At 50.1% G+C, this 71,611-nt stretch overlaps 1 long non-coding RNA gene, 1 other non-coding gene and 2 pseudogenes across 3 annotated transcripts; 3 read left to right on the forward strand and 1 right to left on the reverse strand.

The window, feature by feature from the left end:
- Nucleotides 1-3,647: 3,647 nt before the first annotated feature.
- On the reverse strand, nucleotides 3,648-5,732 carry LOC120596108 (uncharacterized). 2 transcript variants are annotated; one of them, XR_005651085.1, is made up of 2 exons: nucleotides 5,426-5,732; nucleotides 3,648-5,066 (listed from the first exon to the last, which is right to left on the reverse strand). It is a non-coding gene; the product is annotated as an uncharacterized LOC120596108 (long non-coding RNA). The 2 variants fall into 2 exon arrangements; XR_005651086.1 differs by having other exon boundaries at nucleotides 3,648-5,069.
- A 17,017-nt stretch (nucleotides 5,733-22,749) lies between these two features.
- Nucleotides 22,750-22,868, forward strand: LOC120596493 (uncharacterized; annotated as a pseudogene).
- A 5,724-nt stretch (nucleotides 22,869-28,592) lies between these two features.
- LOC120596397 (uncharacterized) lies at nucleotides 28,593-28,711 on the forward strand (annotated as a pseudogene).
- Nucleotides 28,712-50,829: 22,118 nt separating this feature from the next.
- LOC120596384 (5S ribosomal RNA) lies at nucleotides 50,830-50,948 on the forward strand. Its single transcript, XR_005651144.1, has one exon. It is a non-coding gene; the product is annotated as a 5S ribosomal RNA (ribosomal RNA).
- Nucleotides 50,949-71,611: the final 20,663 nt, after the last annotated feature.

Raw genomic sequence — 71,611 nt, forward strand, 5'->3', positions numbered from 1 at the left:
CACGACGAGGTTGGACTGGGCTGTCCAAGCCTCCAAATTAACCTGATTCTGGGTCCCCAGGCTCAGTGTGGACAATGACTGGGGGCGGTGGTGGCCCAGCACCTGCCCAGTGTGGAACAAGACATCTGGCAGGAGTAACGTAGAAGCTCAGCAAGGCTGAGGGCACAGCCCCATTCTCCAGGGAACATGCAGACCCTGCCCCAGTAGCAGCTGCTGGAGCTCTCGACAGCTTCGATGCACTAGCAAATTGGCCTCTGCACCCCCGGCTCCTCTGCCCAGCACCCAAAGGTACGAAGGGAAAAAATCCTCATCAATTTCAAAGAACCCAAGGGCTTTGGGGGACATCTGAACGAGAGACTTCTTTGAAGAACTTCAGTGGTATTGCGATGACACGCAGTCCCAGGAATCTGCCAAGTGCAGGACCTAAGGGATGAGCTTTAAAGAAAAGATAAGCACCTTTGGTCATTAGCACATGCGTGGAAGCTAAAGTGTTTCCAAAAGTTGTCAGTCCCGCCATCTGGATCAATCTGGATTAATCTGGATTCTTTGTTAAACTAGCCCTTGCTTTCTAGGTCATGCCAAGGGACCTTATCCCCAGCCTGACTGAAGTATCAATGGCACTGTCCAACAAAGCCAGGCCTTTAGTAGAAAGAACAGTGATCCCAGGGCTGGGGAATATAAGTGTTGGTCTAAACTCCACACCGCCACTATGCTGTGTGACTTTTGGCAAGTTGCTTGCTTTCTCTGGGCCCATTTCATCTTTTGTAGAATGATGAGGCTACACTAGATCAGCATTTCCAACCCTGTTCTTTGGTTGGTATGTGCATTAGCAATTCATGAGAAACTGTCCTGTGGGCAAACATGTTGGGGAAACGCTAGAAAAAAAGATTTCTTTCCATCAGGATGACCTGGTCCCAAGAATGTGTAAACGTGTACTATTAGTCTCCGATGAAGTGACTGGAGGTTATTCAGTCTGGAAAATGCTGGTCTGGATCTCCCTTAGGGTTCTGTAGGCGCTGACCTTCCAAAAGCTTTTATTGAGAGCCAACTGTATGCCAGGCTTAGCAGCAAAGTAAACATGTCAGATGGTGTCCCGGTCCTTTCTGAGGCTTGGTGAGAAGCATTTGAGAAAGTCTGCTCCATGAACCACTTTCCCCACCCTCCAGAGTTGCAGGTCTGGGTGTCTCGACTGACCATATCCCCCCAGCCTGTAATCCTGCTCGTAAGGTGTGGCTTCAGGCCAGCCTCCCTTCCCCCCCAACCCCCCCGCAGCTCTCTGACACTCCGTGTCGGTGTGAGTGAAGCTAATCACAGCGACACATGGTCCCGTGCAAGCCGGAGTGAAGGCAGCATGGGACCCTGGCAGGAGCTCCCGCTGGAGGCCTCCTTGTTCAGGTGGAGTTGGGGAGCCCTTGCAACAAAGCGCCCCAAGGGTCCAGCCTCCCACCACGCACAGAGGCAAGGTACTCCCTCTGAGGTCCCTCAGCGGAGGCAACCGACTCCAGATCCCAGGCGAAATGGGACCCACACTTAGGCAGACTCGCACTGGACTTGTAAACAAGCAGCGTCGGTCTCTATCCAGTACCTACGTTTTCCCAGCCTGTTCCTGCCTGTGGACAAAACAAATGACGTTAACTGGCCTCCACTGCTGTGACTAATGAATGGAGTGGCCGTTCCAAGACCAGCTGCTGATTGATGGGTTTTCACCTGCTCCTCAGGTGTTTGAGAAAGCAAAGTTTCCTCTTCCTCCCTTCCAGCTGGTTGACCTGGAACAGCTGTCAGAAAAGGCTTCTGGATAATTCCACTCTATCCTGACTTGCCCCTGTGGGTCCCACCCTTATCTGAAGGCTTTTTCTTCCTCTCTTGGCTACTGTTCCCCTTCTCTCTTCCGTGGCAGGGATTTCCAAAGAGAGGAAGTAGGGAGAGGGGCCTCCCCACATCTGTGTGCAGCCTACCCCTGGCGACTGGCCGCCCCCTTCACCGGCCTGGCTGGAAACTGTGGGACATTCCAGCACCTGTCATTTTGGGGCTCACATTATGCCTCTCATTACTTGCATATTGGAACATTTCCAACCAGTCCTCAGACACGAATGCATCCCATATCCTTAGCGCCCTGGGAAGGGACAGAGAAGGGCATTGCTACCCCGAGAATGGGTTGTGTGTTCATTGCCATAGCATTTGGAAGCTCTAATTTTCTTCCACCAAACTAGCAGAGACTAGTGGAATCAACACAGAATGGGCGTGTTCCTGAGCTGCAGCACACTCCGCAGCGCCAGCGTAAAAATAACCAGGGCAGGGGCGTGTGCGGCATTTTGCAGCTGGATAATCTGATCGGCAGAGGTCTGTCCTATAGTCAGGAGCTTGGCAGCATCTTCTGGGCAGGCCCCAGCCCCTCCCTGAACCCCACGCTCACCTGGCCCCCAGCCCGGTGACATTAGCCTCTCAACGGCACTGTCTCCAGGTTATCTGACAAAGTGGGATTTCTCCTGTTCATGCTGCAAACCCCCTTGGCTCGGAGCCAGCGGTCTTGAGCTTACGGAGGCTTCGCAAGGCAAAGCACCTCATCTCAGTGTGATCTACTGTGGTGACACACGTGGTGTAGTTTCACGATTTGACCGGGCGGCTTTGGCTCAAGCGGCATGGCCGGTGCTTGTCCCCCTCAGAGCCTCAAGTGCCTATAATGTGCTGCCCCATCCCTTTGCCTGCTCACCCATAATGTCCTCACGGTGCCTGTGACACTTCTTGTTCTTGGAATACACCTTGCCTTTTTGCCCGATAGCCAGTTATGTAGACATTGGTGACATCCTGGACATCCGCTGCCTAATGTCTACCAATAATGAGCAAAGCATACGCTGGGGTGTGTGTGTTCTCAAAGGAATGGCTTATTTGTAAGTGGTGGCTACTGTTCTCATAGGCTTTTAGCTCATAAAAACTGTTGAACTTAATGATAAAATTATATTTGTGTCTGCTCCTTTGTTCTCAAAGCCAATACTTGACTTTTAAACTAGCGGTTCGGTGATCTCTTTGCCTCGCTGTGGTCACATCTCTCTTGGCTTGAGTTCCCCCAGGATGACCAACTATCCCAGTTTGCCTGGAACTGAGGAGAGATCTCAGCATGTGGGACTTTCGGTTTTAGAACTGGGGCAATCCTGGGAAAATTGGGAAGAGTGGGTCACAGCAATTCCCCCAGAAGCGGAGCCTCAGTTAAGGATCTCAGGAAACACCCTTAGGCAAGTGAGGAAGTGAAATAGTGACATGAATGACACCAATAAAGGGAATGTGACAAGCAAGTTGCTACCATGGGTGTGGACCTTCGTTGCCCTGGGGAACTCTGGGAAGCAGAGTAGACTCACAGGGAAGGAATGGAGACGGCGGTGCACCAGCTCCACCTAGTCACTGGGTGAGGGTCACCCTGGGGAAATTAATTCTGTGGCACTTCTGGCCCGCCATGGGTGCGCCAGCCGAGCCGACTTCTGCTGATAGAGAAAGCCGCCAGGCAGAGAGAGGTACAGGTGCTGGCAGGTGTGCAGCCCGTGTGCACTGGACTGAAGCGAGCTGAGGGGACGTGGCAAGGCCCTGACAGCACCTGCTACAACGTCTCTGCGGAGCTGCTTTCCATATTTCAGATTTGTCTCAGAAGCAATTAGTGATCGTAAACTATATTTATTTGAAAGTCATCACTAGCCACCAGTTTGTCTTGGAACCCGTGCAGATTGACCCCAAAATCAAACACCAGGCTCATTTGAAAATCCTTGAGCACCTTACATTGTTTCCTCAAAATCAATCATCCTTTTGCAGCCTTCAGAAAGAACAGCTGACTCAAATCAGAATGTCCAATAGGCCAAAAACGTTGCCGTGATGTGCTCCCAGCCCCGAATAGGAATAATTTGAGGAGCCAATCGGCTGAGACTGAAAAGGTCACAGTGAAATAATGTTCACAGGCATGGCCCTCATGGATGATTTTCGGCTGGGCAACAGGCTTTCGCTGAGACGAGCCCCTTTCCCTGACCCCCAACACAGCTCTAGGCTGCTGGGGCCTGAAGTCTCTTTAGCACCTCACTGACTTATATGAACCGGGCATTACCTCCACCTCGGTAAGCAGCTGGCTTCTTTGTCCTCTTCTCTCACAGTGTATCCTGTAAAAGCCGGGTGTGTGTGTGTGTGTGTGTGTGTGTGTGTGTGTGTGTGTGTGTGTGTCTCTGCTGGGATGATGATAAGGATCTCCTAGCCTCTCGCACTATGAAAAACACGCTCAGAAAAGCAGGGACTCACGGCCCCTTGGTTCTCCCTGGGAACTCTCTAGAAAGAGGGAATAAAGTGAGCCCGGTGGTTTGGGTCCCTGGGTCTCCTGAGCCCTCCGTCCTATGGTTGCCAGGCCCCTCCAAAGCACTGCGAGCCCCCTGGAAAACCTGAGCTCCCTTAGGCTCAATTAATCTTTATCCTGGTCTGAAATGGGAGAAAATATTGAGTCCCAGTTTAGCTCTGCCAAGCTCTCTTGTTCTGCCATCCAGCATCAGCTGCCCGCATTCCTGTGTGAGAATCACCTAGAGTCTCCAACCGTGAACCCTTCCTGGAACCATCCAGACCACCCACCTAAAGTCCAGCCACCCCAGATCCAGGGCTGGAGGAAGAAAAGGACACACCCCTCCGTGATATAATGAGACATATGTAACCTGATGGGAGGCACCCTCGCCTAGCCTTGGGTGGGGAGGGGCCCTGTACACTCAGGATGGTGGTCATCCCAGCTCCTGAGCCCCCATAATATCTGGGGCATAGGAGAGTTGTCTATGACGGCTCACTTAGCCACCCCGAAGCAGAAGTAACCATCGCCTACATGACCCTTAAGCTCCAAGGTCCTCCAGGTGGCAGACATGGACCCTCTCAGGCACTGACCCAGTTCCTTCCTATCTATCCTTCATTCTTGGCTTCAGAGTCTGGGGCTTCCCCAGAGCAGGAAACCAGGAGCCTGTTTGCACAAACGCCTTGGCACTCAGAGCCCGCAGTGCTGTTCTGATAGCGTCCAGCAGGGAGCGCTGTGGGCATGCATTGCCTTCCGAGACCAGGGCCTGCTGAGACAACATTTGGGAAAAGAGGAGCGGCAGGGATGAAGGGAGGCTTTAGAAGCTATTCCTGTCCCCTGTCAACAGTCTTTTTTCTCTGCTAAAAGTGGGTGATTCGTGATGGCTAGTTAGCCCACTGAAAGGCTGTGCTGGTTACGTATTCACCTGTCTGTCCAGGCACAGGGCTAGCTCACCTGGGACTGGAAAGGAGCAGGTGGCCACTTGGTCCTTTCCCGCTCTGCCCACTCGTCCTCCTCACCACTGTATTAGCACCCACCTCCTTCTCCACACTCTGCGCAAACCCACTTTTTTCAGGAAGCCGTCCCAGGCCTCCTCTCATCAGCTGCTCTTATGGAAGATCTTACCAGCGTGTGCATGCATGCTCTGTGCGTGGCGGTCTCTCCCAGGGCACAGATCTCATCTCTTCCAACACACCAGGGGTTTTCCCACATACGGCTCTGTCTCCTTCCTCAGACCGTGAGCTCTCGGAGACAATTCTTGTGTGGCTCCAGTAGCACCTGTTTTAGGACTCTGTTCACAGACAGTGATCAGTTTGGGAACATTCTTCTTCCCCACTTCTTCCAGGATGGGGATTTGAGATGCCTCAAAGGCCTATGAGCTTTGCACGGTGGGCCAGAGAAAGATGAGATTTGATCAGGTAACAGATCACCATCTTGGGAAAGATGAACATAAAGGCAGCGGGTGAGACTCGTAAGGGGTCGAAGACACCAGACCCCCTCGTCGGTAGCATACCAATTCCCCTGCCTCTGCACGTTCTCCAGTCCACCTGCACTGTCGCCCAAGAGCTGGCCCTCATTACTGCTCCTCCGTGCTGTTTATTGCCAGCCCACCCTATTTTCCTTGCCTCCAACTTGGCTCCGTTGAGTCCAGCCTGTGCAATGAAGCCAAAGGAAGCCTTCCGAAACACGTTCAGTGGCTCCCCACCGCCTGTGCGGGGAAAGACCAAACCCTCGCCCTGATATTCAAGACCCTTCACCATCTTGCTCAGCCTAGACTTGTGGTCTCATTTCTTTCACTTCCTGCATGTCATAACCAAGGTTCATCCGTGCAAGAACTATGAATTGCGTTACCTCCTAAATGCTGGACGATGCTCTAGACTGGGGATACAGCGGAAAAAAAACAAAAACAAAAAAAGAAACAATGTCTGTACCTGCCTTAGCTTGCTAGGGCTGCCATAGCAAGGTACAACAGACCGGGAGCTTAAAAAACGGAAATGGATCGTCTCACGGTTCTGGGGACTAGAAGTCCAAGATCAGGGTGTCGGCAGGGCTGGTTCGTCTGAGGGCCGTGAGGAAAGAGCTGTTTCAGGCCTCTCCCTAGCTGCTGGTGGTTCCTCGGCTTGTGGCAGCGTAACTCCAATCTTCACATGGCTTTCTCCCAGTGTACGTGTCTGTCCTCACATTTCTCTTTTATAAGAACATCGGTCATACTGGATCAGGTTTAAAGGACCTCGTTTTAATTTGATTACCTCTGTCAAGATCCTAGCTCCCAAATATAGTTATATTCTGAGGTATTAGGGTATTAGGGGTTAAGACTTCGACATATGAATTTGGCAAGAGACACAAACCTATAACACTGCTCATGTTCTAGTAGAGAGAGACAAGAAAAAAACTAAGTAAATATATATTAGGGCAAGAGGTCACTGGGCAGCAAAATGAAGCGATGTTAGAAGGAAGGGCGTAACAAGGTGGAGAGGATGTTATTTATCCTAGGGCAGTCAGAGAAGACCCCATGACGAAGTGACATAGGAGCAGAGACTAGGTTCCTAGTGTTCCCCAAACAAGCCATTTCATGTCTTTGCTGTGTTTTCTCTGCCCATGATGGATGTTTGCCAAGGGCGAATGCCTTCGAAGCTCAATGTGGAGTCCACCTGCTCCAGAAAGCCTTCCCTGACCTGCACCCTTGGGGCAGACTGGACCTCTCCCATGGTCCTTTGTACTCCAGGTAAAAGCTGTTACAAGCACTTAGTGCTTGTATTTCAAGGCTGTATGGCTGTGTGTCTCCCCCACCAGACCATAAGCAACCTGAGCCCCAATCACCTCTAGGCGCTCAGCAGTACTTGGAACATCCTAGATGCTCAGTAAGTGTATGCTGAAGCACAAGGTTAGAGAGTGACCCAATCATTCTATCTTTAGTGAAAACAATCAGAAGTTACAATTTGAGGAGTCCTAAATGTCACACGATTCTAAGGTCTTTCCATTGATTCACCTCATTTTCTTTTCACAACTCTATGAAGCTTCATTTTGGTGTTACAGATGAAGAAAGTGAAATTCAGAGACATTAAGTAATCTGCTCGAGGTCATCCAGTTGGGGCAGGATCCAAACCCAAGTCTGCCCAATTCTCCGACCAGGTCTCTTAACTTCAGGATGTTCGTTCATTCATTCATTCATTCATTCATTCATTCAATCGGTGAATTCACCGGACATCTATGGTGTGCCAGGTACACAAGGCCAGGCTAGCTGGGCCAAGTACTGGGAAGGGAGGGATGGGGAGCATTTGTTCTTGAGCTTTCTATTTTCTCCCGTGTTAGAGAAAGAACTGCTTTTTCATGCTCAGCTGTAGGGACTGCAGATTCACTGTCCGCTTGCCTACTAAATCCCCTCCTCCCCACACCATCCCCAGAAGGCAAATATAGCCGAGTCTTCCTTTGCCCCTCCCCAGGAAGGCAGCCAGGGACAGAAGACATAGGAGGAAAGTCAGTGACAGATCCTCCTGCCACGTCTTGCTCGTCACATGCCACTCACTGGGGCTTTTTCTCCACTGTGTTCTCCCCATTACCTGCTCCTATTCCTGCCCCAAGGAGAGGAAGCAGCAGATGGCCCTGGCCCGGGGGACCCGAGTCCCAGCTGCTCCTACTGTGGGCAGTCTCAAGATGTCAGGGCTGGAAAGTCTGCTTAGAAACCTCCAATTGTCTACCTCACCCTTATCTTACAGATGGGGACACTAAGGCCCAGGGAGGGATAGGCTCTGGACCAAGGTCACTCCAGTCCCCTCAAAACCTGCCCTCATTGCTTCTAAAGATGCCACATTACACCTACTCTAAGGTGACATCTTCAGAAAGGTCCCTGTGAAAATATGTTTGTGGCCGTGAGGGCTAGAGACAGTGGACTTCAGAGGGGCAGTGCCCACAAGCTAGATACTTAGGCTGGGTGGGGGAAGTCAGGTCCTGGGGCAGCACTGAGCACTAGGGCGGAAGGGCACGAGAGCAGGAAGGAAGGCTGGGGCAACAGAAAACAAATGTAGCCGCCCTCCCCACTCCGCCGTAAAACCCAGATTCCTTGATGCTGAAATAAGAAGACTGTCCACACCTCCCAACAATTATTCAGTGAAGACATAGGTCATTTCAGGTGCACAGACTCTGTGTCCCTTCCGCTCCCTGGGCCTACGTTTTTCCATTTGTTAAATGGGAGAGGTAGACTGGATAACTGCCAAGGTTCCCGTCAGCTCTGAGACTGGTGAGCTTAACATCCTCAGTCCAGAACATTCCAGGATGAATGGGGATTGCCCTCACCCCACCCTCAGCCCCCAGGAGGCTGTGTTAGCCCTGCAGGAGACTCAGACTCCCAGCATCGGGTGACAGAGTCCAGTCCAGGGTGAAGAAATGAGCTCTGGGATTCTGGAATGTGCAGAGCAGACAGCAACCACCAACCAGGCAGATCTGCTGGAGTCGGTTCCAGAAAGCTCAGAGGCCACCACAACAATGTCCCCCGGGGCCAGAGGCCTGATGAAATTACAACCACCATCAATCAGAGGTTTGGCCCTGAGTAGTGGAAAAACCGTGAGTTTCTGGGCTAGCCTCTCCATCCAGCTGTCACTAGCTGGGAGAGTCACTTCACCTCTCTGCAACCCCCCATCCCCACCCCCGTTTGCCCATCTGGAAAAGCACCATACCTACCTCTGTGTCCTTCACCATTAGAACTGCACTTGGCCCAGGGCACTCAGAAGAGAAATCGGAGAGGGCTTGCCACAGCCCAGCTTTCAATCAGTCTTTATTAAGCGCAGGTGGGAGGGGCAGGGCACCGTTCCCTGGGTTTTATTAAGCTGTAACAGCCCAGAGAGAACTTCCAGGGTGACACCAACAAGGCCTTGGGTGTTGGCACTGTATCCAGAGTACCAGTAATAACATTAAATGAATAAATGTCCCCAACTTGGCCCCTTCTGGAAACCGGGACTGCTGTCTGGGGTGGGGCTGGGCTAATGCAGGGAGAAGGGTGGTCCCAGGCAAGAGCGGGCAGGGCCTCCACCTGGCCGCGGGCAGAAGCCTGCCTGGCTGGACCCCGCTCCTGGCTGTCTCACCAGCCTCCATCTTGCTCTGTTTTTTAACCAGCTGTATTTTCTGGCCCTCTTCATCTGCTTCTCTCTCTCAGTCCTCACTCACCCCCGCCTTTGTCTCCTCTCTCCAGGGGCGCCTAGCCGGGGTCTCTCTCAGTCTGTTTTTCCCGCTCTCTATCCCACTCCGCCCAGCACCCTCCCTTTCCTCCCGCGCGCCCAGCCTTTAAACCCGGCGAAACCACATCTGTCCTTAACCCAAAATCCTGCCAATTAAACTGCTCCCTCCGGCTCCGGCGGCTGCTACTGACGTCGAGAGCAGCAAGCGAGCGAGGCCGCCGCCTACGCGGGTGGGGCGGGGAGAGGCGACGGCCCCCTCCCGGGCCCGGAAGGTCGTCCGTCTGTCCATCTGTTCGCCTACGGCCACGAGCGTCGCGCGAGGCCCGAGCGCGGCCCGTGGGGGCCTCACTCCCACTTGGCCTCGCGCTCTGGGTCCCCCGCCCGCTCCAAGACCCCCACCTGGGACCCCCTACACTGTTCCTCGCGCTCGGGTACCCCCGCCTCACTCCAAGATTCCACACTGCGCTCGGAGACCCCTATCCAGCTCGAAGACCCCCACGAGGCTTCCCTGCACCTCCGCTCGCACTGGGGGACCCCCCCCACCCCGGCTCCCGGCTCCGAGACTCCAAATTGCGCTCCCGGCACGCCTCTCCAGCCCTAGCTCCGCGGCCCCCATCCGGCGCTCCCCGCCTCCCCAACCCGCCGACCGCGCGCTCCCTGCGCCGCCACCCGCACCGCCACCCGCACTCCCGGCACCCTCTGCGCGCCGGGGCCTCTGTTTCCACTGGCGGTGGCGGGGCTCAGCCGCCGGGGGGGGCGGGGCGTCGCGGTGGGGACCGGGAGGGGGCACTTAAGAGCAATTAGCTCGCGCACAGTTGGCAGCGATACCTTAATAAATAATAGTCTGAAAAGCATGTAAATAAATATTAGAGCGCATTACGCGGGCAAGAGGCGCGGCATGGGGCCCGCGAGCTAGTTCGAGACGCCGAGAGATTGGCAAGGGCCGGCGGCTGCCGGGAGATTCCCCACTCCCCAGGGGCTGAGCTGGGAGGAGTGGAGGGAGAGGCCCAGAGAAGGCGCCCAGAGGAGAGAGAGACAGAGAGAGAAAAGTACTGGAAGCGATAAGGAAAGGATCAAAAACAGAAGTGGGGAAGCGGGGGGAGAGGGAATAAACTGTCGGAAGGGAAGGGGACCGAAGGAGGGGAGCAGAAGAGGCAGGATCTGGTGTCCCCGGAGTTACAGAACTGAGAGCTCCTTCCCTCCCCCTCGACATTGTCTTCCTGCCTCTCTGATGGCTCCTTCTCGATCTTCCTTGCTGGCTTCCCCTCACGCCACCCTCACCCCCACCCATCTCTGACCTTGGGTCTTTTCTCAGATGTTCTCACTCACTGGATGAGCATGTCCAATCTGGATGCTTTAAATGTCATCCATGTGTGGGGGCTGGCACAGGCACACTCCAACCAGACCTGTCTCCTCTGGACCACAGACCAACACCTCTCTCAGAGGTTTAAGACCTTGACATGCCCGCAACCAAACACCTGTCCTCACCCTTGAAGCCTGCTTCACCTAAGTTCTTCCCAGTTCAGCAAGTGGCAGCTCCCTCCTTCCAGTTATTGAAGCAAAAAAACCCTAGAGTCATTATTGACACCTCTCTCTCATACCTCATAGGTACCCATCAGGGAGTCCTGTCCTCTACCTTGAAAATGTTTCTGGAATCTCCATTCCTCCCAGCTCCATGGCCTCCATACTAGACTAGCCACGTATCCCCCCCACCACCACCACCAGTCTAACCCCCCACCCCCCATTATTTCTCACCTGGATTATTGCAACAGATGAGAAATAATTGGGCTGCCCCACCCCCACTCCACCACCAGAGTCTATGTGGACAGAGATGTAAAAATACAAGTCGGATTAGGCCACTCCTCTGCTCAAATGTTTCATTCAGAGGAAAAGCCAACATCCTTAATATGGCCCACCAGGCTCTAGCAAATTATCTCCTCCCCCACTGCTCTCCCCTCCTTCCCCCTACTCCATCCTGGCCTCCTCACTGTGCCTCAGACACGCCAAGCCTGTTCCTACCTTAGGGCTTTTGCCCTAGCTAATCCCTCGTCCTAGTACATTCTTTCCCCACTTACCATCATAGTTTAGCCCATCACCTCCTATTCAAGTGTCCCATTCTCCATGAGGCCAATCATGGCCATCCTATTAAAACTGAATTTCTCTCACCCCATGCAAAGAAAACCTCTTCGTCCTCATCACCCTGCTTTCTCTTTCTCTATGGCAATCGGTCCTTTCGAAGATGCTACATAAATTACCTATTTTGTTCTTTGTCTCTCTCTCTCTCCCAAAGAGAAAAGTAAGCTCCATGAAAGCATGGATTTTGTCCCCCACCCACCCAGCCTGCAATGCTGTAGCTCCAGCATCTGCAATCGTACCGGAAACATAAAAGAGATTCAAAAATACTTGAAAGAAGGGAAGAAGGGACGGTAGTTGGTTGGAAGGAAGGAAGGGGAATAAGAAGAGAGAAAGAGAGTCCCAAGAGGAGGGACCAGCACGGGCAGAGGCCAGTGGCATGGGCAAGCATCACAGGATGGGGAGTACTTGGAAGGGTGCTGACTGGTTGGAGCTTGGAGTGGCCCTGGGGCTGACATGTGTGAGTAACTTTTTCACCAGCCTGGTGCCCAAGCTGAAAGAGCCTCCGGTGGGGGATGCAGCAGCCCCAACTCAGCCAAGCCCCCCAACCCTGTGGCAGGGAGCACCAGCTCCACTTCAGGCTCCAGCTGGGCCTTGGACCCCAGGGCTGCAGGTGGTACTGCATGGGTAGGCCTCTGGTAACAACCACAGTAATTACTGGTTGTATGCGATTAGGGGATAATTATGCTTAATAAGTCCAAAAGTAATTACCATGCAGGCTGCTTGCTGCTTTGGAAAACAGAGGCCCCTGGTGAGCCGGAGCCAGGGAATTGAGAAGAGGGAGAGTAGGCATCAAAGAACATCAGAGGCACTGGTCCTTTTCTCCAGCTAACGCCTGAATCCTCTCAGCGGCACCCCCGCCAGGCCTTGCTCACCTCCAGTGATGAGAAGCTCATTATCACACAGGCAGCTCCTTCCATCATTGGAAGTCTGCACATATAATTCTGCATCCAATTTCAGCTATTCCTGGCCATATATCACCTCTTCACTTTATCACTTAACATCTTTGCATGTGCATAGACACAGAACTAAAGTATCATTCGTAAAAGGAGCAAAGTGTGTCATCACATGTATTGCCACTTCTTCTTATTGACTCACACCACTGAGGCAGTGTTTCCCGTTAGTCCCACTACACGGGTGAACAGACTGAACCCCTAGGTGGCCAAGCTCAAAGGGCAGATGAATGGCAGAGTCAGAACTCATATTTCAGTCAGTCTGATGCCAAAGCTCATGTTCCCAAGCTTTATTGCTTCCCCCTGGGGCTACACGGAGCCAATCCAATCTAACTTCCTAGAAACTAACCCACATTCCCTTGAGTCTTTTTCACTCTAGACAGAAGCTGTGGCTAGACTCATTGCATTGTGGCTGGGAGGCCATGTGGTACAATGAAAGGACACCTGGTTCTTTCCATGGGTTTGGGTGCCAACTAACCCTGTGGCCTTGAGAAGTTGCTTGACCCCTTTGGGCCTCCATTTTCCCATCTGTACAAAAAGGGTAAAGGGGCTCCCAGTTCGTGATCTTTGGTTCTGCTCCCTCAGGCCAACCCAAGACATGAGTGGCTTCGGGCCCACACTGGCCCAAAGCTCCCACTCCAGGGGCCTAGGAAAACTCAGTGACATTCTCCAACCCCTGTGATAGTTTCCTTTCTTCCTCTGGATTGGACTGTCTTTTAGAGGCACCTCGAGATGATGTCTTAGAATGGGCAGTGACCAACACTCTGCTCTGGACACACAATCCTGTCCTTCCATGAACTTGATTTCCAGGGAAAGGCACGAGAAGTGGAAGTTTGCAGGACATCAAGAATATCATATTCAAATGCAAATGCCTTTCTTAAGTTTCCTGCCATCATCTGAAGTAGAATCTCATTTGTATGCTCATAATAACTTATGAGTTTTATAGGATGACACTTCAATGTCCATTTTCTCACTTGATCTGTACATCAACCCTGTTGAAGCATGGGTAGTGCTGTCCATATTTTACACATGAGGCAACCAAGGCCCAGGAAGTAGAAGCAATTTGTCCAAGATCACATGGGTAGAAAAAGGCAGAACCAGACTTTGAACCCGGGTCTGACTTCAAAGCTTGTGATATTCTCTCTACATCTCCTCACTGCCTCAAAGCCAGATGCTCTGCATCTGGAAAATCAGATAAGATAGTGATGTGGGCTGTGAAGATTTGAATCCACCCTCCCCCACAGCACTGGAGCCCAAGGGCATCGTCAGAGACTGGTGAAGCTCTCTGGCCCCATCCCACTGGCATCTTTCTTGGTAGGATGTCCCATACAACTATATCTCCAGTGAGAATTTTCATTGGGGTTTCAGAGGGAAAGAGAAGAATCTGGAAGAATTAATGCCACAGTAGAGGCATCTCATCTATGCTGGAGCAGTGCGACATGGCGACAGAGAGCAGATGAACATAATTAAAACCACTCCAGCGCCCTAAATCGCCAGGCCTGTAGGCCCAGGGAAAGAATGCAATGGACCTCAGAGGACCACGAATATGGAATCAGGAGAGAGTATGCATCCTCAGCTTCCCAGAGTGGAAAAGAATTGCTACTGCTATAAAAATAATAGACTGCCACTGCCCATAAAATCTGCTCCATTAATATGAAAGATATAAAATGATTTATTTTTTTCTGAGAGTACCAAAATTACAGGTTTTTTCAGAAAAAAAATATCACTAAAAAACAAGAATCCACGAGAGAGGTGGGCTAGGGTTGGAATACACAAATGCTCCCCAAAGGCGGTGGGGTCTCGAACCACCCCTTGGAAGATTTTCAAAAGTACAGAAGCTGGGCACTGACCTCAGGAGATTCTGATTTAACAGATGAGAAGCGATGTCTGGGAATCATAGTTTGCGGACTCTCCCCAGGAGATTCTGCAACAGCCATTCTAGCCAAGTCTGGGGCCGGGGACCACTGCCCAGGCGCTAGTCATGTTTCAGCACCAGGGACAGGGCACATGCGTTGGCTTTCTCAAAAGTGCCCTGGGTCACTCAGCCTGTCCCGGAAGATAGCTCTTTTAAAACATTTTTTGGTGGGGAGAAAAGAGTGGGAACTTCTCACCTCCTCCTCTTCCTGGCTAGGAGGAAAGCATACATTCTTTGTGGCCACGGTGGCTCAAGCCTTGCAGGTCATGACAAGCCAATGATGGGGGGAGGTTATCCGCATCAGTCTAAAGATGAAGGATCGCCCCCCCACACACACAAAAAAGACCTCCTGATTTTATTTGACAGTGAGGGAGAAGTGAGGGGGGTAAGTGGAATAGTCCTTGGCTGGGAGTCCTGTGTACTAGTCTTTTGTTGTTGTTGTTGTTGTTGTTGACATTGGTTAACAAAATCCAGTAAGTATTAGGTGTACTGTGTACTAGCCTTGAGTCTCCTCCCAGCTAACTGTATGGCCTTAACCAAGCCACTTCCCACCTCTGGGCCTGTTGCAACACTTCTTGGGCCTTGTGACTGGTAGGATAAGGGTGGGGTTTGATCCCAGCTCTTTCTGATGACTCGGATAATGCTTTCTCCCTCTATCTCACTCACCATGGTCTGGAAACAGTGAATTATCTGACACCAACATTTCTCCAACTGTGACTCTCGAAAGTGGGCGTGTCCTAAGAGACAGGTGTTTTGTGCCTACAAAGAAGGGAGGGGGTGAACTATAGTAAAAATAAGTTTGAGAATTATGAAGGTAACCAAAGTCAAACAGATCTTTTTGCTGTAGGACTTCCGTGCCCTCTAATGTGCTCTTGTGTGCTGATTATTTGCTAGATGGTGGGTGAGTACTCGGTGTTTCTCAAACTTCCTTTCATGGAACACCTATAGGAATAGCTAACAGTTACACAGCACACATTACATGCCAGGTGGTGTTCTAAGATCTTTCCATTTTATGGCATTTAATCTTCATGACAATCTATGAAGCAGGTACTATTATTACCATTTTGCAAAAAGGGAAACTGAGGCATGGTGGGATGGTCGCTTGGCTAGTGTGCTGTAGAATGGGGATTTGAACCAGGCAGAAGTGCTCCAGAGTCTACGCTTTAAGCACCTTGAGGACCTGGAGTTCATAGGTCACAGTTTGGGAAATGTCGTGCTAGATGCCTATTGAGCTTCAGAAAATCTTAGCAATAGATTTTCCTTTTCAATCATGTTTGCTTTGAGTTGATGTTTATATTCCCCAAGCAAATGGTGGCTGGCCCAGATGATGGCTGGGAGGCAGGAAGAGCCCAGTGTGGTTTTATTTGTTTGTTCGTTTATAAAATAAGATTGGCTTTGCTATACAGGAGGCTGAGAACTGATGCATTTCTAGTCACCTGATGGGGGACAGGAGGAAGGTGAGAAGCGGAGAGGGAGTGGAGGAAGGAGGGATGGAGAAGAGAAGAGGTTCAGAGAGAAGAAGGGAGGGACAGATGAGAAAGCAGGAGAACAAGAGAGAGGGAAGGAAGGAAAGGACTTAGAGGAGAGGGGCGCGGCTGGGAGTACGGGAGAGGGAGATAGATACGGAGCGGGTAAAAGAGAGGGAACAGAAAAAGAACCGAGGAAAGCAGGGAGCTGGAGACTCTCTTCTCTCAGGTCCTGTACCCTGGCCTCTTCTGCCCCACCCCGCTTCCTCCCAGGCCCCTACTCTCCTCCTCCACAGCCCCTTATCTGGACACCTGGGGAGCAGGATTTAGAGCTGATCCTGCCTGGGAGCCCCAGGACTGTGCCTTGGGGGCCCCCTCTATCCTTGTAATTCATTCTGGGCTTAGCCCTCTCTCCAGGCACTTTTCTGTGTCGTTTCGTCAGAACACACCAATGCCTGTCACCCACCAGGGCTGGAAACGACAGGAGGCCCTGCTGTCATATTCCCTCCCTGGAACTTCGAAGGGGTCTGACAAGGCTTCTTTCCAGCAGCTCCTCCCTGCTTAGGCATCTCAGTCTGCTCCGAGACTCATCTTCTAGTCTTAAAAAAAATCTGAAACGTGGATCCTGCTTCTGTTTTCACTGGGAGCATCAGCACCAAATTGGGGCATCATTGGTGACAGTGCCTGCTTGGAGGCCTAGCCCTGGGGCTATCTTGAGGGTATCAGGGTGATGTCATCTTCCTGGCTCGAGACATCAGTGGACTTCAGCTCCATCCAGGTCAGCCCCCGCCCCCGCCTTAGGCATCTAACAACCCAAAACTGCCCTCCCAGTACCTCTGGGAGGAAATTTGGGGCCAACGTTGCCATGGTAACCATGGCACCAGCAATTGTTATTTATTATTCTGAGGGTAGAGAACTACATGACCTTGAATCAAATCAGAAGCAGCTAATGTCGTGGAAAGAGCAATGGACTGGGAGTCCGGGGGCCTGCATCTGGCCACAGCAAAGTTATTATCAAGCAGAGTGACTCCAGCAAGTTACCTGGAGTTACAGCTGCCCCATATGTCAAATGCACATCTGTGTTAATGTGGGAGGGTTGAATGAGATGATCACCAAGATCTTAATTGGTAGACACCTTCGGTAGCTAGGTGACTCCGTTAAGGTCCCCTCGACACCTACCCACTAGCCCCGGGGAGAGGGTGAAGACACAGTCAAAGGGGTATCATCAAAATCTGTTTGAGATCTAACTCCCAGGGCCAGAAATCAAAAATGTGTTAGTCCAGAGGGAGCCAGCACCCCTCTTGCGTCGGTCTCCCTTAGAAAGAAACCGCCCTCCTTGGAGTGGCCTCCCAGGAACCCTCAGACCTCTTCCCATCTACCCATCCCCAAGCAGCCCTTCCTTTGGTCCGATAATTCCCCTTCCAGAAATCTCTGCTCAGGAAGCCACCTGAAGTACAGAAAATGATTAAATACAGAGAAATGCATCGAAGGGTCGCTTATAATAGGGGAACATGGAAAGTCCATCCAAACGTCCAAATGTAGGGGAATGGCTAAGGAAATGAAGGTGCACATCCACAACCAGAATACTGTGACAGCCATTAACAATTATACCTACTGAGAGTTTTTATTCACATAGGAAACTGTTTATGTTCCAAAGCTAAGTAGGAAAAACAAGATGCCAAGTGGCATGTGCTGTGTGATTTTATTTTTAAAGGCATAGGAAAGAAATACTTGACTTAGGGTAAATTCCATTTTTTCTTGAACTCTACTTTCCCAAATTCCTACAGCTAGCATGCATTGTTATTATCTGGAACGATTAACAAATCCTTTTTGCAAGCAGGCCTTGACAGGGATGCAACAGGGTTTGACAGTCCTTGACTGACATTCTCTAGCTATGGACTTGATGATTTCCTTGACCTGTCCGTGCTGTAGTTTCCAGCATGACACCTATGCCACAGCTACTGTGACATGAATGAGACAAGGCCTGTAGAGCACCTAACAGACCTGCCTGGCACATAGTAGGTACACAGTAAGCAGCAGCTATTAGCTGGATTCTGGATTCATCATCTCAGACCCCGGCCGGCCATTCTGAAACTTGGCCTCTGCCCCTCAGCCTGCAGTCTTAACTCTCTTATGCACGCTCTCAGCCCCATTTGGAAAGTCTGTCTCTTGCCCCCAACACAGGTCCATACCAACATACCAACCTTCCTCAATCCTTCTCAAGACGTTGCCCATAGGTTTCCTCCAGGATGCTCGGCTGAGTTTGCACTCCCCTGCCCCAGTGCAGGCTAGACCACTTCTCAGGCCCCTCCAACACTCTGAGCCAGGCTCTGCCCCTTGACCAAAGATTCTCTGACCCCAGTTGTTCTAAAAGAAATTCTCCAGCCCCAGGGACTGACATAGCCTTTTCATAGCCTTTGCCACTTTCTCTGAATCCTCAAGGGAAGAGACGTCAGGCCTGGGTGGGCCTCTGTACCCAGGATGACTCAGCCAGTAGCAGCACCCCTACCCACCATGCCTAGTGACAGACATGTTTTACCTCTGATAATTCCACCATTTTGGGCACTTAAGAGGCAGGGAGAGACAGAGCAGAGCAGGCAAGAGAACAATGAATATTTTGTGGGAGCCGGAGGCAACTGAAGCTCTCTGCTGAGTGACAGGCAGAGAGAAGCCGGCGGAGAGAGGGAACAGGGTCTGCGGTGTCAGCGCTGTGGGGGGAGGGGAAGAAAAGGGCCTTTATAGGACATGAGCCTGAAACCCATCCTCCCTCTCTGCTTCTTTCTCTCACATTTCTTTTTTTTTCTTCCTTTCTGTACTTTCTCCTCCTTCTCCTTCTTCATCTTTTTCTTTTTTTCCCTTCCTCCCTTCTTTCTCCCCATCATTCCTTCCTTTGCTTATTAATTCATTCCAATTCTAAACTCCTCTTCCATCTGTTTGTTCCAGTGATATTCCCTTTGCTCCTGCTCTGTGCTGAGCCCTGTGCTGAGCACTGGGGACAAAACACAGCCCTGGTCCTCAGGCATGCACACTGACCCCTACGACCTCTTCACTGCAGAGCACTGCGGGGGCCCAAGGAACCTGGACTGACAAGCTCCCTGGGGGCACCTGGGAAAGTTTCCCTGAGGAGGTGCCCATCATGCAGAAGGCTGAGACCTTTGTCCCGCAGGCAAGGCAGGACAACAACATCAGGGCAGATCACAGCGTGTGCAAAGACATGGGGGCGGAACTGGCCGGGAGTGGCCGAGGTGAGAGTGTGGCCAGAGGGTGAGGAGATGACTTACTGTGATAAGTGCTCTTCCTCGTACAGATAGGGAAACTGAGGCTCAGAGAGTTACACGCCTAGCATCACACAGCCATAAGTGGCAGAGCTGAGACTTGAATCCAGAGCTGGGTGGCTCTAAAAGCCATGATCTTGCCCCTTGATCATGATAAACCTCAGCTCGATGGTTCTCAGAGGCGTAGGCCACCCCCTGCAGGTGACCACTGACACCCACTGCTGCAGCCTCAGGGTGCTCCTCTGCTGCTCCAGGAGGCAGCCAGCCTCTGTTCTGTGAGCAGGGCACCTTGCTCTGCCCTGTGCCACCGGGGAGAAGCAGGTCTTCAGGCTGCTTCAGACTAATTATATGTGTCTAGCCTCCCTCAGAGAACTGCCAAGATCCCCGTAGTCAGGAAGCACACTCATTTCTGTGTCCCCAGTGTCCTGTGTGCCAACGGACACTCATTAAGTGTCTGCTGACTTGACTTTTTTAAAAAACTGACTTCACAACCTGCTGGCTATGTGATATGGGGCAAGCTTCCTAAGCTCTCTAGCTTTCTCAAGTTTTCTCATCTGTGAGGCAAGAACTAAAAATGTACCTACCTCTAGGTTCATTTTGAGGATTAAATAAAATTATGTAGATGCTTAGCTCTATATCTATCACAGATAAAGTTCTCATAATGTTAATAATTAATAGTATTATTAATTATGATAGTAACAAAGGTGATGATTGCAATAATGGTGGTGGTGATGGTGGCTGTGGGGATGGCAGTGGTCATCATGGTGACAATGTTGGTAGTGATGGTGATGGTGGCGGTGGCAGCAGTGTTGGTGATTATGAAGGCAATGTTGGTAGTGATGATGGTGAGTAGTGGTGATAGTCAAGGAAATTGAAACGCCGGCAGCGATGATGATAGTGGTGATAAGTGATAATTGGTGATGAGTACGACGATGGTGGTGATAGTGATGATGACGGCGACGGTGATAGTGATGGTGGTAGTAGTAATTATTGTGATGACGACGTCATTGTTAATTACAATATATGACGGTGTATGGCAGCGGCGACTTAACCATATGTAGCCTTAACTGGGCGGCAGCAACCCTTGTATAGCCTTATGACGGCGCAATGTGTAATATTATTATTATTATTGTGTGTATTATTAAGACGGTATTATTATTAGTAATGATGTTATTATTATTGACGGCGATTATTAATGTGTATTATTAAGCATGACGGTTATTATTGTAATGGGCGACTCATTGTGTATTATTAATGTGTGGGCGGCGGTATTATTATTATTATTATTATGGCAATGACGGCGTATTGAGCTTATTGTCAATGACGACGGTGATGGTGACGGCATGACGGCGACGGGTGTTCCAGATATGTGAAATGGCAGTGAAATGCGCATCATTGAAGTAGATCATGAAATGAAATGATGTCATAGTGATATTAGTGATATAAAAATGGCAGGACGATAGTGAAGGCAAGTGACGATGATAAGTGATAGTAGTGATATTTAGTGATAAAATTAGTAATCAAATGCATGATGATAATTGAATAATGATAATTAATAACGGCGTAGTAAGGTAGTGATAATTGATAATCAGCGCGGCGGTAATGATGAAATGAGTAGTGGATAATGTATTATTAAATAATGGTGGTAATTATAAACGATATTTAATATTAGTATTAAAATGACTAATCAAGTAGCAAATGATAATTGAAAGTGAGATAATGATAAATATGACGAAATTACTTAATATCAAGTAGTAATAAAATTAGTAAATGAGATAAGTAATGAATATGTAAACGAACCGTAGTAATTAATATCAATAAAAAATAACAATGTGATGGCAATGAAGCCCTGCCTGGGTCAGTTCGGGTTAACCCAGAATCAGCTCCCCGCACTGGCTCCTTGAGTCCAGCTAATAGTTGGCAAAGTAGGTACTTGGAACCCTGACAAGGCCTTTTGGCTTCAAGTAGTGCCATTGAGGTGGAAGCAAAAATCATACGCCCACATTCAATAGGAAGCTGAAATGCTTCACATGGCATGTTCTGCCAACAAAAGGTGAACGCAATAATTTTGAAAGGAATATTTGTGCACTTGAGCTGTCGAACAGCCATTTAATGCATTGCTCGGCAGGGAAGGCAAGACATGTGGGCAATAAGAAATATGTATCCATTACACCCAAGAGGGTGGCTGATGAATGTGTAGATCAGAGGCTGGATTCCATTTGTCTGGGAAAAGGATGTCTGAGGAAATGAGCCACAAACTTTTGCAGAGTGCCTACTGTGTGCAGGCCAGGCTCTGGGAAGGGCACAACTGAGAATGAAACCCAGTTGTTACCTTGAAAAGCTAGGTGCAGAGAAGGGAAGCAAAATGTATGGAATAAAGACATTAGTACCTGTCCATTCATTCGGCAAACATCCGTGAAGCACCTAATATGTGTCAGGCCTGTGGTAGGAACTGGGAATACTAAAATAAAAGAAAGTGTTGGTCTTCAAGAAGCTCCCAGCCTGGTGGAGAAGACAGACAAGTAAACAAATACTCAGAAAAGAGTGGACCCCAACCCATACAATGACCATCGCTCATTAAGGGCTCACTGCATGCCAGGCACTGGGCTAAGGGTTTTCTTTCCATCATCTCATTAAGTTAATCCTACCACAAGCCTGTGAAGTCAGGACCATCATGATCCCCATTTTATAGAGGAGCAGACTGAGACCCACAGAAGTTAAGAAACGTGCACTAAGTCAGGGAGCTCCTAAGTGGAGGAGTCAGGATTTGAACCTGGCCTTGGGGCTCTTAGGTACTCTCCCCGCCCAGGAGAGGGAGGGCTCAACTCTGCCTAGAGAACCAGGGAGGGTTTAGAGTCCCCTGAGCTGGGTCCCAAGGGACAAAAGGGAGTGTGCCCAGAGCTGGGAGGTGGAGGGCAGAACAAGGCATTCTGAAAGGAGCAGCATTGTGGAGATTCCCAAGGCACAGTGAGAAGAATGAGGGTGGAAGTTCCCGCAGGCGAGGCTGCGATGGCTGAGTGAGGGGCGAGAGCCGGGTGCAGACCACTACCCTGTGGGTACAACTGTCCAGAGCCCTGAAGAGCCCACCATCCAGCGCCGGGCTCCTGCTGGGCTGTGCGCCAGCAAAGTGTATGACTCACTGCCCTCTGGGCACCTGGTCCTTAAGAGAAGCAAATCCTTCCTGGGCTTCGCATTAAAACGCCACTTTCAGATATGACTGATATGGTGGAAAGCATGGGTGAGAATTTCAGTCCCAACCCAAGGTACCTGTGCAACTTGGGGCAAGTTATCTAACCTCTCTGAGCCTCAATTTTCTCATCGGTAAAATGGGCTGATTAATCCTCCCTCCCTTTTATGAGAAGTAAATAGCATGATACTATTAAAATGAAAAAAAAAAAAATAGCCTCAGGTCTGGCATCTGGGAGATGTTCCTAAATAATAGGTCCTCTTTTCCTTTCCTATCCTTTCCCCCATCCCCCTTCCTTTCTGGTTTTCCTCATTCCTCCATATCAGGGAAACCTGAGTGGGCCAATTTTGTCTATGGCCATGCTACCCTGAACAAGCCCGATCCTGTCTGACCTCGGAAGCTAAGCAGGGTCAGGCCTGGTTAGTACTTGGATGGGAGACCACCTAGGAAGACCGGGTGCTGTAGGAGTAAAAAATTTTAAAAATAAGGGATTGTAAGCTGTCAAGGTCCTTGCAATCTGTGAGGTCAACCAAGGGTTGCCTCGCCTAATAAATAAGTAAATAAGTAAGTAAGTAAGTAAATAAATAAGAAAGATTGTGCCAATTTCAAATATTCTATCCCACCATCACCACAAACCATCAAAAGAGCATAGGAATTCTTAAATTTTTGCATACAAACCATGTGCTCCAGAATATGCCTCGCTCCTGGAATTAGCCTAGAATTCCTTTTCAGGTGCTGACTTGAGGCACAGAAAACACCATCCACATACGGGGGAGTGGGGAGGGGTGCAAGTTTAATATACATGATATGTAAAGATGCTTATCACATTCCCAGTGTTCCTCCTGCCCTTGGATTAGAAATAAGCCAAAAATACTAATCTAAAGACAGATGAGCTTGGTTGCTCTGGAAGGTGCTAATGCAGAGGGACCCCTGATGCATCCTTCTTCCTGGGGCCAGGGGCTGGGGGTTGGGAGGACATGACACCCCTATCCACCTCTTCCCTGAGTTCCAGATCCTTCTACCCAACTCTCACTAGGAAGCCTCAAAGGCAATGCAAACTCAACATGACCATAACTCAATTCTTGCTCTTTGCCCACAAACCTGGGCTTCTCCCAGCCCCATGTTTACAATTTTAGACAAGGGCTCAAAGGCTGTTCAGAAATCTAGAGGTCGTTGTATCCACCCTCTTCCTGCACTAATCCTCTAATACTCACGCTGTCACCAAGCCTTACCTCTGTGACCACCTTGCGATTTCACAGCATCTTCCCCTTCTCTCCATGGTCACCTTTGTGACCTAACCCAACCACTTGCTTTCTTCCACCGGGACAATCCCACAGCCTCCTGACTGGGGCTTCCGCTTTCACCCGCCCATTCTTCTTACCATAGTCCAGGCCATCTTTGCAGAATGCAAACCTGATTATGTCACTTCTTTGCTTAACGGTTCCCGCTGCTCTTAGAATAACGGCATCATTGCTTTGAAGACAACTTTCCCTCAGAAAGGCCCTGCGAGCTTGGCCCCAGCTTCCTGTCTTTACAGCCGCTCACTCAGACACAGTACCTTCCTCTCCCTTCTGCACACTCTCTGCTCCTTCCCACCCCAGGGCCTTTGCACATGCTTTTTCTTCTCCCTAATAGGCTCTTCAAGACATCTTATACTTAACATCTCTGCTGAAGGACACTTCCTCCAGAAAGTCTCCTGTGATTTTCCAGACTAATTCTGGGCTCCCATGAAGCACCACACGTCTCTATGTAGCATTTATTACAGTTTGCAATTGTACGTTAATTTTGTGGTCATGGGATTAATGCCAGTCCCCCTGAAACTCCCTGAAGGCAGGGATCATGGTTGGTTTTATTCATTCCAGAACAGAGGGCTTCAGTACATCATAAGCACATAATAAATAGAATCAAATGAATGAATGAATGAATGAATGAATGACATGATACTTCTTCAGGTACACATCTTCCACTCCCCAATTTTCTGTAAATCCTGGACTCCTACAAAGGCAGGTGGAGACTTGAGAGGAAAAGTGATTTGTCATGTCACACGGTGAGGCTGTTGCTGACCCAGGACCAGGAGAATCCAGGCTCCCTGACTGGGACACCCTTTCTGCCTGCTGACTTGGGGTCCAAGCTCCACAGTAAGGGGAGGGATGTCGGAAGGGATGCCCTAGAGAAGAGTCAAGGGCCAAATAAGGGAAGAATTTTATAGGCCTGGTCTCTGTGCTCCTGGGCTGTGATCCAGGCTGCAGGCACCCTGGAGAGAAAAATGTTGTTTTCCACATGTTATGCTGGGCCCTGCAATGCCACATGCAAATGTATGCAAATTATGTGCAAACAGTCTCTGGCTTGGATGAGAGAAACCGAAGGCCTGGTTGGGGGGTGGGGTGGACAGAGCCATTTAAGACCACACCAGGCTGGCCGGCCCTTCTGGCCACAAAGCTCTTACACAACCCCATCGCCTACACAACTAAAGTGGTGTGGGGATTGTGAGCAGGTGGGAACATCTTCCCCAAATAATCCCCTCACACTCCTGCCCTCCTAAAACACAGACTACCAACCCCAGGGGGTTTGGGTGCTGTGGACCTGGTGGACCCCCCACCCCACTCTCGCATCCCTGGCACAGCTGTAGGAAAGATCTGCTCTGAAGGTCCCACAGACACTGCGAAAATGTCAGTCAGTAGTGGCATGGCCTCACTCGTGTACCCAGAAGCAGATTTCATGGCCCCACTTCAGAGGAAGAACCTGCGGGGCCTGAAGGCCCCACTTTTTACTTCGCTGACACATTCCTGTCTCTCCTTGAAACTCAGTTCAAGAATCCAGTGTGTAGCACATCCCCCAGTCCCCTCGCTGTCTCCCATCGGATGGCCCGCCCACCTCCTTGGGTCTCCCACAGCCCCTGGATGCCCTCCAGCAGAGCCTGGCCCTGGGAGAGGTTCTTTCTTGGTTGAGGCTCTGTCTCTCCCACTGAGCTGGGAAGGCCTCGGGAGCACATGATCAAAAGGGAGAGGTGGTTTGGTGAGTGAATGAATGAGTGCAAGTGATGGGGGAGAAGGAGAGAATAAATGGACCATCGGTGTTCTCTTTCGGAAAATCCCAGAAGGTCTGTGAGTGCCAGTGCGGCAGAAGACAGTGTGGTCTGGGTGGATCTGGCCTCCTGCCTCCAGGTACCCTGAGGCTGGGCCCTGCCTTGGCTGACATCTTCCATGGCTTCTGGGCCCCTCACCGACCCACCAGCATCAGCCTAATTGGCTGTCAGCACTTCTTCCTCCCAAAAGTGAGCTGTTCCTTGAAACCTCACAGCCCATGATTAGATCTATGGCAGCTTCCTAAGCGGCTCAGTGGTTCCCATGGCAACCCCATTGGTCTCCAACTGGCAGCCGGCCACCTGGAGGAAAGGGAGAGAGGAAGGAGAGACAGGTGTGGGGCTGCTGCCTGAGGCAGGGAGAGGATGGAGGGAGATTCAGAGAGAATGAAGAATTGAGGAGAACCCTGGGAAGAGGAAAAAGCCAAGACATGGAGACTTTGGGGTGAGTCAGGGAGTGAACTGGGGCGGCCGGGGGATATAGGGAGAGGTCAGACAGAGCAGTTGAAGGAGGAGCTGGGAAGTGGAAAAGCTGAGGGATGAGACAAAGAGATTGGTGGAATTTGGGAGATGAGGAGGTGAGAAATTGAGTTGGGGAAATAGGAGAAGGCTGAGAGTGGACGGGGGAGGATAGGACGGGGGGAAGCTGGGCAAGGTCAAGGGTGAACCACAGGAGTGACTGCTGAAGGCAGAGAGAGCCTGGCCAGGCTGGGGAAAGAAGCGAGAAGCCAGAGGTGCACAAGCTGGGGAAGCGGGGACAGAAAATGGCATCTGACCTGCCACACCCCTACAAATGCCTCGAACAAGGAAGGAAGGAGTTGGACACACCACTTCCCATGAGGTCACCGGCCTGTGACCTCAGCCCATCTTCAGGCTTGGGGCCTTGCTTGGCACCGCCAGTGCGGGGAGGGGGCGGGGGGGGGCGGCACAGCAGCTACAGTGAGGGAGTGGGAGCTGCCAGAGCAAAGGTCTGCTTGACATTTAAAGGCCAAGGAACCTTATCAAAAAGTCCCCACGTGGCTAATGTGCCAGGTTGGCGATGAGGCTGACTCAGTGGGGCTCGGTCCCTGGGAGGAAGAACTACTGCCCCTCCCACCCAGGCAAACAAGGAGGCTACAAAGAAATGCAATGACACCTTTGACGTGCAGGGCCAGGCTTCAGCTGCCCTCGGGACCACTGAGAGCTGGGAAGTGAGGCTTGGAGTCAACTCTTTGGGAATAGACAGCCAAGAAGAGGTGCCAGACTGGGAGTCAGGAAGCTGAGCCTTGCCCTGCCCCTGCTCACTGACCTTGAACTCTCTTCAGTCTTCTTTGAAAAATGGGTCAGATTAGACACTTCGTGGGAGTCCTTCATGTGTGAGTGACAGGAACCCGACTTGAAGAGGCTAAAGCCAAACAAAACATGTTTGCTCATGAAATTCAGGAGTCCGGTGGCTTAAGACATGGCCCAGGGACTCCAAAAACGTCCTCCGGGCCCCCTGTCCCCTTTACTTCCTTCTTCGCTGTCTTATTCTCGGGCACGCTCTCCCTCGGAGGTGGTGTGTGGGCACCAGCAGCTCCAGGCTTACCTCTCACCTCAGCAGAAACAGACATTTTCCTAATGGTGCCAGCAGAAGTCTCAGGGCTGATGCTCATTGGGCAGGGCTGGGTCCCATGACAGGGAACCCTCCAGCAACTAGTCACATGCCAGGGACTGCTCTATGCCTCTGCGTGTATTAACTTATTTGGTCCTCAAAAACGTCAGGGCTGCTATTATTTCCATTTCACGGATGAAAACGCTGAGGCCCAGAAAGCTTATATAAGTTGTACACAGCTGACGAGTGCCGAGCTGGAATTCCAGCCCCCAGCCAGGCAGGTTGGCTTCAAGGTCCAGATTCTTAAGTGCACGAGGGCCACCTGCAGGGCTTGTGAAAGCACAGATTCCTAATTCAGGACCTGGGGCCCAGGAATTTGATGCTGCCATCTGCAGGCCACACTCTCAGTAACACTGACTTGCCACACCTTGATCCCATGGCCAACCCAGACGTGGGGGAGGTGGGGGACCAATACCTAAGCCACGTGGACCCAAAATGAAGGACATTTAGGAAGAAAACATGTTCTGCAGTCACAAGAAGGAATGCTTGGGCAACTTGGTACCCTCTCTGTGCTTCAATTTCCTCATCTGTGACTTGGGGATATCCTCCCCATAGGACTGTTATGAGGATGAAATTTGTCAATAGCTGCAAAGTGCTCAGAATTATGCACGGGACAGAGTGAGCACCCAATAAAAAATTAGATTCACCCAATGTACGTTAGCACAAACACACACCTATGCTGATACTTGTGAGCAAGGACACAAAAGAACCCAGCCACATACTTGCCAATACCCATGTGAGAGTGAGAACTTGTGCAGAACACACAAAACACAACTTCAAGCACGTGGGCACATGCGAAATCTCAAGGACACACATAAGGGCACAGGTGTGAATACATGAATGGACATAAGCTCAAAGAACTTTGCACACATAGTAAGCTGGCCACTGGGTTTGTTCCCACGAATCCCCTCTGCTGGCTGCCTCTATGAGAAGTATGACTCGCTTTTGTTTTTTAAATACGGGGAGCACCAAACAGATCCGTGATGGCAGAGCATTTGTCTTGTCTCCTGCTGCACCCTCAGCTCCTAGGATGATGCCTCTGGCACATAGTAGGCACTCATGACTGATGGATCTGTTTGTCTACCCACTCATTCTATAATTGTTGGCACCTGCTATGTTTCAGACACTGAGCACAAAGAGAAATGAAGCACAGCTTATGGAAAAGGGGGAACACAGAGGCGACTTGTGGTCTCTACTCAAAGGCAGGAGCATTTGAAAGTCACCCCCTCGCAGATTATTTATTCATTCAAAAAGTATTTGTCACCCAACCCTGAACCCAACAAAGATGCCAGAAAGCCTAACTGGGTACTGTTCCTTTCAAGAACTTTTGAGAAGAACCAATTCAGATCATTCCATCTGCTGCCTTATACTCTAGCTAGCATAAACTGATTAATAAGTATATAATCCAGGTGTTTTGCTCATGAGAGTAGCTGTGTCTCATCTGTTCCCCATCTCTCTTTAAAACTAGAGAGGCCTCGTCTACGGCCATGCCATTCTGAACAAGCTCAATCCCATCTGATCTCAGAAGCTAAGCAGGGTCAGGCCTGGTTAGTATTTGGATGGGAGACCACCTAGGAAGACCGGGTGCTGTAGGCATAAAAAATAAAAAATTTTAAAAAATAAAGGATTGTAAGCTGACAAGGTCCTTGCAATCTGTGAGGTCAACCAAGGATTGCCTTGCCCAAAAAAATAAAAAAATAAAATAAAATAAAAATAAAACTAGAGACTAGGTCTCTTCTTGAAATGCCCAGGCTCCACTCACTCCAGGATCTGCAAACAATCCCCATTTAAGCACTAATTAGCTCCCAGCATGCACTTGGGCTGTTCATGCAAATTAACCTCCCTTCCTTGACAGCTGTCACAAAAGATAGCTTTCAGTCTAAAGTTCTGAGACTGGTGTTCAGTGACCATGAACATGAACAATCCGGCCTCCCTGAATGGATGGATGGATGGATGGATGGATGATGGATGGATGGATGGATGGATGGATGGATGGAGGATGAGGAGGATGAATGCATGGATGGATGGGTAGATGAGCAGATAGATAGATGGGTAGATGGATAAATGGATGAAATGTTAACCCTCTCCTCACCTCTTCTTTCTCACGAGTCCGCCCCTCTAGGCATGAAAACCCTCAACACCTGGCTCCAACAGAGGTCGGGTAGGTGAATGGATGGGTCGATGACTATATATGGTGTCGACCCCTTGATTTCCTCTTCTCTCTTGGGTTGCTAATCCTCTAAGTATGAAATTCTATGCACGGCTGCCTTAAGGGTGCCCCATAGGCCACTTACCCAGAGCCCCAAGTTAGTGAGCCTCCAACTTTTCTCCATCGATAAGGAACCTCCAGTCAGCAACAACAGCTAGTGAACTAAGTGAGATGATACAGATAAACACTCATTCACTCACTCGCTCATTCATTCATCCATTCAGTCAACACATATTTATTGATCATTTACTATGTGCCTAGTACTATTAGGCACAGGATAAACCAACAACTTATTACCTTCAGAAACCTGAGCAAGGTCAGCAAAAGAAACAGAGGCCTGCATTCCTCCACACTGTCACACACATGTGTGGATTTACACATTTATACAAAACGCCCCACCCCTCGTCCCCCGCCCCCATCCCACTTAGACCTCCCCCAACCCAACCCCAGTGAGGGTACTTTCCTCAGGGCCGTCTGTACTCCCCCTAGGTGGTAGCTCAGGACTGTCCTCTTCTAGGTCTAAATCAGCCTATCCACGCACCATCGCCTATCACACCGTTATCACATGTGCAGCAGTGGCTGCGTGGGGCTGCTCTGCTCTCCTGGTCAAAATCTAACGCCAGCCAACGGTGCACCAACCATAGCATGCTCCTCAGACCAAAACTTTGCAAACAATCAGATATTTATTTTCGGCTTCATCTTACAGATACCAAATTATATTCAACACATTTATCTCTTTGTACTTTCTAACCAAGTAGATAAAAATAGATCTACTTTTCTTTAAAACACTATGGAGAACCAAGCTATTTCTCCCGCTACGCACAGCTAAGAACCTTGGACGTTTTATCTAAAACAAACATAAGCAGATCCTGAAAGGTGGAGAGAAGAAGGCAGACTGGCTAGGGACCTAAAGGATGACACCGTGGCGTGTCCCTTGACTTTTCTTTTTTTCTTATATATCTCAGACTGGGTGCCGAAGAAGCCATCAACCTGGAAATGCCATTGGAAGCAGACAAAAAAGCCCTAAGAAAGGCTTGCTCTCAGTAGCCAAAGGACCAGGAAAAATCAAGAACCTAGCACATAGAAACCTTCTAAACAATAACCACCCAACTCCAGTCAAACACCGTGGGAAAAAACATAGCCGCATCCCCAACCCCAACAGAAAAGGCCAAGTGGGGAGCTCAGGTTTCGCCTTCACCAGGCTATAAGGAAGCACCTCTCCCCCCCACCTCCCCTCCATCACAGTGGTATCAGAGAAGACCCAGTGGAAACTTGGCCTCTGCCCATAAAAGAACTTTTATTGACCTACCATCCCCTGCAGCTTCCTGATCTGCACTCATATGTGACCCGGATGTTTTCCTTCTCAGGACCTCAGCTTCCCCATCTCAGAGTGGGTGAGCCGGACTCTAAGCTTTCTCAGGGCCCTCGAACCTGCTTCAGCCCCTCTGCTTCCTTCCACTCTCCTCCCTCCTCTCCTGCTCCCCCTACTTTCCTACTTCCTCGCCTCTGACTTGCCCACTGCTCCCATGACCCCTGCTCAAGCTCCCTGGGGTCCCCAGGGTCCGAGGGGCACAGACTCCAGCCAGTGCTAAGCATCTCCCTAGCTGGTAACAGCCCTACATATTGGCAGAATGCCTCCTGAGGCCAGTGATGTCCCCAGCTCTCCCGCTCAGGGTCAGCGGTACCCAGAGAAAACCCCTCGGCCTCATCTGAGCTGACATCAGAGGTCGGCCCGAGCTGGGTTTAAAAATACAAATGCCCATGTCCCCTCGGTGCCAACTGCCCACACAGCCTGCAGGCTGTGCTGCCCACTTCACAGATGCCGCCGTGGCCACCGTGGGCAGCACAGAGGGAACGAAGAGGATGGGGAGTCCAGAGAGGCCCGGGGGTGGCTAGTGAGGGGGACGGACATTCCTCAGAGCCTAGACCACAGAACAGGCCTGTTTACACCATCTGGCCATACCTAGTTCCCTGGTCCCCAGAGGGAACCAGTCCAGTTCTGCGCAGACTCACCGTGGCATGGGCTCTCGAGTCTGATGAGCCTGGAATCAAATCCTGGCTTGGCCACTCGCCGACCGGTCGTGTCAGTTTGGTAGGCCGTTTGCCCTCTTTGAGCCTCAGCCCCTATTTGTAAACTAGAGGTGATGAAAGTGCATACTTCACGGGGCTCTTGTGAAAATTAGGCGGGACGATGCATGAAAAGGGGCTTAGCGTAGGGCTTGACCAATCAATGGTAGTTGCCTTCATTGTCACTGTGGCTGGTTTCTGAGGACTCAATCGGAGAGCAAAGGAAAGAGGAGGGGATGAGATGCCCTGGCTTCACTCACCAGAACCCCAAAAGTCCAGGCGCATCTGGCACCAATGAAGCCGACAGTGGATATTATCTTTCTGTTAGACAGACAAGCAAATTAGGGCCCAGAGAGAGTCAGAATCCACAAATCCGGACCTCTCACTCCAAGGTGGGAGAACAGCACCCCTGAAACTGGGAGGGGAGGGCCCCTGGAGATTTCCTAAGCCGCCCCTCCTCAGTTTTCCACAAAGGGAAATTGAGACCCAGAGAGGGGAAGGGATTTGCCCAGTTCACCAGAGAGCCGGGTCCCAGGCTGGGATTCCTGACGCTCTGGCCACCTCGCCCTGCCCACTCCTGCCCCAGTCCTGGCTGCATTTCTCAGTCCCAGTTGGGCAGCTGAGCGGTGTGAGGACAGGAGCCTGGCCCTGTGCCAGAGACTTCTGCTGGGGGCTGAGAGCAGGGGCCGGGGGAGGGGGGCACTGCTCTGTTCCCTGAGTCCCACCAGGACCTGCTACATCCTTACATAACCCACTCCCCATTACATAACCTGCTGTTGCCTCCTTCCTGAATGGGGGCCCGGGGAGCAGACGGGAGCGCGGTGGGGAGAGAGGAGAGATGGTGAGCTGCTGCCATATGAAAATAGGGTCATTACCAGCAGTCGGACCCCAGGCCCAGCTAATGGCCTTCCCGCCATGACCTGGGGCCTACCGGCCTCCCTCTGCAGGGGGGAATGGGAAAGGTATCCACCTGAGGCTAGATCCTGCTGCTCCAGCCTCCAGGCAGGCACTGGCCCCCAGACTCCAAAGTCCCCAGGCCAGTTGATCAGCCCTAAAGATTCCCCGGAGGGCGACCTGGAGGCGCAGGCACGCTTGGGGGCCGTTCGCGCTGGAATCTCAGGTCTGAGTTTGAGTTGGAGCATCTTTGTCACTAGTCAAGTAACTACAGACACATCCATTCACTTCTCTGCATCTTGGCTTCCTTATCTGGACAAGGAGACTAAAAGGAATGACCTCAGGGATTGCTGCTAACAGTAAATGAAATCCTGACTCACAGGGGCCTAGCACAATGCCTGGCACACAACAAGTGTCCATTTGGCAGATGAAGAAATCGAGGCCCAGGCAGATAATGTTACTACGTTAGGGGTACGTGTCATCTGGGAGCAGATAATCTATACATAAGTTAGTGAATCCACCATGTGTTAGGCACATGCTTTATATGTACTGACTGGGCAGCTCCCAAAAAGAACCCTGTGGGATAAGTACTATTATTTTTCCCATTCGACAGACGAAGAACCCAGGCTGATAGGGGTTCAGTGACTTCCTCCAGGCTCACATTTAAGAAGTGGCAGAGGCAAGATTTGAACTCAGACATCTGGCCTCAGAGCACTGCAGCAAGCGGCAGTTAGATGGGGTGACCCGTAGCTTGTCACTATCCTTTAGAAACACAATCGGCCGCCACCTTCTCTGTCTCTGGTCGCTGCTGTGCTGTGTGACCTTGGCCGAGCCAGTTGACCTCTCTGGGCTCCCATCTCCCTGTCTCCCCATCTGAAACAGGAAGCCTGATCCCTGAGCTAACAATTACCAGGGTTATTGTGAGGACACATTAAGATAACGAGTTGGAAACTGCTTTTCAGCAGAGAAAGTACCACACAGCTGCGATGGCTCATCACTTCCGCAGCCTTCAACTCCCTCCGACTCAGCAGGAACTGGCTAATGGACAGACACCAGGGGCCTCTCGGCATCTCTGGCTGTGCGAACAAACATCTCGCCCCTCCACTGGCCCTGCTCTGGGCTGCTCTTTGGATACAGAGGTGAGCCTTCCGGCCTTCTCTCTAACTTCTCTCTAGGGCTGGGGTGGACCAGACTAGACATCTGAATCACTGCCTCCCTGCCTTTCTTTAAAAGGGCATTCATTCTAGCTGAGTCCCCCTACTATGTGCTTCATGGGCTCCATCACACTTAATCTTCACAGTGACTTCCATGAAGTTGGGGTTCCTCTCCCCCATCTTACAGATGAGGACGCCAAAGCTCAGAGAGGTGAAGTCATTTGCCTGAGGTCACACAGCTGTCAACCCAGTGGAGTCGAGATTCAAATCAGGACTCCCTGGTTACAAAGTCCTCGCCAACCCACTTCTCAACAAAAGGGGTCACACTCTGCTGATTTTGCAGAAGAAGAGACTGATGCTCAAGAAGGTTAAGGCACATGTGCAAGAAGCCAAAAAGTAGACCCCAGCTGCAAACTCAGGGCTGTCTAGGGCAACGATCTGCCTCCTTCCCCACTGCCGAGTGTTACGACCAGGATGCACAGGTGAGAGCTGCAACAGTCAGCCCGCCAGAAAAGCCAGGCCAGGTGGACACCATGAGTGTTGATGGAGGAGCTGAAGCAGAGAGGCCAAGGGCAAAGGAGTGCCAGAGTTCCACCAAGCCAAGTCACGCCCCTCTTGGGACCTCAGTCTGCCGGGATGTACAAGAAGCGCCAGACCCCGGGCTGACCCTTCAACTGCAGGAGGCTACATGACCTGAGTAGAAGTCCCCAAGTCCGGCCACCAACCAGAATCTACTGGGAGCTTGTTACAACCCCAAATGCCAGGCCACGCCCCAGGGAGTCAGATTTAGCAGGACTGGGAAGGGGGTTAGGAACGTGCATTCTGTATATCCACCGAGACCACCTCCCACACTCCTACCCCAAGCTTCTGTTATCCTCCACGCCTGGGAATCCCAGTCTAGGACAAGTGTCCCAAGGCCAAATGGAGCCCAGTTCCCTGGCTGCCCTCACGTAGTTCACAACTAGGGTAGGAGGTGGTACTCAGAGGTCCATGTGGGTCTAGGTAGGTCAAAAATGGTGTCAAGGGATCTCTAATGTAGACCACAGCTCATAATCAGTGCCTGGTAGAATTCCAGATGTTGGGTGGGGGTGGGACCTTGAGAAGTCCCCGCTTCCTTATTTGACTAATTCTTCATTTAGCAAATATTTATTAACAGTTACTATATACCAAGGCACTGTTTTTAGGTGCTAGGGGCACAGTGGTGAATAAAGCAATGTTTTTTTCTCTTCTGATGTTTCCATGTGATGGAGAAGATGGTCTTAAAGCAGCGAAGACGGGCATGACTCTCTGCAACTCTCAACAGCCTTCTCCACCAAGACCCCCTGAAATATGACCCTGATCATGAGCTAGGAGCTTAGTCCCCATTTTGCAGATGAGTCACTGAGGCTTGAAAGCCATTTCAACAGCCTGTCTCCCTTACTCTAGGCAGGCAACACAGCCGCGCCTCCCAACCAACCCTGTGTGTGTCTATCTCTGAGCAGAACTTTCCCTGTTGCCATGGCAACCCCTCTGGGGAGGCCTGCCCTACTTTGCATCGCTAGCATAGAGCAGGCAGCTTCACCCCACCCCCTAAGACAGAGTGATAGGGTTTATCCCACTCATGGAGAGAACTGATCCGCTGGGAAAAGAACCGGGCCCCTTCATTCAGACATTCAATCAACATCGAGTGGCATCAACAATGCACCAGGGACCAAGCCAGGGCCTGGGAAAGAAGGAGAAATAAGTCATGGTCCCACCCTTATAGAGCATACCACCTGCCTGGGAAAGCTGACAAATAACCAGGCACAGCATGCCAGTAAAGACTAGAATGACAGTGATGATGATGATGATGATAATGATGATGGTGATAGTAGTAGCTAAGTGCTAGGTGTAGTTCTAGGCTTTTCCATGTATTAACTCATATAATCTTCCTAGTAACTCTTGGAGGTAGATGCTAAATTATCCTCATTTTGCAGATGAAGAAACTGAGGCTCAGAGAGGTTAAGAAACTTGCCTAAAGTCACAGAGCTAAGCAGCAGCAGAGCCAGTAGTAGGATCCAGAGAGATCCCAAGCCACGCTGTAGGTGCTTGGGGAAGGGACCCCAAACTCCATCAGACTGGTCCAGATGGCCTCATGGGGAAGGCGTCTATCCTCAAAAGTGACCTCAACAAGAGGAAATGAGGGTAGGATCGGGAGCATGATGGGGCAGGGGCCTGAAGAGCTGCAAACTACTAGGGAAGACCCAGTGCTGGGGAGAAAGGCCTGGTTCTCCAGTCCCTGCCTGGTGGGGCTCAGCTGGGCCTTGGGACTTGGGCTTTGAGAGAAGAAAATGCAATGGAAGGGGGTCAGTGTTGGAGAGGTGGGCTGAGGAGCCGCAGGGCACCGGCCCCCAAAAAGCTAAAATGCTCCTCCTGGCAGCTCCCAAGGGCAAAGCAGACACACCCACCATCCTCTGTCATCACACGCATGGGCGAGCCGCCCTATGCACTCGCATGAGAAGGAAAGGCCCAGGCTAGGGACTGGCTTAATCCTGGCAGTGCCTGCAAATACAGACTTTCATTACTAAGTTAGTATCATGGTTATGACTGTGGATTGTGAAGCCAAGTGCCTGGGTTCAAACCCCGGCCCTCTATGTCCTAGCTGTGAGTACTTGGGCAAGTTACGAAGCCTCCTTGAGCCTCAGTTTCCATATCCATGAAAATGAGAACGATAATACAGCCATGAGTATGTCATCATGTCGTAAGGGCTCAATGAATTAACACCCCAGGATTCAGTGCCTGGCACATAGGTGTGTACCCATCAGCTGTTATCATTATCTTGGTGGCACATGGACACAACACAGGTCTACATTTTTACACAGATAGACACATGTGTGTGCCCATGGTAAACGCGCACCCATGACAGAACACCCCTCTCTGTGCTGGCACATGTGTAAATCTACCCACCTGTGTAGAGCTGAGTAGACACCCACTACGAGTGGGAAAGGTAAAAGCAGTTAAGCACCGAGGCTGGGGACATGGACACGAGCTGTGTCCCCGCAGGGAGGCGAACACACATGTGAGGCCTTGTGCGTGCCCATCGCATATGACTATGTGCCTTCATGTGCATACCTGGCCTGCATATGCGGTGGGCACATGCAGACGCGTGGTGCAGGCTGACGCATGTCACATGTCTGTGTTTTGATTTATGTCCAGATGAGGAAAGACCTTGCTGAGTTTTTCTCCTGGAACCACTGTGATGTAAAGAGATCTCAGGTCTGGAAAACACGGACCAAAGAGCAGTGGAGACTAAAGTGCTTAAGGCACAGACCTCCTCCCGCGGCCCCCGAGGAGTGTGGCAGCCACAGTTTAGGAAAGGAAAACACGGTGAAGATTAAAGTCAGGAGCCCACGGGAGGGGTCAAGGGCAAAGGGCTTTCCCAGGTTCCCAGACAGGAGGTTGTCCCCAAGGAAGCCAAGGCTGCTTGGGAAATACTGGAAGGGCCGTCCCAGCCTCACCCCACCCTCAACCAATTGAGGAGATGAGTCTGCTTGAGAGGAAAAAATCCCACCTATCCCACCATGGTCTTGCATGTTACTTGAAGAGAGGAGACTGAAAAGTAAAAGGCTGTTGAGCAAGATCCCTCTTGGGAGATTGCCCTGAAGCAGGCCTCCCCTCTAGGGGGGCTGAGCAGTAGGGGAGGATAAGGGTGTCTATTCCTTCAGCTAGTGGTCCCCAGGGACCGGTGCACCAGAGACCGGTGCTCCTATGAGAATCTAACGCCTGATGATCTGAGGTGGAGCTGAGGCGGTGATGCTAGCGCTGGGGAGCGGCTGCACATACAGATGAAGCTCCGCTCCCGCCTGCCACTCCCCTCCTGCTGTGCGGCCTGGTTCCTAACAGGCCACAGAGATACCGGCGCCAGAGCCAGGAGTGTTAGGCACCCCTGCCCTAAGCTATCGGCAAATATTTAAGGCCACAAGCCCAAGTGGCACAGAGGGAAATATATCCTGAAATGAAGAGGACTTCTCCTGTTCAGTCAGCACTTTAGAATTTTCAAAGGCATCAGCTCATGAATCTGCACCATACCCCTCTGTGGTTCAGAGAGGTTCAGTGACTTGCTCGAGATCACACAGCCTTTCATCTGTAAAGCTAAGGTTTGACACCTTGTCCGACTCCGCACCTCGTGGCATTTTCTTTACATCATGGCACTGCCAAAATGTAACATATCAGCAGTGATACTAGGAACAAAATAGCATGGGGCCTGCTCTCAAGGAGTGACTGGACAAAACTGAGAAGCAAATCAATAGGAGCTCATTTGGGCAGTTCCTTATGAAAGGGTCATAGGAGAAAGAACTAAGAAGGCCTGGGGTGGTGAGAAAACGCTTTGCAGAGGACAGAGCTCTTTCATGGACCTTAAAGGGGGGCCATCAGGAGAAAAAGGCAGAAACTAGAAGGAGCTTGGTGCGTTGGAAATGAGGGATGGGACAGGGACGGGCACGTGCTGGTCTGGAAGAGGGATGTTTGGCAGAAGGGGAGATGAATGAGCTGGGGTAGACCAGGATCACAGACAGACGGCCCGATCGTGAACTTCCCATCACTCAGGCCAAGGTGGTACAGGACACTCAGCAAGTACTCCCAATATTTTTCCGAACGGATGGACGACGGATGGACGACGGACGGGACGGACGGGATTGACGGGATGGACGGACGACGGATGACGGATGGACGAGCGGATGCGACGACAAGTGACGGACGGGATTTGGACGGACGGACGATGGATGGATGGACAGATTTGGACGACGGATGGATGGATGAATGCATGCATGAATCACACAGGGTGGGAGAGGTGAGGGTGACAGCAAGGGCTCTGGGCTGGGAACTGGGAGCCTGAAATTCAGGTCCCTGCTCTGCCACTAAGCAACCGTCTGAGGGATGTCTCCGTTCCCCGATCCGTGGGGCCCGGGTGATTCTCAAGGATCGTCTACACGTGACAGTCTGAGATTTTGTAGATAGCAGCACGGGCTCAGGCAGAAAAGCCTACCCATGGAGCCCCAGGGAGGAGCTGGCAGCGGGGGCCCGTGCCCTACTGGTAAAGAACACAGCCACTGGGGAGGAAAACCCAGCCTGGTTTTTGGCCTGCCTCTGCCACTTGTCTGCTGTCACTTCCCCTCCCTCCGCCACGGTCTCGGCAGATGCACTCCAGCGTGTTAGCATTCTGTGAGACTTGTCTGAGGGGCCAAACCTATAGAGAGAGGAGCCCAGTGCCCAACCCCCTCCCTGTCACTCTCTTACCCCACTTAGGAGATCAAAGCAACTCAGAAAAAGCACTTATTCTCAGCTCCTGGAACTACCCTTCACTTTCCTGGCAGATAAATGGGGCAAACAGAAGATGCCGATGCATTTAAATGGAGCAAGGCAGGTGGAAGTTATAAGATCTGAATACACATTTTGGCTGCTTTTGAATATGCATTTGCCCAAGGGGGTGTGGAGCAGCCAGATCCCTGGGCCTGGAGGGAGGTTATTTGAGGTTGGGGCGGGGGAGGGGGCACAAAGACAGGGTTGGCAAGAATCTCTGCTCATCGGGCTCTCGGGAGCTAACTGTGGTTCTCCACCAGCTAAAATGTCACAGGCTCAGAGTGAATTCTGGAAGTTGATACACCCCATGGTTACCGTTGCCATAGCAACTGCCTCCCTGTAACCATGTGTTCTGACAGATCACAGCAGATAAGACAAGTCCAAGGAGGTGAATGATGGGGAGCCAGCCCGGCACTCCAGCAAGCCCCCAGAGTTCTGAAATATGTCCCAGAATTCCAGAATACACCCTAGGCTTCTCAAACACCCACGAGAATTCTGAAAAAGAGCCCAGAGTTCTGGAAACAAACCCAGAATTCCAAAATCTGTCCTCCAATTCCAGGACATTTTCCCCAGGGTCCAGAACACACCGTAGATAATCAAAGAATGCCCTCCATTTGTGGCAGTCGGGGCACACTCTGAAGGTAGCACCCCCAAACTCTAAAACATGCCTCTAAATAGAACATGCCCTTAAATGAGTTGATTCCTCCTGGGAACTGGTTTTCGGTCTAACTGGGAGAATGGTGGAGCGCTCAGGGTTCGTGCTGGAGAGGAGGGGCAGGGGGGCAACCGGAGGGGCTGAGACAATGAAGAGCCAGTTCCCGCACCTTAGGAAATTCAGGTCACCGCAGACGTGCCCATCACATGCCAGCCCTACAGTGGGAGGTGGTGGCCCTGGCCCAGCCCTCCCAGCCCATTCCACAGAGTGCCTCACTCTGCAGTGGGGATGAGTCAACACTGAGTCATCCCCGCTCCCTGCCAAGGCTCCCAGGTGACCATTAGAGCATTAATCCCGGGGCCTGCATGGAGAGCCACCCCAAACTCTCCACTTTGCCCAGACAGCCTGAGGTGGGGAGGAGCTGAGTTGCGAAGCCTTACCCTCCCAGCCTGAGGTAGGATGGGGGGAACCCCCGTCCACAAGCCCAGCCCTCCCCCACCATCCCCGCCAACACCGTCACCCAGAACGATTCCTGGACCAGAGCGCTAACCCCATGAGCTGGTAGGAAACTTCAACGCTGTCTTAGTCTCTTCCCTCTTCCTTTCCCACCACACGAACTCACTGCCAAATAGACTCCATTCTTAGTTCCTCTCTCTCCTGAATCCCATCCCTCACTCCATCCCCACTGCCTTGGCCCAGGCCTCACGACCTCTCAGCCTCCTTCCCAGTCTCCCTGCCTCCATTTCTGCCCTCCCCGTTTTATCGCCCATGAGCAAGGCCCTCATGATTCTACTCTCCTGCTCTAAGCTTCAGTGCCAACTTCCTCTGCCGTGTCACAAATCAGGCACAATCATCTTGTCTTAGCACTCAAAGCCCTCTGACAGCTGCTCATGTGCAGTTTTTACCATTAATCTCCCCGACCTCTACCGACCTTATTGGCTCATGGTTGTCTGGAAAAGGCCCACATCCCCCACTCCCAGCCTCTGCTTCTCTTCTTCCCTCTTCAAAGTCTCCTTTCGGCATCCCTAAATCTCCAAACCAGTTTAAGGGCCACCTTCTCAGAGATGACTAAAACCCTTCCTCACCTTGTCCTTCTCTGAAACCCCAGCACTTCTTGGCTGTACCACTGTTTCAGAGTTGGCCTGGGATCGTCAGAGCTGCTACAAGCCTTCAAGATCATCAAACCCAAGAGGTTTACAAACTGAGCTTCGTGGCACCCCGACATGGGGGCAGGGCGGGAAGGGGCCTCAAAGACCGTGGGAGGAGGGAGGTCAGGAAGGGGTGGTCCAGCCAGTGGGGTACACAAACTGTTTCAACCCAGAGCAGCCTCATCTTCACCTGTTGTTGATGGGCATTCATTCATTCATTCATTCATTCATCAGGTGTTTATTGAGTACCTTCACTGTATTTGCTTCTATGAATAGAGCAGTGAAATAGGAGACAAAGCTATCCTCATGAAATTGTAAGCTAGTGGGGAAAACAGACCATTGACATGCTACAGAGACACAAGGAAACATCAAGGAGTGATAAGCGCTGAGGACACAGTAGAATAGGGATAGGGTGCGGAAGGACTTGGGGTGCAGGACATCATTAAACAGGCTCAGAGAAAGCGCTCTGAGGAAGTAACATCTGAGCTGGCTTCTGAATGTCAGCTATGCACAGATCATTCTATGGCAAGGATATTCATGCAAAAGGAACAGGCAGTGCAAAGGTCCCGAAGCAGAAACAAGCCTACCATCTTAAAAAAAATACAAAAAGTTCAGAGCAGTAGGGCCAGAGCCATCCAACGTGAGACTTGCATAGCCTAGTCTACTTGGGGAAATTGGGTTTCACTGCTTTAAATACATAAAACCCATTAACTTAATCTAATCCTGCCTCTTCTCAGAAGAAAAACGAAGATCTGACGTATCCAGGGATTGCCCAAAGTCCAACCGAGAATTGGTGGCAGAGCTGAGACCAGCATTCAGGTCTTGGGACACTGCCCCAGGCACCATCTGTCACCTTTGTGAGTGGTGTAGGCCTCCATGGCCTCTGTTTGTCCCAGCCACCCAGCAGACCCTGCTCCTGGCCCCCGCCCCACCCTGCCCTGCACACAGGTGAGAAGGTGAATGAGGTAATGTCTCTCAGGCCAGCTGAGCTCCAGGGAGTGAGCAGCCAGCCAGATAAAGGTTTTATTGGATTTGTTAAACTCGTACCCTGTGGCCAAGGGCCTCCTGGCACCAGACAGAATCACAGAGGGAAAAAAGAAAAGCAGACGATGAAATTAAAAGGCATTTCATTTCCAGAGCTGAGGCTGACACATGCGAATCAAGAGCGTGTCTCTCCCTGGTCTCTTCCCCTGCTCTTTTTTTGTCCCCGGCCTCTGTGGTGCAACCATGCTGGCCAGGGTCACCAACACACAGTGACACAAGCCTCTTGGGCAGCCATCTTGGGGCACCTGGCCCAGGAATCAAAGACCTGGAAGGACTTCTGGAGAAGGAAGGACATGCAAGAGGTATCTGAGAGGTCTCTTAGACCATTCCACTATCTCAGGGCATGATCTGATGATTACCTCTACTGCAGAAGACAGTAGACCCCAAAACTAGACAGGACAGATCAGGTGAAGACTAGAGCCTGGAGACAGTGCAAGGAGGAGAGGCCAGACAGGCTAGGGTCCTGTCCCAGCTCTTCTCCTGACCAGCTTTGCAGCCATGGACAAGTCACCTGCCTGCCGTGTGCCTCCATTTCCTCTGCTGCAAATGACAGGAAATGATCACTGGGAGGATGCAATGCAATATTTTGGTGTAAAGCTCCTGCCTGGCATACGGTAGGCACCAAAAATCATTTTTAAAGGCTCCTGGAGCCCCAATTTTCCGCACGAACTCCACAGAGAGGGAAGAAAGGAATCTATTTTTCTACTCCCTGCTCACACCACCAGACTCACTCCAGTTTCCCCAGAGCCTCTGATCAAGCTACGTACGTATAAATACATTAAATTGCAAAATATTTCACTGCTCCCCCTGTGGAGCATCATCTGATTTCTCTCTGTTCGTTCCTTTTAATCGATCATGACACTAAGATATTTGTATATAAACAGATGCTGTTTCCCCACCATGAAGTGTGTGTGGGGCGGGGAGTGATTTTGTTAAATGCATGTTCCCAAGGCCAAGGTTACCCCTCTATTGTCTGTGATGCCCTTGAGAAAGGGTCTGTGGGAATTAACAAGCACCATAAGGAAAAAAGATAGTTTGTAAATTACTTTAGAGGAGACTGTGTCATTGCTTGCTCTTTTCGATGTTCCCCTCCCCCAACAAAGATCTTGAGCACTTGGTGTGTACAGGGCAATGTATTAAATATATTTTGTTCACAAGAGCAAACAAAATAGACTCACCTCCTTTACTTGTGGAGCTTACAGGTCAGGGCTGAGGGATTGGATGGCTAAGTAAATCTATAATCTGTCAAATGACCCAATTCAAGGGGTGCTAATACAGGAATCAATGTCAGTCCACAGGTCTCTGACAGTGTGTCATGGGATTCTGTCTCTGGACCTTCTCCTCAAGGATCTGATGCTGAAGGGACCCTGGATTCAGGAAACCCAGGGCATTTGTGTACAGATGTTTCTAGAACCCCTACTCTGTGCCGGCCACTGTTCCGTGCACTGGAAAAACAGCTGTGAACGAGACAGACCAAAATCTCTTCTCGTGGGGCTTACATTTTAGTCGAGGGAGACAGATAATTAGCAAACAGATAAATAAAATCAAGAGGGTCAAATGCTAATAAGTGGTAGGTAAGAAATAAAGCAAGAGGCTAGACAGTGTTGGGAGGTGGGTGCTGGCATTTTAAATAAGATTATAGGGAAAGACCTCGCTGAGAAGACGTTTCAGCAAAGGCCTGAAGGAGGCGGGGCAAATCAGAAGAGCCGCCTGAGTGACACAAGGCACTCTGAACACAGGAGAGGCACGTGCAAAGGCCCTGGGGTAGGAGTGTGCCTGGCATGTGCATGGAGCAGGAAGGAGGCCAGTGTGGCTGGAGCAGAGTGACCGAGGGTTGTGGGGTAGTAGATGAGGTCAGAGAAGAAACAAGAAGAGGCCATTGTGGACTTCAGGTGGCCAGTGAGCGTGCTTAGGCCAGGACAGACATATGGAGTAGTGATTAAAACGTGGGCGCTAGAGCCAGGTTTCTGAGATCAAGACACACCTGCTCCATAACCTTGCACAGGCTACTTTAACTTTCTGTGTCTATTTCCTCATCTTAAAATGGACGTGGTAAGAGGCTCTTCCTCCCTGGGCGGTTGTGAGAATTAAATAAGCCAACGCCCACAACAGTGTTTGGTACATATTGAGCACTTAAATGTCAGCTCTTCACCTTCGCAGGGGAGAGACCTGGCAAATACCACCTTAATTATGTAGTCAAGGTTCACATCGCCAGTGATGCCATGCGAATGTCGCGTCCCCCCGATAAGATGTGACGAGAAGGGCACTTCGCCTCCATGGTGCTCTTTCCAAAACCCCATAACCCCAGTCTCGTCATGAGAGGGAGGGACATCAGACAAACCCAAATGAAGGGGACATTCTACAAAACACCTGGCCATTACTCCTCAACACTCTCAAGGTCGTGAGAGCCAAGGAAAGACTGAGAAGCTGTCGCAGACCAGGGGACACAAGGGGACAGGACGACTACATGCAGTGAGGGGTGCTGGACTGGATCCTGGAACAGGAAAAGCACACAAGCGGAAAACCATGAAAGCCAAACAAAATCTGGAGCTGAGTTAACACTCACGTACCAGTGTTGTTCTCTTAGCTTTGACAGATATACCGCGATCGTGTAAGATGTTAATAATAGGAAAATCCTGGAGAGAGGGCAGAAATATTAGCTCGTGTTAAACTCCCTAAGGGCCAGAATCACATCTTTATATTATGCATTCGCCAAATATGTAATGGAGCACCAGGCGACTCCACTTATTCTACAGGATCCCGAGGGAGAGACAACAATGAGCAAGGAAGTGAGGGGGGGAGGAAGGGTTCCCCAAAAATCCAGGCTACTCATCCCTGGAGAGGGCACTTCCCCCCATGGGAGGAGCTTTGCCTTGGAGACCAGACTCTGCCATCCAATGAGGAAGCTGCAAACCACCTGGGTGGCTCCAGTACCCACCAGAGAGTCTGACTCTCCGGTGGATCTCCACGCCTGACCCCAACTCCAGATGGGTTGGCCCCAGGTCACCCTCTCCCTTCCTGCCCCTGACAAACAGTTGCAGCTGGCAGAGGTGAGCTGTTCAAACCCTTTCCTGTTGATACATTCGGCCACCACCGCATGTCATCACTGTCATGCAACGAACTGTGGAGGGAGTATGACATAGTTCAGAAAACGGGCCTTTGAGGGGTCAGATCTCAATCATGCCACTTCCAGCTGTGTGATCATGGCCGGGCCCCCTAACCTCTCTGAATCTGTTTCCTCATCCAAAAATGGGCATCCTAGTAGAACCTACTTCAGGATTGGTATAAGCGCTCGTTAAAAGATAACTCATAATTAGACTATGTGGCTAGCATTGAATATACCTGACCTTGACATCTTGGAGGGAAGTCAGGCATTTAACGATTAATTACAATAAAGGAGAGACATACTATTGGAATGTCTATTAGGTCCCAGAGTGCCCGCTCTGGGTCCCCAGCCCCATAACTCAAGGCTTCAAAATAGAACCATATAGGCCCTTCCCCAAAAGTTTAAGGACTCTGACTTTAGTTGGGGTCGAATGACCTGCCAAAGAAGACTGGCATTTGAAATCTGCATGCCTTGGTTAGAGAAAAACTCTCTTTGCCTTTTAAAAAATGCAACAAAAATACAGACTTCCCCAAATCCTCAAGGCAGGCCCTCGGAACAGCCCACCTCCCCGCCCTGCCTCACCTCCCTGCCCCATGCCCCTGCTCGCCTTTGCTCCTGCAGCAGTCCCGGTCCTGTGGGCACCCTGGACACTGCCCCTCACCCGATGCCCACTGTCCTGTCACTACACCCAGAGGAGTCCTCAGTTGCCCCAGTGATGACTGTCTGCAGTTTGACCAGCAGGCAAGGACATGATGTGTCAGGGCCAGGCTGTTTGGAGGCAAACACAGAATGTAGACAGACCAATCCCTAAATGGCAGAGGGCCAAGCTGGCAGACCAGGAATTCAGCCAGCTGCCTGGGGCAGTAGGAGGAAGTCAGGTGGAGGCACCTGCTGTTGGGGGAGTGCACAGCCAGCGGGCCGGAGTGGGGGACGCCTGGCTCTGAGAACCGTCATTTCTATCTCATGCCTACTCCATGCCAGGCGCTGTGCCAAGCCATTTCATTCATTAACTCTTTGAGTCCTGGTGGAATGGGGGACTAGTTTTCTTCCATTTTATAGATAAGGGGATTGAGGCCCAGAAAGTTGAGGATCTTCCCCAGGTCACACAGCTAGTGAGTGGCAGACCTTGACTTCCAGTTCAGGCCACCATTTTAACCATGTCCCTAGTCTGCATCATTCATGCCATTCAGGAAGGGCTCGCTCTGGGTTCTTGGGACACTAAGCCGAATAAGACCCAGTCCCTGTCTCAGAAGAGCTCACAGTTGAGGGCGAACAGAGAGTGGCAGCCATTTATAAGCAATCTGATGCTCACCCTGATAGAAAGATGTACACAGCTCTGACAGAGCAGGCAAGGAGCAGCTGACTCTGCCCTAGGCAATCCTGGGGGGCTTCCCTGAGGTGGCGTGATTGGAGTTAGACCTTGAAGGACTCTCTCAAGGGACTGTCCATCCAGCAGGGAGAACCTCAAGAGCATGGGCAGACTGGGGTCAGGCTCTATTCTAACTTCTTACCCCAGAACAAGAAACTAGGTCTTAGTCTTATTTCTCTGACCTTGTGGAGGGTCTGCCTTAACAGCATGCTCATGCAGGAGTCGGGGCTTCAGAGGCAGACAGGCTGGGGCCAAATTCCCCCTCTGCCACTCTCTAGCTGTGGATTATTAAAATTCACAACAACAATAATAATAATGCATGGACGGATAAAAGGATGAATAAATGAATGAGAGGGCTACACACCCAGAGCTCCTTAAATCTCCTGCCCAGAGCCAGGGCTAGGGCCAAGCAAGTATTCATTCAGATCATGCAACACATATTTGTTGAGTACCTACTATATGCCAGGCATTGTTCTAGGTGCAGGGATGCAGCAGTGAGCAAAATAAGCCAAAGCCCTGCCCTCAAGCCCATCTATTCTAGAGAGGGGAGATAAGCTATATATAATTCGACAAAGGAATATAAATATGTCCAGTCTCGAGAGTTGCTATAGAGAAATATCAAGTGGAATAAGGAAGCTGAAAGGGGCCAGCTGGTGTGTGGGGTGAGATGATCAGGCACGAAGCACGACATGGCACTCTACCGATGACAGGGAGCAAGCTGGATGTCAAGGCCCCAACCATCTTTCATCACGCGAGTCTCAGGATTGACACCCTCCATACGGACAACTGAAAAAGCATTCTCTGGGAAACATGATGGATCGAGGAGAAGGGACCTAGAGAAACCCTAGACATACCCACCTTGGAGGATTTCCACCAAACAGTCCCACCAGACCACCCGTGAAGAAGCCCATAGCCCACAGATTCTCCCATGGGCTCGGAGCTTCCAATCAGCTCCTACTTTCCTATTTGTAAATATGCACAGACGGCTGAGTTTGCCAGACATCAGAAGAATGAAATGTCTCTAACCCGAAAGTTAAAAATAAAACGAACATAAAACACCAACTGAAAGATAACTGAGAATAATAGCAAGGAAAGAAGAAACCTGTCTTAATATCCTCAGAGAGATAACATAAAACATGCACAGGTGAAATTAAAATTGCATTCTCGTTTTGAAAAAGAGAGACATTGAGCACAAAATTTTAAAAAAAACTTTTTAAAAATTAAAAACGTAAGGCAGAAATTAAAAAGGAAAAATTGAAAGGTACGGTTTAGCTTTTCCAGAGTGACAGATAAGGAAAATAGAAGAGAAAATCAGAGAGAACATGAAGACGTGTCTAGGAGTTCCATTTTCAAATACTAAGAATTCTAGAAAGAATATAAAAAATATAGGGGGGATCATCAGGAAAATAATTCAAGAAAATTTCACAGATCCGAAGATCAGCATTCTAGATGTCAAGGACTCACAGAGGGCCCAGCACAGTAAATAAAAATAGACTCACGCCAAGACACATCATCGTGAAATGTCATTACCCTGGGAACTAAGAGAAGGTTCTCCAAGATTCCAGACTGAAAAAATACTGGAAGCCAGAAGGCGAAAGAGCAGAACCTTCCAATTTTCTGGAGGAAAATAACTTCCAACTTGGAATTCTACACCTAGACTAACAGGATGAGGATGGAACAGACGTATTCAGATGTGCAGACTCAAAAAATTAACATCCCATGGGGCTGTTCTCAGGAACCACTGGAGGATGTGTGCTCCACTGAAACAAGACCATAAGTCAAGAAAGAGGAAGACAGGGCATGCGAGAAGCTGAAGCGTCAACACAGGAGAGAGACAGCGGATTCCTCTAGGCTGAGAGGAAAGGAGCCCGGGATGACACCTGTGTACCAGGTGTACAAACCAACCAGTCCATCATGAAGCAGATCAGAAGGTTCTGGAAGACTTCCTCAGGAAGCCGATAGAAAACTGATGCATCTAAATGTCTTGAGAGGAGGGTCACACTGTTTTTTGGCCAAGAGTTTGAAGTTTATTTAGTTTTAAGTACAAGCAAACAAACTATACTTTTTTTTTTAAAGGCAATTAGTAACTCCAGGGTAAACAAAAACTTGCACAGAAAAGGAAAAAGTCATAGCGCTATTGGGAGGCTGGGAGAATGGGAAGAGCAAGGTGATGGTGGGGAAGGGGGAGGGCAGGAGCGAAGACAGCTAAATCCTCAGCCCCTTTCAGGCAAAGTCAAAGAGCTGCAGTTCCAGTTCTGGTATCGCCGCTGAGCAGCTCTGCAGATTTGTTCCCCAGTGGAACTGATGAAAATTATTTTAAAACAACCATGTCAAGTCCCTGAAACTGGTCCTAAGGGCACACAGCAAATGAGGAAACGTTTATTCAAGAAAACCTAATGAAACTCCATAAGAACAGCAAGAGTCTGTGGCATTTGAACTTTGATCCACTTCCTCCCAGCTCAGCAGGATGGAAATGCCACTTCAGATGGGCGGAGCCACAGCACAGGTCTCTCCCTCCTCCTAGCTCCCAGCTGGAGGCCTGCAGTGTCTCCCTGGGAAGGGCAGCATATCAGGATTTCTCACTGGGCCCCAGTTGACTGAACCAGAGGCTAAGTTCTGGGGGAGTGCAGCTTACAGATGGGCACTCCTTCCTTCCCAGCCCCCACCAGTGGGACGGAGGCTCTGCCTTGTGCGTGGCATGCTGAGAAATACTGGGGACCCGATCAATCGGCCTCACCCTGACTCATTCCTAACGCAGAGCGGCCATGCCAGGAGAGGCAAGCTGGAAAGGCCAGAAGCTACAGCCAGTCCCCATTCCACCGAGCGCCCCACTCCTAAAGCACGGATGTCACTCAAAGAGAAGCATGCCATTGTCCCCACTCCCAGCTTCAGAGCCCTGGCTCAGAGATCTTGCCCAAGGGGAGAGACAGACTATAAAAGAAAGACTTCTGAAACTTGTCTCGAAAGAACTATATTTACTTGCAACACAGCTTGGAGTCTGGTAGATTCATCTGAGATATGAGGTGAACCATAAACAGGACTAGTTTCCCAGAGAGAACCAGGGACGGAGACAGATAAGAACAAATCTCAAACCATGATCTCAAAAACTGTATCTGCAAAGGAGGCCAGAATCACTACCATAGTTAAGAAGTCCGATTTCCAACAATAACAAAAAAATGTACAAGACTTGCATAGAAACAAGAAATTTTGGCCCACACACAAGAAAAATAGCAAGCAACAGAACGGCCTGTGAGAGGGACCAGATGTCAGGTTTAACAAAGAATTCTAAGTAGCTATTATAAATATTTTCAAATAACTAAAGAAAACCATGCTTGTTAGTGAGAATGTAAAATGGGGCAGCCGCTGTGGAAAACATTCTTGCAGTTCCTCAAAAAATTTAAACATGAAGTTACCCTATGACCCAGCAAGTCCACTCCTAGGTATAACATACCCGAGAGAAATAAAAACATATGGCCACACAAAAACTTTTACATAAATGTTCATAGAAGCATTATTCATAATAGCCAAAACGTGGTAATGACCCGAATGTCCATCAACTGAAGAAGGGATAAACAAAATGTGGTATATCTATCTGGTGGAATATTACTCGGCCACAAAAAAGAATAGAGGACTGACAGGTCCTACAGTCCAGATGAAACTTGAAAACATTATGCTCACAAAAGCCAATTACAAGAAAGAAGCTAGTCACAAAAAACCACAGACTACATGATCCCTTCATAGGAAATGTCCACAATAGTCAAATATAGAAAGACAGAAAGCACATTAGTAGTTACTCAGTGGGCAATGGGGTGATGGATACCTAATGGATACAGGAATTTTTTTTAAGACAATGAAAATGCTCTAAAATTCATTGTGGTGATGGTCACACACTATGTGAATATACTACCAACCACTGAATCGTAACCTTTAAATGGGTGAACTGTAGGGTGTGTGAATTATATCTCGATAAAACTGTTCCCCCAAAAAGTCAAATAACTAACAAAGAAATGAAAAATTCAAGAAGTAGCAATACCAGCATGTCATTTAATGTGACTATAAATACCAAAATCATCAGCGAAAAGAAATCAAAATGATTGCCTCTCTGGGGTTGGGGAACCAGAATGAGGATGGGGACAGCTGATTTTCAAAATAAATCTTGTAGAACTATTTAATTTTTTAGACTATGTGCATATATAATTTTGATGAAGATTTAAACTTTTTGGACTTAAAAAGAAAACCTCTATTTTGGGGGCCTAAATCATCTCATCTTGGAGGAGAAAGCGGGGCTTGTAGGGAGAGAAGTGGCAGGAGGAACACTGACCAGTGTACCTTAGATTTACTCCTACGGAATCAAAAGCTTGTGCATTTGGCCAAGGGCTGGGGTCTGGCCACAAACAGAGGGAACAGGTGGGGACACAGAAGATCTTTGCCTGACCCTGCTCACTGCTTCACAGACCTAGGCCTCTGTCTCAAGAGACTCTGCAATGATCTGAAGGACACTAGCTCATTGCTGGGGGAACCACCGATGTTTGTCAGAGCTGGAACTGGCCCAGATCCGCTGGCATTTATTGAACACCTGCTGTATATCGGACACCTCCACAGATGCCCTCTCATAACCTCCCCAAGGACCCCGGGAAGCAGGTGGGTTTATCCCTATGTTCCAGATGAGGAAAATCGAGGCTCAGGAAGGTTTTGCTGCTTATCTGGGGCCACAGAGCTAAAGAGAGCCAGGTTTAAATCACAGGTCCTTCAGTTTACAGCCATGCCACCCTGAACAAGCCTGATCCCCTCTGATCTCGGAAGCTAAGCAGGGTCGGGCCTGGTTAGTACTTGGATGGGAGACCACCTAGGAAGACCAGGTGCTGTAGGCGTAAAAAATAAATAAAAAATAAAAAATAAGGGATTGTAAGCTGACAAGGTCCTTGCAATCTGCGAGGTCAACCAAGGGTTGCTGGGCCTAAAAACATAATAAATAAAATCAATCAATCAATCACAGGTCTGGCTGTGTCCGAGTCCAGTTCCCCTTTCCCTACAGCACTTCCCAGTGGAGGGGAGGAGGCAGTGTGAGAAAAAAGACCCCCTTCCTTACTGGGCAACTGAGGCCATATTTGAGCCTGGCTTACTGCCAGATGCGATTCTCAGTTTCTGCTCTGGGAGGGTCACAGGGAGAAGCCCAAATTCATCACGAAGAGCTTGGGCAGTGGAGCTGTGGGCAGTGGCTCAAAACGGGCTGGTCCAGCCCCCGAGAACCCCCCAGCAACCCAGTCAGTAGATAGCTCAGCCCATCACTGCTCACCTCTGTTCGGGGCCACCCAAATGCTGAACATGACTCCAAGGCTACCCTTGAGCCTCTGATGCCAATTATGGTCACCCCACATCATACCCCCAGAAGAAAGAGTCAGCATCAACCTTTTAATCTGGAAGAGACCTTAGATTCATTTAGTCCACTATCCTTAATGTACTAATGGGGGACGACACCCTCAAAGAGAAAGGGACTTGCTCAGGGTCACAAAGCAAGTTAGTAGCGTAGCCAGTTCTCTAATCAAAGCATTACCCATGATGCCATCCCTGATGCTCCCTCACAAACAGGTGAGTTAGTGCCAGTGCCATCCTGCTGCCCACAGCAACCCCCCACCCCATCGAGGCCCTATCTCCTTAGTCACACATGCTCCCTTATTACATACTCTTCTTACACCCAATCTCAGTGCCAGGAAAGAAGCTACTAATTCACACTAAAGAGTAAGTGACTGAAAATTGCTCACTTTTCCCAAAATTTTAAAAGAATCTAAGAATCCCAATCTTCTCTCTCTTTCCAGCTACCACTCGATAATTATCTAGATGACAGCTGGGAAAGGTGGCAGTGGGACCACATGCATCATTAGCAGTTAGGAGGGCATATTTGGATTCAGACAGATTTAGAGTCTAAAGCTGGATTTGAGATTTAGTAACTGTAATCTTGGGGAAGTCACTCAACTTTTCTGAGCCTCGGTTTCTTCATCTGTAAATTGGAGCCAACAATACCCACCTCTCAGGGATGTGGCAAATATTAAAGGAGGTGTTGCACGTAGAGTCCCTTTCACAGTGCTCAGAGCGGAGTAAACACCTGAAAATGTTGATACAGACGGTAAGAGGCAAGGAGGGAGGGACGGAGGGAGGGAACACGTACAGACAGGTTTTTCTTTTTTGTCTATGAGATCAGAATTGTTTCATGCACGAGTCTTGTCTCTCCAGCTAGCCTGAGAGCTCCCTGATGCCAGAACCACCACTTCCACTTTTGAACCCCACCCACCACACCCCCATACCCAGCAAAGGGCTTACTTACATCGTAGCAGGGGCTCAATAAAACCTTTGTCTCCCTGCCGACTGATGCAAAGAGACCAGCTTAATGTGAAGCACATACACCTTGACCATGGCACCAGCAACTTCCTCTCTGGCAAGGAGTTCAGAGCAGCTTTTCCCAGGGGCCTTGGGAGGTGGTCAGAACCAGCTCTCCCCATTTCACAGATGGGTAGACCGAGGCAACCCATCGTGAAAAGACTCTCCTTGGATGGCAGCGTAGAGAGCAGGGCCCCACTCTCTGGACGCTGGGAGGCTGGCTCAACTTCCGGTCCACTGAGGTCCCCCTTCTGTCCACATTTGAGCCCCGGCATCGTAATGCCACCACATCGAGGATGTTCTCTCAATGCCCGTTTATTTGCAGATGCTCTAAGACTGTTGGGGAAACAGAAACGACCCACTTTCCTGTTCAGAAATGTTGTCATCACTTTGAAACCGTCCATCTCTTCTCCGTCACAAAAAGGCTGTTGGACTTTCTACTTTACACTCCTGATGCCCCAGGGCACCTGTGTCCTCCAGGCAGCCGGGCCCTGCTCACTCTCCAGCTTGTCACATACCCCGTTCCTTCTCACTCCAGCCTCCACAGCACTGGACGGCTTTTACTGCCAGGAATACAGCCCCCTCCTCCTCCCTCCAGGCCTGTGCACCTGCTGTTCCTTCTGCCTGAAAGGCCCTTCCCTCTTGCCTCCCTTGTGCCCGACCTCATCATCCCTTGGAGTTCAGCTGGAAGGAGACCTGGTTGGACTCCCCCAATCTACACTCCACAGCACCCAGAAACACATTACACACATTTATAATGACTTAAGAATTTATAATTCTGAAATGTGTTCATTATATACAATCATTTCATCCCTGCCAGGTTGAAAGCTTCGTGATGATAAGCCCTGTGCCCACCTTGTTCCTGGTTGTCCCCCTGGTTGTCTAGCAGACTCCCTAGCACATAGTAGGTGCCCGACAAACATTTGTTGACTGAACTGACCTACTGAGGCAAAGGAAGCTCCCACTGAGTGTTACATGTTAGTGTCTGCATGTTATTCTATCCAATCCTCACGACTGAGATGAGGGTGGTGGCCCCCATTTTACAGAAGAGGAAACTATAGCTTGGAGATGTGATGTGACTTGCTCAAGGAAGAGAGAAACTCAGGCTCCTTCCAGGTCCCAAGGGAGTCCTCTCTCCCCATCCAAACTCCCTCCCCTTGAGGTTATTAGGGGGTCATTGTGGCATCCTCTTCCTTGGGGGGCAGCCCAGATGTGCTCTAGGCTCCAAACAGGCTAGAACTGACCCAGCTCTACTGAGGCCCAGCGCTGTGGAGCCTCCTCCCACTTTCCTACCCTTCAAGGCTGGGAAGCCGGTCCCTAGGCTCACGTCTTGGACGATAATGGCTCATCTGCGCCCTCTGGTGGTAGCAGGAAAGATGTCCGAGGGAAGAGAGGAAAGAGAGAGGGAGGGAAGGAGGGGAGGAGGAGGGAAGGGAGAGGGGGAGGGGAGAATGAGCAGAGATGAGAAAGAGTAGAGGCGAGGAAGCAAGAAGACAGGCAAGGCATTTTGTCCTTGGCTCCAGGGTCCCTGCTTCACCCCCTCCTCTGCCAGATGCCCCTCTGGGTTTCTGACCTCCAGCTCCGCCCAGGCCCTGGGGGCCTCAGAGGGACACCCCTGCCCCAGGTTAAAATGAAGAAACCATTCTCTCCCTCCCTCCCTCCCCACCGAGATAGTCCATTTATCTCCCGGAATACAGCTGCCGACCTCTCCGGCCAAAGGCCTCACTCAGCTAAAACCCGGCTGGGAAGAAGGGCCGTCCCTCTCCTCCAGTCCTCCCAGAGAGACAGTGGGGGCGCTCTGAACATGGCGCCCCACAATCACGGGGACACAACCTCGTCTGCCCCCAGCCACTCCCCCACTCCCTCCTCCCCCACTCTGCCTCCTTGCCCAGCCACCCCCAAAATCCCAGCAGCGGTGGTTGCCATGGTAAGAGCAGCCCCACACCCCCACACATAAATAAACTGCAACCTGGGGAACGAGCTGCTGGAAGAGGCCGAGTGTGAGAGCCAGCTCATTTCCCGCTCCTCTCACTTCGGGATAATTAGTGCAAATTAAATTTCACACCCCTTCTCCGGAGCTGTGAGAGCTCCCTGGGAATGGATGCCCACGGTCCGTGGGGGAACATACTCGACTGTCTCTTCGCAATGTGCAAACGTGAGAGAAGATTTCTCGGCTGCAAGTTCTCATCGATTTCCCCAAAGTCTCTGGCACCCAGGCGCGGTCACAGCCCGCGCCGTGGGGGAAGGGGAACCCGGGAAGGGAGACTGGAATGTAGCGGGCGCCCGCTCGCCCAGGCTTTCCTCATCTGTAAAGCCAGAACAATGGGCTGTAGATAGGAAACCCTCGGGCCTCAAAAGCACGAGTCCACATCCACACCTACATCCCCACGTCTGCCCTCAGAGCTGCTTCTTCCTGGCCTGGGTGTGGTCACACAGGGCTCCCGGCTGAGAAGGGCCCTTGCTTGCTTGGTTTAAGGCCCTGTCTGCTGTCTAATTTCACTTTGCACTGGATCCTGCAAATGATGTAGCTGGTCCTCCCTGCACTCATTTACCGACTGCATTCATTTATTTACACATATTAAGTATCTCAATAAGCAAACAAGCTAAACACACCTCGATGCCAATAATAAATAATAATTGTGAACCAGATGCTGTTTTAAGTGCTTTCCACACCTTAAGCCCTGTTTAACCCTCACAACATCGCTGTGAGCGTTGTTCATTCAATGCTTCTCCAACTTCAATGTGCTCAGGATGGAGTTAAAATGCAGGTTCTGAGTCGGCAGGCCTGCCACTCTGCATTTTTAACAAGCTCCCAGGGCAGCCGGTGCTATCAGTCCCCAGGACCTCATTTTGAGAGGTCGGGGTGTAGTAAAGGCTGTTGCTGCGCCCCGTTCTCCAGGTTCCCCAGCTGCTGTGATGTGGGCTGCAACCGGCACACATCTGCCCCCTCTCTGGGGTACTGCCCTCAGCCAGCCCAAGCTGCCTCACCAGAAAAGGCCAGGAGATGGCTTCCTCCTCTAGGTGGAGGGCTGGGGGGACACAGTCAACGACTGGCTGGCGAAGACTGGCCTCCTTCTCTCAAGGTGGACGAGCTCTGTGGTATCATTCGTGCTCCAGAACTCCCCGTGGGATCAGGTTGAGACCAGATTTCAGCCAAACCCACACCTCAGCTTAGCTTCTCCTCCAACCCGCCCTCTTCCCCTCACTCCCCTACAAGCTCCTCTCAAAATCCATCACTTGAGTAAGAATGCCTGTCTCAGCCTCTGCTTCTGAAGAACCCAGCTTAGACAAGGAGATACTATTTCCTCCATTTTATCGATGAAGAAACAGACCGAGAAGTTAACTTGCCCAGGACAGACTAGCGACAGAGCCAGGATTCCAACAGGCAGCTTGATTCCACTACATGACACTGCCTGTATGGGCTTATATATGCAATGTAAATTTGGATTTGTATTCATGCAAGTAAACTCTTGTGAATGCACCTGTTACGTGTGTATTTATACGCACAGCATTTTTTGCATGCATATTGACAGCTCACGTGCACATAAATGGATATCAATTCATTCTAACATCTACTCACACACATGCATATCTATATCTACATCCCAGAAGATGCAGGGGTGCATGTTCACTCATTCTTTCAGTGAGTAACAATTTTTGCACATGTACATCTTTCCATCAAATCTCAGCTCGGCTATCACCTCATCCTGAAGCTTCAGTGACTCCCTGAGATGAAGTCTGGAGCCCCTCCTCTCTGCTCCTTCAGCCCCTGTCCTCACGCTTGTTTCCAGGTCTGTTTCCCCGGCTGGTCTGAGGGCTCCCGTAAAGCAGGGGACTTCGTCTGATCTGTCACTGTAAACTACAAGGCCTGACTCGATACGTATTCCCCGAACTGAATTCAATCGGGTTCTGCCACTTACTAGTCATGTGACCACAGATGAGTCCCTTCCCTCTCTGAACCTCAGTTTCCCTGCCATCCAGGGAGGGGAAGCTGTGGAAGCTATAGCAGATGGACTTAGTCCAGTCTTAGGAAGGCACTGGGAATTATTTCTTAAAGAAAAAGAAGGGACGTTGAGTTGAAGTGTTAGGGAGAATCAGGATTTAGCCAGGGGAAGAGGGACAAGGGGAGTTCCAGGAAGATGGAAAGCATGTGCGAAGGCTCGGAGGCAAGGGAATGTGGCTCATTCAAGGACAAACCTGTTCGAAGGAGAAACCCACATGTCTGGAGTCCAGTGGAGAGAATTCCTCATGAGGAGGCAGAGGTCACAGTTTGGATTTTATCTGGAGGGCAAAGGAGAACCACTGAAAATTTTAGTGATGACATCCGATTTGAGTTTTTCAAAGAGCACCTAGACTGCTAGAAAAAGAATAGATCCTGTGGGGAGAGATACTTAGAGATATGTAGAAGATATAATCAAGAAGCCTAGTAGCGCTTGGATGTAGAGACTCGGGGAAAAGGAAGAATTGGCTAGACACCCCAAACCTCAGACAGACCCCATTCTAACAGATCTTCCTTCACACATACTCCTGCCTCACCCATCCTCACTAGAGGCCAGGAGCATTCCGTCTTCCTGCCTCTAATCTGCTCCCTTTGCCTTCTCTGACCACAGCGAACCCCACGCATGCTCAAAGCCAACTTCATCATTGGGCTATTTCTGCAGCCTGTCTGGCCCTTCAAGGCCTGGGGACTCCGGCCTCATCGCCAGGCAGGGCTCTGCCACAGCACTCACTACAAAGACATCAGTAGGCATTCTGTTTGGTCCATGTCGATCTAAGTGGACCTCAGGCACCAGCTGCAGCAGAAAGAGCCCTGAACTTAAAGTTCCTGCCCTCGCTCTGCCACTCACTTGCTGTACAACCTTGAACGAATCGCTCTTCCTCTCTGGGTTCCAATTTTTTCATCTGTCAATGAAAGGATGAGTGCAATGATCCCTAAGGATCTAGGCAATTCGAGCACCAAATCTCCAAGTTTACAGTGATTGGTACCAAGGTAGACACATGACCCACGCTGAGCTAATGAGTCCATCCTGGGATTTCAGTTGGTACTATTATAGCTGAGAAACCTCCTCCACCAAGAAGCCTTCCCTGACCACTCTGGCCCATGATGATCTTTGTATTCCTGGCATTTCCCAAAATATTTCTCTAAACACTGACCCTTTTAAAATCCCACTTCATAAAAAAGATTGTATGGTCAAACAAGTTTGGGAAGCGCTGCATGTAATATCCTCCTTTGGTAGAAATTCACTGTCCGGGCCTATTAAGAATTCTGAGAGGTTCTTATGTAAAGAAAATAATTTGCTTTGTGTTTCACAAACTTATTTCCTCATGGAGCCCTTTCCTTGTTCATGGGATACTTATTAACATCCGTCGGGACAGTTTCCAAGGTCTCACTGGGTAAACACTACTTTATCTTCAACTCCTATTGATTCACTCTGTGTACGTTTCAAGGGCCTTTTCAGATCTATTTTTCTAGTGCTTACTCAATGTCTGCTGCGTGCCAGGCCCAGAACAAGTGGCTGAGAATGCATCACTGAGTCAGTTGCATCCCAGCCTGGGAGGAACCTGCATGAGTCTGACCTGGGCCCACCAATGCTGTGTGACTCAGAGCGAGTCATTCTTCTCCTATAGGCTCCAATTTTTCCATCTGTAATTCAAGAGCATGAGACTCCCTTATCCCTCAAGATCTGGCCAACCTAGGCACCAAACCCCCTAGGCTGCAGTGATTGGTTCCAGGGTGAGCATGTGAACCAACTTGAGCCAATGAAAATCTATCCTGGTGCCCTGGGGCCCTTCAGGAAGTCACTTGACCCCTAAAATCATATAGCAAATGTGGGTTTGTACGCATGAGCCCATTTCTGGAGGGAGAGAAGCTCTATAGTTTTCGATACCTTCTCCACTGCCTCCATGACCTAAAAGAGGTTTATAAATGCTGGTGGTAATGAAAACTCAGTAACATGAAAAGGTTAGAGTTAGGAACTTAATACCTGCGTGAAAGGGTAGGGGGATTAAGGCTCTGAGTGAATAATGTGTTCAAGCCTCTGTGAATGCTTTATGTTTGTCCAGCTAAGATGGCTTTGATCACCTGGCAGGTAAAAACTTAGTCTCTGATGAATTCCAGTGACACTACTTAATAGCCGTTGTCCTCAGGCAAGTAACTCAACCTCTCTGCACCTCTGTTTCCTCATCTTGTAAAATGAGGATACTTTCAGGTCTGATCTCATAGCGGGGAGGATTAAATAAGATCGTGCAGGTGAAGTTCCTAGCCCCGGAATGGACACAGAATAAACATTAAATAAAGGTTAGCTAGTATCAACAGCATGGTGAAAACCAAACAGAAAGAACAGCCCTAAACAAAGAGAAAAGCGATGACCTCCTGCAGGTTTTCCCTCAGTCATAAAGAAACCCCCACACTCCATGTCCCTCTCTCATTTCCTGCCATCAGGACCTGTGTAGATTCTTTACCCTCCGTGTGTCCCCAAGACATCTGTCGGTTCTCCTTCCCTTGGGATGGATCAGAGTTGGCTTTTGGTGTACAAGCTTCCATTCTGATGCTCGAGGCCTTTCCAGCTCTGTGCCTTGGAACTGGGGGTTCGTATTCTTAGTAGCTGGTGGTAGGCAGCTTCTACGATGGCTCCTGATGATCCCCACCCCCTGGTATTCATGTCCTGTGTGAGCCCTCCCACCTCGAGTATGTGCTGGACCTCGTGACTTGCTTCTAACAAATAAAATATCACAAATCTATTGGGATGTCACTTTAAAATTAGGTGACAAAAGACTCTGGCTTCCATGTTGCTCGCTTGCCCTCTCTAATCCTCTCTCTTGCTCACTCTGATTGAAGCCAGCTGTCATGTTTTGAGCTGCCCTACGGGGAGGCCCATGTGGCAAGGAGCTGAGGGTGGCCTTCGACCCATGGAAAACAAAGAACTGAGAACCTCTATCCAACAGCCCATCAGGAATTGAATTCTGCCAATAGAAGTGAACTTGGAAACAGGTCCATTCTCAGTCAAGCTTTGAGATGACACAGCCTAGGCTGACACCTTTATTGCGATTTCTCAAGGGACTCTGAGTTGCAAGACCCAGCGAAGCCATCCCTGGATTCCTCACGCACAGAAACTGTGAGATACTAAATGTTGTGTAAAGCCACTCAGTTTGAGGGTGATTACACAGTAATAGATAACTAATACACAAAGCAAAAAGGGGGGGGGATTTTTTTTTGGTTCACTTAACTAAAAAGTCCGGGAGTAAAGTTTGTTTCAGATGTAGCTGGATCCAAATGATCAAATGTCAACAGCAATCTGTCTTAGCTTGGGTTTCCATAAGAACAGAGACTGAGACAAGGACCTGGGTGCAGGTGATCCACTTGAGAGGGATTGCAGGAAGCAGGAATGAGAGAGAGATTAAAATAAGAAGAAAAGGGTAGTAAAAGGCACGTTTTCAAATTTGCCGTGATAAAGGCTGAACTCCTCTGGAAACTGAGAAGCATGCTGCCTCCCAGCATCGTCCTTCTGAAGAATGGGAGCCAGGGACATTTACCCACCAGCTCTTCACTGCAGAGATTGAAGGTCGCCCCGAGGGTATCAGCTGGTCTGAAAGTCAGAGCTGTACCAACGCTGTGGCTAAGCAGACTCCTCAGCTCTAGAGATGCTTGAGGTGGACCCTGGCAGCTGTGCCTGAGATCAGGCATCGATTGCTACAGGATGTCAAAAGCATCTGTACACTGTCTCTTCCATCCCTCAGCTCTCCTCCTCTGAGCTGCCTGCAGCATCAGGCAGCCTCTTCCATGCTCTTCCAGCACCATGGGCAGTCCCAGGCTTCCTTCCTACCACTCAGCAACCCTTGGGGAAAGAGCTCCTCTGTCTCAATAATTCCGGCAAAGTCTCAGGACTGAATTTCATTGGACAACAAAGATCACATGCTCATCCCTGAACTAACCACTGCTTCCATTAGCTAGGTCTAGGTCTTGGACTAGGAGTAGTTCTCCTATTAAAAATTTGGGAAGTTGAAAAAGAAGAAGAAAAGAATGCTGGCAGGAAAACAGACAGACATCTGTTAAGTCTGCACGAGCCTGACTCATATTAGCGGGTTATGAGATCAATTTAGTAGGTGATAACCAGCATATTTTGAAAATGGAGTAAAACAGTAGTTATCAAACTTGAGCTACATCAGAAACACCCAGAAGGCTTGTTAAAACATGGATTGCTAGGCACTACCCCAGAGTCTCTGACTCAGCAGGTTTGGGACCTGGCCCAAAAAATTACATTTCTAACAAGTTCCCAGGTGATGCTGATGCTGCTGGTCCAGTGATCACTTGGAGAACCACTGCAATAGAAACTATCAGAGCATATTGCAAGTAAATAAGGCTGTTTTATTCCATGAAACTTTTGTCTCAGTGACACATGCACGTGAGCACAGTCACCAAGTGAAAGTAATTTCTTGCTGAAATAACCCCAGTGCAGTGAGATTAAGTAATTCGTGCAAAGTCTCACAGCCACTAGGAGAGGGAGCAGGGATTTGAAGGCAGGTCTAACAGGCTTCGATCCACAATGCTGTTGTGGCTGATCCCAGTCACATGGTCAGATTAGCTGCAAAGGAAGCTGGGAAATGTAGTCTTAGGCTGGAGGACTGTGAATACTGGTGGGTAACTGACAGATTCTACAGCACCAGGTAGTTTGGCGTGAGTCCCTGACAGAGGCACCCTGGGGGAGAAGGGCGGCCCCACGAAGGACTCCCAAGGGATCTCCTAGTGGCAGTGTCCCCCACAGAGGATGGGATGTGGCCCAGCTGTACTTCCCAGAGACAAGGTCCAGCCACCCTTCTCCAACCCCCCAACTGTGGATCTAATGCCAAAACCCTACAGAGACCATTCTAATTTGGTTTAACATTTTCCAACAGGTTTCTACCGATAGCATATTTTCCTATTCATTACGTCAAGTAGAGCTTTCAATTTTAAGCTCCAAAGTTTATTTACTTTGAAAACGTTTGCTTTATCAGAAAGGATGTTGTGTGCATATGAATAAAGCCATGTACCTCCAGCCACAAAATAATAATCTCTGGCTGAATGGGAGTGAGACCATATTAGACTTCATTCTAGGGCTCATTTTTACTGGCCTTCCCAGTGAATTTCACCTCCCTGTCGTTTTCCCAACTGCAGATGCTTCTTTTTCTAATCTTTCTGAAAAAGCAGTGACTCATAAACAAGAACAGATTTCTCTGGCTTGCAGAAAAGGTAAATTGCTGGCAGAAATAAATTTGCAGATGCTAGAATTTCACAGAAAGGAGCTCATTGGTAGAGAGGGTTTAATATCCTGCCCCGTCGCTCCCCCCCACTTCCCCGCTCCTTCCCCATGCTATCTGTACCCTTTCTGGTCCTCACCAAGCCAAGCTGGGTGCTGTTGGGGCCTTGCTGGGCCTGATGCCCAGCGGGCGTGGCGAGGAGGTGGGCTCCGCCTCTGAGAATGTTTATCTCCTGGTCTGTCCCAGTTCCTGGGCCTGGGACTGGGCTGTGGCCCCTGAGATGGAGGACTCCGGCATCCCGGCTCCACACAGTACACTGACCTCGATTTATGTGGGTTACTCCCAGCCTGTAGACCTGTTGCCTGGCAAGCAGAAGGCCTTTGGGATCTGCTCAGGGCCTGCAGGAGGTGGTTCCTCACACAGGCAGACTGCGGGATCCAGGCCAGAGGGCCTGGGGTGGAGTCTTGAAGCCTCCCTCTCTGACACAGAATCCGTGGTGGGGGCGAAGAGAGGTGCAAACTGCCGTTGCCTGAGCAGCCGCCGGGCGCTCTCACCGTGCCAGGCCTCCACGTGCATGTTCGCCAATCCTCACAGCCACCCAGGGAAGTTATTGTACCCATTTTACAGGACAGGAAACTTGAGTTACAGGGAGAGGAAGTCACTCACCCATAATCATGCGCCCTCTAGCGGCAGATCAGAGATTCAAACAGACCCTGCAACTTGGTCTCATTTCCATTTTCCTTCAGACCTCCCTTTTTTCTCCCTCTCTCTCCTCTCCACCCCTCCCTGCTACCCTCGTCACTCCTCCTCCTCCCCACTGCTCTTTTTACACTGAGCACAGAGCCTCCAAGAGAGAACGTTTTTCCAAAGAAAACAAATGTAGAGGAGCCAGAAGTGGGAGTAGGGGAATCTCTAAGCCCAGTAAGAAAAACTCAGCTCCCAACAGCCGCAGAGGACTCAGAGATGCAGGCCAGATGAGGGCATGGATCCTCTCCAACTCCCATCAACATCCAAGGACAAGTTAGCTTTGCAGTAGGCCAACTGCACATCCAGAAACATTTTAGTAACTGAGTTTTAACTTGTTCAATAGCACTGCACCTCCCTCCCATGCCTAAAATAGTTCCTATTCATAATTTGTTAATTTAAGCTTCTAATTTCAATTAAAGTTCAAGTTTCTACACATCCCCCAAACTCACTGCCCTCCTAGAAGGGCTTAGTCATTTACACTCTAGTGTGAATAAGTCTCTGACCCTTCCCTGAGAGGGGCTATTACTAGAAGAAGTTAGCCTCAGGGAGAACCATGGGCTCTCTCAATGTCCACACTTCTCCAGCAGCTGGAGAGACTCCAGGCTGCATAGTCTCCAAACACTCCAGGGCTAAGAGGCGCCAGATGTGGCCAATGGTTGTCCTGGAACAGGTCAGGTGCCTCCCCATACTAATTCCTAGTTTGGAGGCAAAGGCCTGACTAAGGTCCCCACAGGCGGCAGATGGTGAGCCAACTTCTGCGTTGCCATGGCAGCCCTGGAATGGAGGTGAGGAGAAATCACTGTGTCTTTATGCCTGGATTACATGAGGGCACATGGATGAAAGTTTCAGAGATTATTCCATCCTCCCAAACCCATCAGGGGCTGCAGGAATTCCTGGAGGTGCCCTGGCAGGGTGGGGCAGTGGTGGGGGCCCCAAACCTCGATGCCAACAAACCTGGGCTCCAGTCCACCTAGCTCCTCACTCTCTGGCTGGAGCAAAGCCAGCTGTGAGATCGGGTGCAACGAAGGGATTTCTGGGAGCATACCACCCCTTACTTGGAGAGTCAAGAACCAACTATTAGTAGGACCTTCAAAGATAGCAGGGGGCCCCGAGGCAAAAGATCCAGGGGTCAAAGATCGAAGGGCAAATTGGCCAAAAGAGGCCCTCAGGACCAATCTCCCTCATCTCAGCCAGGAGAAGATGCAGGTTCCGAGGTCTCTGATTGGCACCAGAGTCCAGTTCAGGGCCCAGCCTGAGGTGACCCACCCATCTCCAGCTCCCTACGGGCAACCCCACTCCCTGGGGCAGTCTGAGCTGTGGGAGCAGGCACAGTAGAAGCAGGATCTAAGCCAGGCTAGCGGGATCAGGCAGGACATGCCTGCAATGCTGAACCTTGAAGCCCTTCCCCAGTCTGCTCTCAGAGCCAGTCCTGGTTCTCAGGGGACTGACTACCATGCACATTCACAATGTGCTTGGCAAGTGGTGTGATTACAGCGTGCATACAGTGTATACAGTAAGTGCTCAGAGTGTGAGCACATTGTGCACCCGTCCCCAAGGGATCCACTCGTGCTTGTACACGCACTGTGCACAACTCATGCATAGGAGCTCCACACACACACATTGGGTGGAAAAAGGTCCAGTGAGAACTTACGTAAACACACCTACACACCCGTTTGCTGTGTACACAGTGAGCATACATAATGAACCAGCATGTATGTGATTAACATGTGCATACACACACACACACACACACACACACACACAGCCCTCAGCCTTGCAGGGTCGGCCCAGAGAATGGGGCACAAAGAGGAAGGGAACCCCTTGGCTCCTCCCTAGAGACAAGCTAATACCTGGAGGGTCATCCGCAGAGGCGGGTTAGGGCCTGAGGAGCTCCTGACTCAGTATCTGTGCGGCCCCTACGACAGTGAGGTCAGGGACCCAGTCCCCCAAGAGGGCCTGGGAGGGACTGTCTGGGCCCCAGACAGACACAGCAGCCCTGTAATCACCCGGGCAGAAGTGGGGCTCCTGAGCCAGGCTGAGGCCTGATGTGGGGCAGGCTCCACCCTGCATGACTCCCGTCTTCTCCCTCAATTACGCCCACAGGGCCAGGAGCCTGAGGTGGTGGAGAAGGAAGCTGAGCAGAAAGCCCCAAGTTGGGGGTCCAGAGGCCTGGGTTCTAGGCCTGGCTCTGCTTCTATCCAAAAGAGCATTCTACGCAGAGCTATGCCCATCCTGTGTCTCAATTTCCCCATGTGTACCAGGGGAATAATCTTGGCCCTGCTGCCCTCTGTGCTCATATTGAGGCCTGTGTCATGTAGGTTACTGGTCACCTGACCACCTGACCCCACTAGGTGGCATGCTCCACGGTCAGGGTCCTGGCCCCACCACTCTGAGACCTCTCCAGCAACAGCACTGGATGGGCTCCTGGGGAAGGTCAGTAAGAGGCTTCGCCACCCAGGGAGGACCCAGTCTGCCCAGCCGGCCCATGCTGGACAGGGTTCGGGTCTGGCTTGGTCTGCTCTTTTGAACCATCAAGCCCAGAAGACATGTACCTCTTAGAGGCACAAGCATCCCAGAATCATGGAAGGAGCTGGAAGTCAAAATGTGTAGGTTTCAGCCACTGATTCTGTGTGGCTTTGGGCAGGTCCTACTCTGGGCCTCAGTTTCCCCATCTTTAATCTGAGGGATATCCAGTTCTGAGGTTGATTGCATGTCAACAGAAGAAGCGGGTGGGCCAAGCTGGTGCCCAGAAAGGGAAGATCTGCTGGGGGGAGACCCCTCCCCAAACTGAGATTTCCCAAACCCCGTCTGGGTCAGGTACTAGGTCATGCCCTTTATATACACAATCTCGTTTATGAGGAAGATGCAAGTAGGACCCCAAACTTATAGATTAAGATGTGGCAGCTTAGAAAGGACTCAAGGTCACACCCCCAGTAAATGGTAGAACTGGGAATCAAGTTCACATATATATTAACTCATTTAATGTTCACACCAACTCAGTGCAGAAGATATGATTGTTATCTCCTCCCTTCATGCCCCATGAGGGCTGGGTCCAGACTTTTTGAGACTCAAAGCAATGAAAAGAGTATGGTGCTCCACTCCACGCCCCCACTGTGCAAGTCCAAATTAAAATAATACTAAAACATAAAATGAGCACAAAGAAGTTTAGCAACGTTCTGATTTTTTGGATGATAACAACGTTGACACTTTGTCTCAAATATCATTTGAGTTTATTTTGGTGCCTCCGTCTTGCTGGCGTCTTAAGCATGTTCTTGGTCTGACTTGGATTGTTCCTGCGCTGGCTCCCAGTGGCCTGAGAAACTCGTGGACCATGGGCCAGGAGCAGGGGACCTCAGGACATGATAAGCAGATCCTTTTCCAAGAACATCCCACCCCTCAAGGGGATGCAAAAAGAAAACCCCCACCCAGGGCGCTAAAAAAAAACCTTCCAACCAACAATTTGGCAGCTGCGGTTGCCAGGGAGATGATGAGGGATGCTTGCGGTGCTGCCTCCTGCTCGGCAGAGCCCCTGCCTCCACCCCAGGGGGGCATTCTCCTGGTGTCATCCTGGGGGCGAGGGGCCAGGCCGGGGAAACAAGAGCCTGAAGATCACATTCCCCCATTGTCCCTGGTTGTCCTCAGAGTAGAGGGCATGGACCAGACAATAGGCTGATGGACAATAGGGAACAGCAGATGGTCTTCCCCCACCCCCTCCCTGCCAGCTGGTACCACCCAGCTTGCCAGGCCTGCCAGAGAGGTCAGGGTGGGGCCCAGGCTCAGCTGGCTACAGACCCCAGCCTTGCACCTACCCACACTGGGTTTTTGGAAAGAGGCTTGAACAGGGAATTAAGACCCATGAGTGATGAAAAATAAAAGACACAGCCAACACTCGCTGTGTCTAAAATAAACTTGCTCTTGATGTAAAATCCATATTCCTGCAAAGCCTAGCACGACCGAGCCACAGGCCAGCTCCCTGGTGTCTCCACAGCACTGTCCTGGAGCTCCATACCAGGGCCGCAGCAACCTTTCTGTACCTGAAATACAGTCAGACCTTTCCAACCTCTGCACCTTTGCACATGCTATTCCCATAGCCCAGAACACCCCACTTCCACCTCCCTACACAGTAAGCTCCCGGCCATCATTGAGGTCCCGCCTCAAATGTTATCTCTTTGGAGAGAATCTGTGATTACCTGTCTGAAGTAGACGACAATTTCGCTCCTTCAAATAGCACCTGTCACAATTTATAATTATCGGCTTTATTTTTTCCCATATCGATAATGTCTCCCACCACTGTCTGTAAGCTCCAAGAACATAGGGACTGTTTATATCATTCTCTTCTATACCCTTTGCACCAAAAACAGCACCTAGCACATAGTAGGTGCTCAATAAAGGTTTCTTGAATTCATCAGTCTCCTGGCACTTGGTCATCCCAGTCTGCAACATGAGGTTGTTTTTGTCTCCATTTTACAGAAGGAAGAGCGGGGGCTAGAAGAATCTGGTAATTGGTTAAACCAAGGTTAGAATCTGGAGCTAATCCAACTCCAAAATCCCTGCCCTTGATCCCACTCCACTCCACCGCTTCCTCCCAGCTCTATCTGCACCAAATCCCTCAGGGAAGAGCATAGGTCCCTTTCCCTTCTGGGCCTCTGTTTTCCCATCTGTAAAATGACAGCTCAGAGCTTTACGTCCCCGGAGATCCCTGTTACTCTGACAGCCTAAGACCCTCACAGAGATAAGCAGCCCAGCCGAACCCTACCTTCACCGCCCACCTCTTGAATTCATGGTCTCATCACTGCTTAGGTTTTGGGGGCAGAAGTCCAGGGTTGAAGTATTGGCAAGGATATGGAGGAACTGGAACTCTCGTACATTGCTGATGAAAATACAAATAATAGAGACATCTTGCAGATCACTTGACATCCACTCACCATACAACCCAAGCAATTTCGCTCAAGAGAAATAAAAACATATGTCAGCGCAAGGACCTGTATGCAATTGTTCACAGCAGCTTTATCAGAAATAGCCCAAACCTGGAAACAGCCCAAATGTCCATCAACTGGCGAATGAGCAAAATGTGATACCTCTAAACAATAGAATACTCTTCAGCAATGAAAAGGCATGAACTACTGACACAAGCAATAATATGGATGAGTCCCAAAATAATTGTGCTGAGAGGAAGAAGCCAGACACAAAAGACATCTGCCATATGATGCCACCTGTGTGAAAGGGCAGAACTACAGAGACAGAGAGGACAGATCAATGGTTACCTGGGCCAGGGCGTGAGGGAGGGGACAACTGTAGAGGGGCATGAGGGTGATGAAAATGTTTTCTATCACAACTCTGGTCAGGGTAACACAACTGTATACATTTGTCACAATTCATCAAATTGTACACTTGAAACTGGCACATTTTCATGTATGTAAATTATACCTCCATAAAGTACCCAAACGAGGAAAAAGGAGGATCCTGGTTTCAGGCCAGCTTCACCACTCTTTCCCTTGGGCAAGCCATCTCCTTGCTGTGAATCCACCTGGGGACAAGTCTGGGCCTCCTGGATGCCAGGCTTTCACTAATCCGGTGACTAAAGCCCAGCTAGGTGCAGTTGTGACATGGCCAAACCCCTCATTAGGGCTGCTCCTGCTACCCCATTCAACAGCCACTCAGCGGGCCCTGACCCTGGATGGGGTTTAGGGCTCCCACTGTCCCTGCTCTCCCTGTCCTTGTTCTGCAGTGGCCCTACCTCAGCAGCAACTGGCAGAGCCAAAAATTGGACCAGAGCCACAGGCAGCACTATAGTCCCACCTCAGGGCCAGGAAGAGCCTCCTCAGGACCTCTTGACATCACTCATGGGCATTTTGTCCACCAAGTCGGAATGTTCTCTCCTCATGGGCAGAACAACCTGTCCCTGCCCAGAGGTGGTACCAATAGGTAGGAGAGCTCCAGGCTAAGAGAACAGGACAGTTCCCAACACAGAGGTCTTCAAACCCATACTCACGCTTCCCTGCTCTACACCTAAGCACCATCTTTGTAGTAAGAAGGGTAGAGGCACTGAACTCACCCCTAACATTTGCTGAGCCCCGGGCAAGTGTACAAATGGAGTTCTGTGTCATGAGCATCCCCCAGACCTTCTCTTTCCAACATTGATTCTATCCCACTCTGCAAGGTGCCTCACTTGCACAGAGGAACCTCACGTGAATATGGCCAAGCACCATTGACAGGTCTGACAAGTGGCCACTCTTTGGCCATCTCTTGAACTTAGGGATGCTCACACTAGAAGTGTGGTCCAATTGCAGGAGGATGACCCAAAGCAGGCCCTAACAGAAAACTCAGGGCCATTCAAGCAGGGAATTTGAGGGCTCAGTTCCCAAAGCAGTCCAGAAAAGGACATGTGGTTTTTAGGTGGGCATGTTCTCTTGACCTTGCAGACTCCTGCCCCATTGGGATGGGCCTGGCCAGAGGAAAGCCAGAGTGACCTTCTGAAGCACAGGTCCAGGGCAGGGGCTTCAGCTGCCCAGGTCTAAAGACTAAGGGCAGAGTAAGAGGTGATGATTCTGGAGTCGGAGCAATAGAGGTTTCCAATGCCAGGCTAAAGAGCTTAGTCTGCTCTTCCGAAGAACATTAACATCTATTGATGAGTTTCGGGATACAGGAGCGTCAAGAGCAGATCTGGATTTTAGAAAGATTCGTTTGACACACATTCATTGCTCATCCACTACGTTCCAGGACCTAGGCCAGAAGCTGGGGATATGACCTTATATGACTGTCAAGGAACCAGCCACACAAAAGGATAAGGAAAAGTGCTTGGTGGGAGAAGGGAAAGGAAACACCACGACTGAGCGTCTGTTCTGTGCTAGGCTCACCCTGGGCATTTCGTAGGAATTACCTTAACTAATCCTTCCCATGACCTATGAGGGAGGTACCACTTTACAGATGGGGTATTTGAGGCTCCAAGAGGCAAAGTGAATTGCCCAAGTTTACCTAGTTAGAAAGCGGTTGAAACTGGGTCTGACTCCAAACCCAGGGGTCTTCCCACTTCCACAGAGAATGGGCTGTACTTCTTTCTGCAGTACGAGTGGTGGTTAGAAGGTGGTGATATTCCCTAAGGACTGGGGGGCCCCAGCACCCAGCCAGCTAGAGCATGTATCACCTGCCTGTCTTAGAAAGAATTAAAAACTATGTAAAGCAATTGATTCCAGTGGGAACAGCCTCCCAATTTCCCATGATTTCATCATTCTTGCCTTCCCCCTGCCACTTCCCAGTTGGATTTTCCATCATCCTCTCGGGAAAGCTGGAAGGGAGTGGGGGAAGGGAAATTTTCTTCTCCAGACAGCTTGGTTCGTTGTATTCTTCGGAGGGATTGGATTAGAACCAGCCAGGGAACACCCAACAAGAGGGTTTCCTGGGATTTTCTAATGTGGAGACACTAGCCAAGGCATCAGAGAATATTCTCCAAAGACCAGAACTCATGGGTGTGTGTCTGTGTGTATCCGTGGGTGTGTGTGTGCATATCTCTGTGTGTCTTTGTCTGTGTCTACATATCTGTGTGTGAACGTGTGTCTGTGTATCTGCGTGTGTCTGTATGAGTATATGTCGGTGGGCATGTTTGTGTGTGAGTATGTGTATGCATGTGTCTTTGTGTATATCTGTGTGCCTTTGTGGGTAAGTGACCATCTAATGGCTTATGGTAGGTGCAAATGCTTCATGTCAGACCTGGGCTGCAGTCCTGTCTACACAGCTCCTGGGGTGTGGGACCCCTCGCCAAGTTGCCTAATTCCTTGAGTCTCCTTCCTCCCATGTGAAATGAGGAGCGTGATAATCTTGTCAGCTGAGTTTTGGTGAGGATTGATTGAATGGTGCATCATTCCAGATTCAAACTGGGTGCCTGATATGGTAAGTTTTTATGTTATTAGGGCCTTTCTCTCCTGCTTTTTTCTGATACCACTTGCATTCATCCCCTTAATAACTATTTACTGAACCCCCCTTATGTGCCAGGTACTCTAGTTTGACGCAATAAGTGCCCTTTCTCAGAGGTTATAATAAATAGACACAAGACTCAAATAATGCTGGTCCAAGTTCTTATTTACTCATTTATTTGATGTTTATTATGTTCCTTTCTAGCTATGGGACCTCAGGCAAGTCATTATCCTCACTAAGTCTCCATTTCCTAGTCTGTAAACAGGACGTGGAAATAATGCCTGCCTACCCTGTTTGGGCATTGGAAGAATGAGTTGGAAACAATGGAGTATAAAAGGCCTGTTCCATAAACACTGCACAAATAGTAGTTATTACTAACATGAGCAGTTGTACCTTTATTTAGGGTACCAAACTATACAACCACAGCTGGAGGAAATCTCAGGCTATAGATGATAAACACAGGGTAGTTTACAGGCGCCCTGCTGAACCACATAGCCCATGTTGTGACAATTTAGTATGAGGATCTCACTTTAGCGGGCCCTGCCTGACTCCCGGCCCAGGTGGCTCTGCTTTCTCTGGGCCTCTGTGTTCTTCTTTCCTTGAGAATTTCTCTTCTCGGGTTGCTCCCAGTTCTCAGAGCTTTTCAATTAGCCTCTGGCCAACTTACACTCCAGAGAGTATCAGACCTCTACCACCAGGGTGCGGTTCTCCAGATTCACATCTCCCCAACAGTTGTCCCCACTACTTGTCAACCTCAGGGGTAACCAACAACACACACACTCCCAGCAGAAACTCTTCAAGAATCTGAGTTGCCCCAGCCTACAGTACTTCCTCCTACCCCTTCCATGGGACACACACACACACACACACACACACACACACACACACGTCCATGCAAAGCAGGAAGCAGTTCAGGGTCTACCCCAGCTCCACCTCTAATAATTGTGCATCTGGTAAGTTACTTCACCTCTATTCCTTCATCAGTAAAATGAGGGCGATAATAGTACCTACCTCATAGACTTCTCGTGAGAATTCAAATAGTATGTGTAAAGTGCTTAGAATAGTGCCTGGCACATAGTCTGTGCTCAATAAATGTTAGTTTATTACTCCATCCTCCAAGATTCAACTCAAGAAGCCTCCCCTGGCCAGCCAATTTCACCCTCTGAGCTATTGCGGACACTTGTGTGGGTATTGACTTTTTCCTAACTTCATCCATTTTGCAAACATTCATCGAGTTCCCACAGAGATAAATTAAGCAGGGTGCTGG

The sequence above is a fragment of the Pteropus medius genome, unplaced genomic scaffold, assembly GCF_902729225.1.
Source record: "Pteropus medius unplaced genomic scaffold, Ma_sr-lr_union100, whole genome shotgun sequence".
In the NCBI taxonomy this organism is placed as follows: Eukaryota; Metazoa; Chordata; class Mammalia; order Chiroptera; family Pteropodidae; genus Pteropus; species Pteropus medius.